The sequence below is a fragment of the Asparagus officinalis genome, chromosome 3, assembly GCF_001876935.1.
Source record: "Asparagus officinalis chromosome 3, Aspof.V1, whole genome shotgun sequence".
Taxonomy (NCBI): Eukaryota; Viridiplantae; Streptophyta; class Magnoliopsida; order Asparagales; family Asparagaceae; genus Asparagus; species Asparagus officinalis.
In genome coordinates this window covers 30,613,695-30,673,695 of record NC_033796.1, presented here as the reverse complement: position 1 = coordinate 30,673,695, position 60,001 = coordinate 30,613,695, and the positions used below count along the sequence as shown (strand labels likewise).

The window sequence follows — 60,001 nt, the reverse complement described above, 5'->3', positions numbered from 1 at the left end:
ACATATCTTTAGTGTTTGTTTAGTCACGAGGAATACAAAGGAAAACTTGGAAAGTATCTGACAGCTACAGAACACGTCAATGACAGAAAATAAGGAAAGTAGCTCAAACTGGATTCCTAAATTTGTGTTTGGTTCTCCCAATGAGATATAGAAACACTTTCTTAAAACCCCTACCACGTCATACTTTTAGGAGTACCTAATTCTGAGCTACTTGAGCATAACTGGGCTGTAAAGGACTAAAAAGTTGAGTTTTAATATTAAAGTATTAGAGAAAGAGGCTAGTGGGTTTTCTGGTGGGAAGTTTTGGAAATCGATAAAACATCTCTCTCATTATATCCCCCCCCAATATTCCGCCTCCATTGGAGATCTCTCTGTGTTCCAAACCCTATATCAAATCCCCTAAAAATTGAACCAAAAAAAAGGAAATTTTGTGGGTTTTCATCAGAAACCCTAAAGTTATGTTGATCTGCTATCCGTTTCTTCTATTATACAAAAAATCCAGCCATACAGTTGGTGTATTTCAACTTTTTTGGTTTGCTTGTGTTTGATCTGCCTTCTCTCTCACACTTGAATCGTTCAATCGACCCCATTTGAAAGGTATAGTCACTTTGATTTAATTGTTTTTTCTCCTAAAAATATATATATTTTTGGTAATCTATGATTCTATGAAGATTATATGTCGCATCTAAAATATAAAGTTATGATTTTTACCATAAAAAAGGAGTCTTGTTGTTTGTTTCGTGATTTTTTTGGTCAATGAAATAAAATTTTATTCATCTCCCAAATATTAAAAGTGTGAGTACATCAAAGCTCCACCAGTTCATCTCTGGCAAGAAAAAAAAAACAGATTCTCATCAAGCTATTTAGCTTACATTTTCCCTATTTTTTCCTTTATATGTTCAGGAATTTCTTCATTTAGCACATTTGATAAGATAGAAATCTTCACCTCTCTGACTAACTGAGCAGGTGTATGGAGCTTCCCTTGAAAGATTCTCAAGTTTCTTTCCATCCAAATCCAATATACAGTCGCCGACAATGCCATTCTCTTTATCTTCTTCATGAATCCCTTTCCTTTCAGATTTGTAATATACTAGTTCATAACTTGATCCCAGCTACATGATCTCCATGAGTAGTCTAACCATTCCATTATTACATTCCAAATATGTGCTGAATGCTAACATTCAAAAAATAGATGCTTACATGTTTCCTGTTGAACTGAGCATAAGATACACTGGTTTTCATTTAGCATTCTCAGCCTACATAATCTGCCCTTTGTCAGTAGCATGGAGAGGGTGGTTAGCCACAAAATAACTGAATGTTTAGGATAGTGTAAGCCACCCCAAATTGTATCCGACCATGTAGCATGTGTTCCTGAATGGGTCAGAGCTTTATATACAGCTGATATCTGTAACTTTCCATTTACATAACAATTATTCATAGTTCTTTGCAGGTTGCTTCTATCTCCAAATTTTCTAAGAGCCATATCTCTTACTTTGAGTAATTGCCTCCACATCCAAGAACCAGTTCCCTTTGATTGAACCTGCCATATATCCAGTTGGTGTATATACTTTTCATGCACTCATTTGATCCACAATATATCTTTTTTGATGTGAAAATCATCCATAGCAATTTGATTACAGGTGCATAGTTCCAATCCTTTGTAGTGTATAAACCCAGACCTCCCATCTTCTTGTCTTTGCATATATCACACCAAGAGACTAGATGTGTCTTGCAATTCCATAAGAAATCAGAGCAAAGTTTATCAATTTTTTGCAGAACCTTGATGGGTAGCACATAGTTACTTGTCCAGTAATTCTGAATCCCTATAATGACAGATTTAATCAATTGAATTCTTCCTGCATATGATAGCTTCCTTCTGTTCTGCCATCTTTGAAACTGCTCCGAGATTTTTCTTATCAATGGTGAGCAATCTAGATGAGTAAGCCTTTTAGAAATCAGAGGCATCCCCAAGTATCTAACTGGTAGAGAGCCTTCTTAGTAATTCAGGCGAGAACAGATCTGGCCTTTGATATTATCTTCAACTCCACCCAAGTACACAGCACATTTACTTGGATTTGCCTCCAAACCAGATACCCTGCTAAAATCTTGAAGACAACCATGCAATTTACTAACTGAGTTCATATCAGCTCTTCAAAATAGCAATAAATCATCTGCAAAGATTAAGCGAGTTATTCCCAAGCCAGAACATTTAGGGTGATATTTGAACAAAGTGTCAGTTTTGAGTTTTTTTAACCTCCTGGACAAGTACTCCATCCCAATAACAAACAAGTATGATGATAAAGGATCACCCTGCCTCAATCCCCTTGCTCCCTCAAAGTATCCATGCAGTGACCTATTGAGAGATAGAGAAAATTTTGTAGTAGTTACACATGCCATAATCCATCCTACCATATTAGCTGGAAATCCCAAACCTGTTAGCATGGTCTTGATAAAGCTCCATCTTATTGTATCAAAAGCCTTCCTCAAATCTATGTTGAGGGTAGCCCTAGGAGATATGTGACTTTTACCATAATGCTTGACAAGCTCATGTGCAAGTAGAATATTATTTGAGACAATCCTTCCTTTGACAAAGGCACTCTGTGCATCATCAATTATATACCCTATAATTTTCGGTCATTATTTTTGAGATCACTTTATAGACACAATTACAACAAGAAATTGGTCTGAAATAAGAAGGTGAGCTGGGATTTAGAACTTTAGGAACTAATGTGATGGTTGTTGTGTTGAGAGAGCCAAGAAGCTTACCAGACTTGAAAATTTCCTGCACAGCTTTAATCATGTCTTCACCAATGATATCCCAAGCACTTTTGAAGAAGGATGCACTATAACCATCAGGTCCAGGGGCTTTTTCACCAGGAATTGCAAATACAGCTTGTTTAATCTCTTCTTTGGTGATAGGAGATCCTAGAGTACTTCTATGGGAGTCTGTGAGAATAGGGCCATCAGAGATAATTGCAGGATCTGGCTCTGTTGTGTTCACTGCGTTGCCCAGCATCTTCTTATAGTACTCCACAAGTTCAGCTACATTTCTGGCATATCTGTAAGCCTCCTTCCATCCTTTGAATAAAGAGTTAACACTCTATTTTGATGTCTTTTGGTTTTATTGTTTTTATATGTGTGGATAGGATGAATATTTGATGTACGCAAATTATATTACAAACTTATTAGATATTGGACTATTTTGTGAACGCCAAATCTCAAAAGTTGTTCAGTTACGCTTAGAATACCAATTCCCTTCAAGGGAACAAAAAAAATTTGAAAAAATTCATAAGTTCAAGTAGTTATCAATGCTTATGCATGCAAGAGATAATCATAGTTTTTGTAGATAATTAATAATTTTCTTTAACGTTTAAATAACTGTTAGATTTTGCAAAAAAAAAAAAATTTAACCATACCATACAAATCACAGTCTTGGTTAATGTTTATATTTTCAGTTTCAATTACTGGTATATTAAAATCCATTTATAGATAGTACTTGCATGCTCATTAACTTTGGTATTGCATATGATTATGTAGCTTCCTATTTATGCACAATTTACACATGTTAATGTCATTTGGTTCTTGCAGATGGATAATGTGGAGGAAGAAATGGTTGAGGATAATTTCTGGGGGTGCAATGACTGTCATGATAGCTATTATTCCCATGGTCCTGACGATGTAATCTTGACACACACACACACAACAGAAACACTAGTCCAACTCAACTTCAAACTATTCATGTTAGCAAATAAATAAGATGGGTAGATTCAACTAGCATCGAGCACAAGCATTCAGAGTTAACTAGACCACACCCTTCAGAAGTCCGTTAGTACAAAAAGACCCAAGTTTCTCACTGCACCTGCATCCTAATTGCTATTCAAGATTGCAATTTTTATAAATTAACAGCATCTAGGTTCATATAAAAACAGTGTTTCCCGAAAAAAAAGGTCGAACACAAGTTTCCAACAATTCCAATCTTGCATACTTAAATAAGTTATGCTATGGCAAGACAATGTGCACCTATAACGGCTCATTATGTCGTGCATTACTATGTAGCCTAATGATATTCCAACATGCATTTCATATGAGCACAATCACAACCCTCGAACAGCCACTGCGGCAAAAGTCCAATAATCTTGCAACTGAAAATCTATCACGAAAAGCAGAATTATTAATTTCAGAGAAAAGAACAATTAAAAATGAAAAAAAAAACTCAATTAAGACAAAGATACCAGTCCCTGCATGTCTCCATAATTTCATTTATCATTTTTGCCACCAATAAACATCCATTTTGAGCATGTGTTGTGCATGGTGTGAGAGACGGTGCCAAAACACTGTTAATTTATTGAATCAAAAAATAGCGATAAAAAAGTAATTATATAAGAGGTGATCCCATCATGTTCTTGCATGTAAAGATACTTTTGAGTAGTGAGTACATAACTGAATAAGCAAACTATTTCATGGAAAGAATATGTGGACGTAAACATCAAGATCTCAACAAAGTATTGAACCCTTCAATGGAGGGTGCGAGTGTTGTTTCCCTATTGCTACGAGAGGGTTATTATACATAGAGAACACTGTATACACACAAACACGAACGCATGCACGCGCATAGGAAAAAGTATTCCTAATGTGACACCTTATATCCAATCAAAGGAAACACGTCTCTTGATCCTAGGATTAGACTATTCCAATAAATAATCAGCTCCATTCATTATGATTTAAATGTTTAAAACATCTACAAAATAAAAATCATGATGCGTAACACATATTTTTCAGCGTCTCGGTAGTTATATTATCATAACACCATTATTTTAAAACCACTTAATGCATTATGCCTTTTTTTTTTTTTGCATACAATCTAAGGCATATAAATCAAAATGAATTGAATCGAGTAAACTGACTGCACATAATAAAGTTTTGGAGGCACTTTCTTAGATTTAGTCTAAGGTATCACCTTAGAAACACTTTTCCCCACACACAAAGATCACACCTTAGATTAAATCTAAGAGAGCGTCTCCAAGACTACATTATATGCAATCAATTTACTCGATCGTCATAATTTTAGAGAACGTTGTACATCTCTAGTTCAGTTTAGTAAAGCCAGGATGAGAATGTTGATTTCACTCTTCCAAAAAAAGGGTTATTATGAGAGAGAGAGAGAGAGAGAGCGAGAGAGAGGAGAGAGAGAGAGAGAGAGAGAGAGAGAGAGAGAGAGAGAGAGAGTTACTGCATCTTTTATCAATTTTTTGCAGAACCTTGATGGGTAGCACATAGTTACTTGTCCAGTAATTCTGAATCCCTATAATGACAGATTTAATCAATTGAATTCTTCCTGCATATGATAGCTTCCTTCTGTTCTGCCATCTTTGAAACTGCTCCGAGATTTTTCTTATCAATGGTGAGCAATCTAGATGAGTAAGCCTTTTAGAAATCAGAGGCATCCCCAAGTATCTAACTGGTAGAGAGCCTTCTTAGTAATTCAGGCGAGAACAGATCTGGCCTTTGATATTATCTTCAACTCCACCCAAGTACACAGCACATTTACTTGGATTTGCCTCCAAACCAGATACCCTGCTAAAATCTTGAAGACAACCATGCAATTTACTAACTGAGTTCATATCAGCTCTGCAAAATAGCAATAAATCATCTGCAAAGATTAAGCGAGTTATTCCCAAGCCAGAACATTTAGGGTGATATTTGAACAAAGTGTCAGTTTTGAGTTTTTTTAACCTCCTGGACAAGTACTCCATCCCAATAACAAACAAGTATGATGATAAAGGATCACCCTGCCTCAATCCCCTTGCTCCCTCAAAGTATCCATGCAGTGACCTATTGAGAGATAGAGAAAATTTTGTAATAGTTACACATGCCATAATCCATCCTACCATATTAGCTGGAAATCCCAAACCTGTTAGCATGGTCTTGATAAAGCTCCATCTTATTGTATCAAAAGCCTTCCTCAAATCTATGTTGAGGGTAGCCCTAGGAGATATGTGACTTTTACCATAATGCTTGACAAGCTCATGTGCAAGTAGAATATTATTTGAGACAATCCTTCCTTTGACAAAGGCACTCTGTGCATCATCAATTATATACCATATAACTTTCTGAATTCTAGTGGTCATTATTTTTTAGATCACTTTATAGACACAATTACAACAAGAAACTGGTCTGAAATAAGAAGGTGAGCTGGGATTTAGAACTTTAGGAACTAATGTGATGGTTGTTGTGTTGAGAGAGCCAAGAAGCTTACCAGACTTGAAAATTTCCTGCACAGCTTTAATCATGTCTTCACCAATGATATCCCAAGCACTTTTGAAGAAGGATGCACTATAACCATCAGGTCCAGGGGCTTTTTCACCAGGAATTGCAAATACAGCTTGTTTAATCTCTTCTTTGGTGATAGGAGATCCTAGAGTACTTCTATGGGAGTCTGTGAGAATAGGGCCATCAGAGATAATTGCAGGATCTGGCTCTGTTGTGTTCACTGCGTTGCCCAGCATCTTCTTATAGTACTCCACAAGTTCAGCTACATTTCTGGCATATCTGTAAGCCTCCTTCCATCCTTTGAATAAAGAGTTAACACTCTATTTTGATGTCTTTTGGTTTTATTGTTTTTATATGTGTGGATAGGATGAATATTTGATGTACGCAAATTATATTACAAACTTATTAGATATTGGACTATTTTGTGAACGCCAAATCTCAAAAGTTGTTCAGTTACGCTTAGAATACCAATTCCCTTCAAGGGAACAAAAAAAATTTGAAAAAATTCATAAGTTCAAGTAGTTATCAATGCTTATGCATGCAAGAGATAATCATAGTTTTTGTAGATAATTAATAATTTTCTTTAACGTTTAAATAACTGTTAGATTTTGCAAAAAAAAAAAAATTTAACCATACCATACAAATCACAGTCTTGGTTAATGTTTATATTTTCAGTTTCAATTACTGGTATATTAAAATCCATTTATAGATAGTACTTGCATGCTCATTAACTTTGGTATTGCATATGATTATGTAGCTTCCTATTTATGCACAATTTACACATGTTAATGTCATTTGGTTCTTGCAGATGGATAATGTGGAGGAAGAAATGGTTGAGGATAATTTCTGGGGGTGCAATGACTGTCATGATAGCTATTATTCCCATGGTCCTGACGATGTAATCTTGACACACACACACACACACAACAGAACACTAGTCCAACTCAACTTCAAACTATTCATGTTAGCAAATAAATAAGATGGGTAGATTCAACTAGCATCGAGCACAAGCATTCAGAGTTAACTAGACCACACCCTTCAGAAGTCCGTTAGTACAAAAAGACCCAAGTTTCTCACTGCACCTGCATCCTAATTGCTATTCAAGATTGCAATTTTTATAAATTAACAGCATCTAGGTTCATATAAAAACAGTGTTTCCCGAAAAAAAAGGTCGAACACAAGTTTCCAACAATTCCAATCTTGCATACTTAAATAAGTTATGCTATGGCAAGACAATGTGCACCTAGAACGGCTCATTATGTTGTGCATTACTATGTAGCCTAATGATATTACAACATGCATTTCATATGAGCACAATCACAACCCTCGAACAGCCACTGCGGCAAAAGTCCAATAATCTTGCAACTGAAAATCTATCACGAAAAGCAGAATTATTAATTTCAGAGAAAAGAACAATTAAAAATGAAAAAAATCAATTAAGACAAAGATACCAGTCCCTGCATGTCTCCATAATTTCATTTATCATTTTTGCCACCAATAAACATCCATTTTGAGCATGTGTTGTGCATGGTGTGAGTGCCAAAACACTATTAATTTATTGAATAAAAAAATAGCGATAAAAAAGTAATTATATAAGAGGTGATCCCATCATGTTCTTGCATGTAAAGATACTTTTGAGTAGTGAGTACATAACTGAATAAGCAAACTATTTCATGGAAAGAATATGTGGACTAAAGATACTTTTGAGTAGTGAGTACATAACTGAATAAGCAAACTATTTCATGGAAAGAATATGTGGACGTAAACATCAAGATCTCAACAAAGTATTGAACCCTTCAATGGAGGGTGCGAGTGTTGTTTCAATGTTTCCCTATTGCTACGAGAGGGTTATTAACTTATTATACATAGAGAACACTGTATACACCCAAACACGAACGCATGCACGCGCATAGGAAAAAGTATTCCTAATGTGACACCTTATATCCAATCAAAGGAAACACGTCTCTTGATCCTAGGATTAGACTATTCCAATAAATAATCAGCTCCATTCATTCTGATTTAAATGTTTAAAACATCTACAAAATAAAAATCATGATGCGTAACACATATTTTTCAGCGTCTCGGTAGTTATATTATCACAAAACCATTAATTTAAAACCACTTAATGCATTATGCCTATTTTTTTTTTTTGTTTACATACAATCTAAGGCATATAAATCAAAATGAATTGAATCGAGTAAACTGACTGCACATAATAAAGTTTTGGAGGCACTTTCTTAGATTTAGTCTAAGGTATCACCTTAGAAACACTTTTCCCCACACACAAAGATCACACCTTAGATTAAATCTAAGAGAGCGTCTCCAAGACTACATTATATGCAATCAATTTACTCGATCGTCATAATTTTAGAGAACGTTGTACATCTCTAGTTCAGTTTAGTAAAGCCAGGATGAGAATGTTGATTTCACTCTTCCAAGGAAAGGGTTATTATGAGAGAGAGAGAGAGAGAGAGAGAGGGATGAGAATGTTGATTTCACTCTTCCAAGGAAAGGGTTATTATGAGAGAGAGAGAGAGAGAGAGAGAGTTACTGCATTTAACTACAAAACATAATCAAGATGTATCACGTGTTATTTGTTTTGCATATAATTTCGTCTTAACACCTCAGAAGTCGTCCACAGAGCTTAAAAAAACAGAAAAGACTAAGAAACGCTAGACTTCTGTGAGTACTGATTATACTACTTTCTATTATCCCAAAGAAAATAAGTAGGCAGCATGTGGAATTATCCCATGTGAGTACATGTTTGATGGTCGTGGTTTCATTGTTCTCATATAATTGCCAAGCATTGACCACCATGAATGTTTATATCAAAGATGCCTCTCACGTATTAAATAGCCAAAAAGAACTCAAGGAAAACCCATACAAAAGCTTATGGCCAGGGAAATATATCATGATTGTAAAGGAAACCAGATGCTTCCAACGTGGAACTGTTCCTGTTGCTGTTGCTCCTTTATTTGATGCTATATCAATTTTTCATTTCCACTGCGTTTACTTTTTGGTATTATTTCCGCTGCGATCAAGTGCTGAAATTAAAATTTGTCTGTGCTCGTGCGAAAGAACGAAGGGTTTGAACCCGAGCTTCGTGCTCATCGTTATTCCCAATTTGTTCGTGCTAGTTGCTTCACACACTTTGAGCCTAATAAATTTTGAAAAATTTTCCTAGCTATATTTGCATTTTATGTTTCTGAAAAAAAAATTTCAGTTATTGTTTGTGCTCGTGTGGAAGAACAAAGAGATTGAAACAAGAACTTTGTGTTCATCGTTCTTTTCAGTTATTGTTTGTGCTCGTGTGGAAGAACAAAGAGATTGAAACAAGAACTTTGTGTTCATCGTTCTTCTCATTTGTTCGTGCTAGTTGCTTCAGTTCATCGTTCTTCTCATTTGTTCGTGCTAGTTGCTTCACACGTTTCGAGCCGGATAATTACCGAAATCTGATTTGTTCGTGCTAGTTGCTGTTTGTTTTTCTGTGCGAAGAATGTTTGCTGCTAATCAATATGGTATGGTTCCGTTCAACGGAAAATCTGATTTTAGCATTTGGAAATAAAAAATAAAAAACATTTTAATTTAACAGAAGTCTTTTAGGGCTGTTGGTCAGACTTATTTGACTTCTGACACTGAAGAAAAAAGGGCTGAAATGAACGAAAATGCTTGTTCCACAGTTTATTTGAACTTATCTGACTCTGTGCTTAGAAAAGTTGAAATTTTGGAATCTGCTAAAACCCTTTGGGATAAACTTGAAGAACTCTATACTGAAACCTCTTTGCCCAGTAAAATATTTTTGCTTGAAATTTTTTTCAAATTTAGATTAGATATGTCTAAGGACATTGAGCAGAACCTAGATGTTTTCACAAAACTTATTTCAGATATTAAGTTAACTGGTGATAAACATATAGACGACTATACTCCTATTGCCCTTCTAAATGCTATTCCTGACTCATATAGTGATGTAAAATCTGCTATTAAATATGGTAGAGATGAGGTTACCCTTGACATTATGGTCAATGGTCTTAAGAGTAAGGAATTAGATTTAAAACATTCTGGGGGAAATAAAAATTCTGGTGAGGTTATGCATGTGAGGGGTAGGCCTCAGACTAGGTCTAATAACCAAAAGAATGCTAGTAATGGGGAATCAAGTAGGAAAAAATTCAAAAATAAAAGGGGTAGATCTAAGTCTAGGTTTAAAGTTAAAAAATGTTATAATTATCATAAAACTGGTCACTTTATTAAATATTGTCCTAAGCCTAAGAAAAATCAGCAAAATGATCATGCTAATATGGCTGTCTATGAGGGCAAAATAGGTGAAATTTTCATGATTAATAATCTTTGTGATTATGCATATTTGAACTCTGTGTTATCTGATTCTTTGTGTAAATCAGATTGGTTAGTACATATTTGAACTCTGTGTTATCTGATTCTTTGTGTAAATCAGATTGGTTAGTAGACTCTGGTTGTACTTTTCATATGAGATTCTTTGTGTAAATCAGATTGGTTAGTAGACTCTGGTTGTACTTTTCATATGACTCCTTTTAAAACCATGTTTTCAAACTACAAGAAAATAGAGAATGACTTTGTGGTAATGACAAATAAAAAGAAATGTAATGTTTTAGGAACTGATGATGTATGCCTTAGGTTTTCTTCTGGTTCTGTGTTTACTTTGAAGGATGTTAGGCATGTTCCTGATTTACGTTATAACTTGATTTCTTGTGCATCTCTAGAAAATGATGGTTTGGAGGGAAAATGGGGTAAAGGGGTTATGAAAATTTTGAAAGGTTCTCTTGTTATTTTTACTGCTAAAAAACAAAATAATTTGTATGTTTGTCATGTTGAACATGTGCTTGCTTCTGTTAACTCTGTGATAGGTGATAAATCTGTTTCATGACATAATAGATTAGGTCACATGAGTAACAAAGGATTAGAAATTTTGCATAAAGGATGTCACTTTGGTTGTGATAAAATATCCCCTATTCCTTTCTGTGAATCTTGTGTGTTAGGAAAACAACATAGGGTTAGTTTTCCTATTTCTTCTTTTCCTAATCAGTCTAAGTGCACTGATGTACTTGAATATTTGCATGCTGATGTGGGGGGTCCCTTTAGTGTTCTTACGCATAGAGGGAACCAATATTTTATTTCCATAATTGATGATTATTTTAGAAAAGTTTGGGTTTTACTCATGAAACAAAAATTTGAAGTTTTTGATAAATTTAAAAACTGGAAAATTATGATTGAAAACCAAACGGGAAAGAAAATTAAAACTCTTAGAACAGACAATGGTCTTGAGTTTTGTAACAAACAATTGAATGATTTGTGTGCTACTTGGGGTATTAAAAGATATAAATTTGTTCTCTACACACCCCAGCAAAATGGGGTTGCTGAAACGATGAATAGAACTCTCTTAGAGAGGGTGAGGGCCATGTTGGCCACATCTGGGCTCTCTAAGAAGTTATGGTGAGAAGCTGTTTGTAATGCAACCTATTTAATTAACAGGTCTCCTTCTGTTCCCTTAGGAGGGAAATGCCCTGAATTTGTGTTCACGGACAAACCTCTTGATTTAAATAATTTGAGAATTTTTGGGTGTGCTGGCTATGTGCATCAAAGGATTAAGTTAGAACCTAGATCTAAGAAATATGTTTTCTTATTTTTTTTTATGGTCAATGAACGAAAACTTTATTCATCACCAAATGTAGAAATGAATGCGCACATCCAATTACAAGAAGCCTAGAGACTGGTTATATGAATCCAGTCAACACTCATTTACAAATCCTCTATGTAATCTTTCATATGATGTGGTATATTCTCATTTAAAATCTTCGTGTATATACACAACTTCACCGCATGGAATAGCTGATCAGGCCCTCTGGCTTTATGCTGAAAAAGCCTTAGATTTCTCTCTTGCCAAAGCAGATAGACAGATACTGACAGTGCAATTCTTTTCAATTTCTTTTTGAAGCTTTTACCCCTCAAATTCCTATTGTACCAATCAAAAATCTGGTTCCAACTACATGATTGCCAGTTGAACTTCAGCTATTCCATTACTTTCCTCCAAATATATGCAGAATATTGACAATCAAAGAAGATATGCTGACAGGTTTCTGCCTGGCCATCTCTCGAGCACAATATGCACTGGTTAGAGCTTACCACTCTCATTTTGCATAGTCTCTCTTGTGTGAGTAATCTGGAGAGAGAAGTTAGCCACAGAATAAATGAATGTTTGGGGTAATGCCACCCCCCCCCCCCCCAACTGATCCTTCATACAAAGCAGGCCCCCCCCCCCCCCCCCCCCAAACAGTCCCTGATCCTTCATACAAAGCAGGCTGCTGCTGAAAAAGCACCATGTAGATTGATGAAATGCTGATATTATTGTTAACACAGCCGCTATTAATTGCATTCAGGAGATTATCAACACTTCTCATCTTATCCCTCATCATGTTTCTAGCTTTTAGAAGCTGTTTCCACATCCATGAGTCACAATTTTTAGACTGTATCTGCCAGATACTAGTTTGTCTCAGATATGTGCCGTGCACCCACTTAATCCACAGAATATCCTTTTTAAGATGTATCATCCAAAGAAGCTTAGCTGCTGTTGCATAATTCCAGAACTTAGCTGAAAATAAACCCAAGCCACCATGCTTTATGTCCTGACAAACAGAGCTCCAAGATACTAAGTGGATTTTGTGACCCCAAAGGAAACTAGAACACATGCTGTCAATTCTTTCAAGCACCTTAACAGGGAGTATGAAGTTACTTGTCCAGAAAATTTGAATACCCAAGATGACATATTTTATTATTTGCAATCTCCCAGCATAGGACAAAGTTCTAGTATTTTGCCAGTTTTGAAACTGATCAGATATCCTGTTGATGAGAGGAGAGCAATCAAGACATGAAAGCATTTTTGAGATAAGTGGCATCCCCAGATATTTAATAGGCAACATCCCCTCTGAAAAATTAAGACAGCTGCATATCTGGTTTTTTAGGCCATCTTCAACTCCACTCATAATGATTGAGCACTTAGAGGGATTAGGATTCAAACCAGAGACCTGACTAAACTCCATTAGGCAGTCCCTCAATCTTGTGATAGAGTACATATCTGCTTTACTAAACAAGAGGAGATCATCCGCAAATATTAAATGTGACAGCTTCAATCTTGAACACTTGGGATGAAATTTAAACAATCTATCATTCTTAAGGGTGTTTAGCTTGCGAGACAAGTATTCCATCCCAATAACAAACAAATATGGAGAAATGGGGTCACCTTGTCTTAACCCTCTAGCTCCTTGAAAGTAGCCATGAAGAACACCATTAATGGATACTGAAAACCTGGGAGTGGAGATGCATTCCATAATCCAGGAGATCATAATATCAGGGAATCCTAATCCTTTCAACATAGCTCTTATAAAACCCCAATTAATGGTATCAAATGCTTTTCTAAGGTCAATATTCAGAACAGCTCTAGGGGAGATGTGCTTTCTACCATAGTGCTTGACTATTTCATGAGCTAGAAGAATATTACTAGAAATTAATCTACCTTTGACAAAAGCACTCTGAGCTTCACTTACCAAGAATCCCATGACCTTTTGAATTCTGGATGCAATGATTTTTGTGATGATCTTGTAGATACAATTGCAGCATGATATTGGCCTGTAATCTGCAGCATACTGAGGATTAAGGATTTTTGGGATCAATGTGATGGAGGTGGAGTTGATAGAACCAAGCAATTTCCCAGAGCTAAAGAATTCCTCCACAGCTGCATAAAGGTCATCTTTAATAATGTTCCAAGATGCCTTGAAGAAGAGAGCACTGAAACCATCTGGACCAGGACTTTTGTCATTAGACATAGAAAATACTGCTTGTTTAATTTCCTCTCTAGCAACTGGAAGACTGAGCATTTGCCTCTGTTCAGAAGAGAGAAGAGGACCATTTGCTATCACTTCTGGATCAGGGGTTGCAGTAGGAACAGAAGTACCCAGAATCTTTTTGTAATAATTGATGATTTCTGCAATAATTTCAGATCTGTCAGTGATTCTAGACCCATTGTCAGTGTATAGAGTCAGAATTCTGTTAAGGTGCCTTTTCTTCTTCATAATAGAATGAAAGAATCTTGATCCCTTATCTCCTTGCAAGCTCCAGTTAATGTTAGCTTTCTGCTTAAAATAAGAAGATTCACAGTCAATTAATCTGTCATATTTCTTGATGCATTCTTTTTCCTTTGCAATCAAAACTGAGTTGAAAAGATCATCATTTAATTGCTTTTGAATATCTGCTAACTCTTCCTTTGCTCTACATACTTGCTCACTTATATTCATGAAATGATTTTTATTTAGCTCTTTAAGGGCATGTTTAAGCTTTTTGAGCTTAGTATGAAATCTGAACATATTGTAGCCTTCACTGCTTTGATCCCATATAGAATGAACTGTTGAGATAAAATCAGGGTGTTTCACCCACATATTGAAGAACTTGAATGGCCTTTTCCCCTCAGAAATATCATCTTCAATGGTAATTAAAGCTGGAGAGTGGTCAGAGCAATTTGGAATGAGATATTCCACCTGACTTGAGGTGTATGAGTGGATCCAGTCCTCATTCACCAAGCACCTATCCAGTCTAGACCAGATTCTGCTATCAACTTCCTGTTTGTTACACCAAGTATAGTAACAGCCAGTAGGTCTTAAATGCAACAGCTGACCAGCATTAATAAAGTTTTGAAAATCCTCTGTGTCAGATTCTGTAACTGGCAAACCTCCAATTTTCTCTTCACAACTTGCTATAGCATTGAAGTCTCCACCAATAAACCATGGACTGTTAACACCTTGCTTTAAGGTAAGTAAATCCCTCCATAGATTTTTCCTGCTGGCCAAATGGTTTGAGGCATATACAATAGTGCATAGACTGAAAAACCTTCCATCTCTGGATTCAATAGTGCATGTAATACATTGTTCTGAGAAAATAACATTTTGAATTGTCAAAATATCATTGTCCCAGAGAATCCATATTCTTCCACTTCCAGCTTCTTGTACATTAGAGACCCATTTCCAGCTTTTGGTAATTTTATTTGCTAGACCTTGCAGTTTTGTTTCAGAGAGCTTAGTTTCCAAAAGAGCTAATAAAGAGAGATTATATTCCTGAATAAAATGCTTGACTATTGTATGTTTAGAGGATTTATTGAATCCCCTAATGTTTCAGATAGCAAGATGCATCAATAAGATTTCCCACCTCTGTCTACACAGGATGGATCAGAAATTAGCTGCTCTAGGGGAGAGAAGAGAGATGGCAGAGTACCTGAAGTAACTGGTGCAGTTATATTAACTCTCCTTGCTATGTTGTTTCTGTTCACATTTGTAAACCCTGATGCATTTACAGTTGGACTGATCAGTTGAAAACCAGAAGCTATTGGGGATGAGAATAAGGCATGATCATTCATTTGCATATACTGGTTAGAGAATGGGATGGTATCCCTTTGACTCAAACCAAAATTGCCCCCACAGTCCCTACTTGTCTGTTCAGAATCTTCATGTGCATGTTTTCCATTCTGTGCATGTTTCTCAACAGATTTTGTTTCCTGATTAGATGAACTAATAACATGATCCATAGAACCAGGAAAAGAAGTAATTACATTCTCATGCAATGACTCCTTATTAGGCCCAGGGTTAGATACATGTACAACATTACCATCAGCAGCTTTATCAGTCTGTCTGTTAACAGGAACCTACATTTTCTTAGTTTTGTTTTTCCTGCACTGTTCAGTATCATGCCCAACTATACAGCATGTAGAACACCACTTAGGCTTAAATTCATAAAAGACTTGCTGCATATAACTTTTTCCATCAGGTCCTTCTATCTTCAAAGAATCTGGCAAAGGCTCTTTAAAAGGGAGTTTCACCTCTATTAAAACTCTAGCATAACTCAACCTCTGTCTAGTAGCCGTGAGCTTATCAGTAGTAATAGGCTTCCCAATTAGGCTAGCAATTTTACTGATTCCAGTTGAGCTCCAGAGATTGAGCTTTAATCTTGGAAATTGGACCCACATTGGATAGGAGAAGTCCTGAAATTTTTCTATATCAGTATCAATACTCCATGGCTTCAACATTAAGGGTCTAGATCCAAAAAACCAAGGCCCTGCCTCAAGAATATCATTCATTTGCTGTTGAGTTTGAAAATCAAATAGGAACAACCCTTGTTTGATAAGAGAGGTCTTAGGTATAGAAATTTTACCCCAAAGCTTATTAACATAGGATTCCATTGACTTAAATTTGACATTCAATCCTATAACATGCCCAATTAATGCATTTCTCCATAATTCTTCACCTTGCTTCCATTCATCAGCAGTAAAAGAGGCAGTATTGGTCAGGGAACCCAGATGCAAAAACACAGATTCATTAAAACCAGGATCAGGTTGATGGTCCTTAGTGAGGACATTTTCCTCATTAGTATCAACAGATCTGACTTCTACAGTATTCCTCACACCAGAAATCAATGTAACTGTATCCGAAGTTTTTGAAATCTCAGAAACTGAAGCATTGAGTCTAGACTTTGAAGAAGAACCTTGGATCAGAGGAAAATCTGAAGAAGTTACCTCAAATTCCACCTCTTCGGCCCAGGAAACCCTAGGGGATCTGTTAGCACCATTTCCAGATATTTGAGAACCATAGAGATGCCTAGCTTGAACTCCATTAATCTGAGTTGGATGCAGAGATTGTTGCGGATTTATCATGAAATCAGAAGATTTCAGTATTTCATCCAGAGATTTCTTCATCTTTTCTCCCTTTGGACCAGTCGATCCCATAAAACTGGATCCATCATCATCCCCATCCAAACTTGTATCAAATTGATCCTCAGAGTGCAGCGAATTGGGACTAGAGGATCTTAAACCAATATTAAGAAATATGTTTTCTTAGGATACCCTGAAGGGATAAAAGGTTATAGGCTTTGGAATAAGAGTGAACCGGAGTTTAAGGTAGTGATAAGTAGAGATGTTGTTTTTAATAAAAATAAATTTCCTTGTTTACCTTTATCTGTCCCTACTCCTGAAAATGATGCTCCAAATGAGGTGGAGCAAATGCCTATTATTAATCAACCTGAATCACCTTCTGAAGAGAAATTAAATGATATAACTATTAAAAATCAAGATGAGATTATTCCTAATGAGGTGGAGCATGATATGCAAGAAATAGATAACATGCATGATTTGAATGATTATCAACTCACTAGAGATAGAAATAAAAGAACCATTAGGAAACCTGAAAGGTATAGAGATTACAATTTGACTGATTGTAATATGTCTGAATTTGCTTTTAATGTGTTTGAATCCCTTGAGTGATTATCATGCATGATTTGAATGATTATCAACTCACTAGGGATAGAAATAAAAGAATCATTAGGAAACCTGAAAGGTATAGAGATTACAATTTGACTGATTGTAATATGTCTGAATTTACCTTTAATGTGTTTGAATCCCTTGAGTGCAATGAACCTAAGACTTATAGAGAACCATTAAGGTCAAAATATTCTGAAGAATGGATTAGTGTTATGAAGAGTGAGATGGAATCCCTAAGAATTAACCAAACATGGAAACTTGATCCTAAACCTCCTAGTTGTTCTGTAGTGGACTGTAAGTGGTTGTTTAAGGTGAAACAAGAATCTGAAAATGTTAGGTTTAAGGCTAGGTTAGTAGCTAAGGGATTTACTCAAAATGAGGGAATTGATTATGCTAAAATTTTTGCTCCTATTATCAAATTCACTACAGTTAGAATTATGCTTGCTTTAGTTGCTCATTTTAATTGAGAATTAAAACAAATGGATGTAACTACTGCTTTTGCTTTAGTTGCTCATTTTAATTGAGAATTAAAACAAATGGATGTAACTACTGCTTTCTTGCATGGTGATCTTGATAAAAATATTTATATGCACCAAACAAATGGATGTAACTACTGCTTTCTTGCATGGTGATCTTGATAAAAATATTTATATGCACCAACCTAAGGGCTTTGTGGACTCTAAATTGCCTGATCATGTGTGTTTGTTAAAAAAAGTTTTGTATGGTTTAAAACAATCACCTAGACAATGGAATATTAGATTTGATAAATGCATGCAATCTTTAAAGTTTAAAAAAAGTTCTGCTGGTCATTGCCTGTATTATAAGAATATAGACTCTGTGCCTGTATTTCTTTTAATTTATGTGGATGACATATTGATTGTTAGTCCTTGTTTGAAGTCTATTGAGCATGTTCAAAAATGTCTTTGTGAAAATTTTGACATGAAAGACTTAGGCAATGCAAAAAGAATTCTAGGCATGAATATTATTAGGGACAAAAACAAATCTACTCTAGTTTTAAACCAAAGTTCATATATTAAAAAAAATTGAGTAAATTCGCTATGTCTGATGCCAAATCTGTGAATATGCCTTTTACTTCTCATTTTGTGTTAAGTAAGGATTAGTCCCCCAAGACAGAAACTGAAATAAATGATATGAAGCAGGTGTCATATTCGAATGCTATAGGATCGGTCATGCATCTCATGGTTAGTACTAGGTCTGACATTGCATATGCGGTTAGTTGCTTGAGTAGATATATGTCAAATCCTGGTATGCCTCATTGGAACGCCTTGGAATGGCTTTTAAGATATTTAAAATCCTCTGTGGATATAGGATTAACCTTCTCTAAGTGTTCTGAAGGTGTTAAAGCTTTTAAGATATTTAAAATCCTCTGTGGATATAGGATTAACCTTCTCTAAGTGTTCTGAAGGTGTTAAACTAGTTGGCTATGTAGATTCCAATTATGCAAATGATAGGGATAATAGAAAATCTACCACTTCCTATGTGTTTACTTTGTGTGGCTCTTGCATAAGTTGGAAATCCCAACTACAACCCATTGTTGCTTTATCTACTACTGAATCTGAGTATGTTGCTGCCACTGAAGCTTTTAAAGAAGCTATTTGGCTTAGGGACCTTATATCTGAAATTGGTTTTCTTGATAAAAATATGGTTGTATTTCTGATAGTCAATTTGCTATTCAACTTTGCAAAAATCCTGTATTTCATGATAGAACTAAACATATTGATGTTAGATTTTATTACATTCGGGATATAGTTGAAAAATGTATTGACAAGTTGGAGAAAATTCCCTCAGAATTTAATCCGGCTGTCATGGATACTAAGTGTTTGCATGCTGAAAAATTTATCTTGTGTCAAAGAATCTTAATTTTTGACATTGGGTAATTTTCTTTTGCTCTGTGTGTTGCCTTTGTGGCCTATTGACTTGCTTTGTGGTTTAGTAGCTTTGTGATTTTTCCCTTTGAACTCGATGACCGTTTGGTAGAGTTCGGTCCTCTAGGGACTTGGTATGCTTGGTGATCTTACTTTGATCATTGTGATCTGAGTTTACTTTGTGTATTCTCTTCCATTGCTTGTATCTTCTTTGTGATCATACAGGTAATGGTTTGGCGATGATGAGTTCTGCAGTTCCGTGTTTTTTCTCAGTGCACTACCTTAGGCCAAAGGTGGAGATTGTCGCTATTTTATTGGCCCAACACCCTTTGCTGGCCCATTTGCTAAAAAGCCAGTGCCCCACACCTTTGTTCTTTCACATCTCCCATCCATGTAGGTCTGCTCCCACCTTTCCGTCATACCCTAGCCTATCTCTCTTGTCGGCTGCCCCCTTGATAAAATGACAGAGAGAAGTAAGACGGGTGAAAAAAAAGAGAACCCGAGCTTTGTGCTCCTCTGCTTTGTGCGATCCTCTCCCCCTTTTGTGAGCTTTTCCCGTCCATCGCTTTGTGCGATCCCTTCACCCTTTGTGAACGAAACAAGAAGAAGAACAGTGGCTAGCTTCCCCTTGTCCTGGTAGTGCACAAGGAAAGAACAATGACTGGTTGAGCAGGTGACCTGAGCCAAACAATGACGACCTCAAAAAAACTCTACAAAACTTGTATCAAACTAAATTTAAAACTAGCTCGAAACCCTCTAATATGCTCCTTCACAATCATACTTTAAGCTTCTCTTTCTTCGGTTCTTGTAGAAATTGCAAATCAAGCGGAAGGACAGAGTATTGAATCTTAAAATGTTCTTTGTTATCTTTGATCATTAAAATTATCTCCTAGGGCCTTATAAATTATAATGGTGAGATATCTAACATATACATAAATATAAGCTTGTAGATGTAGGGTCCTAATTTTGCTTATGTATACCAAGTATAGGATCGTGACCCTTAAGAATAGAGTGCGCTCTTATAAAAATCTGCGGAAGCTTTACACTTCAACACTAGAGGGTGAGTTTGCAAAATAGATTATAAATTGCAAAGAAAGAATGGCAATCTCAGAAAATAAACATCACAAAGACAAGCATGTATACTGGTTCCACCCTCCCAGTGTACATCCAGTCCTTAAGCAAATCCCGCTTGAGAGTTTCCACTATGATTTTAAAACCTTACAAAATCAAAAGCAAACCTAACCAATTTGCAAGACCATGCAAATTGTAACACCAATTGACAAGACCATGCCAATTGCCACCTAATCTCTAAACCAAGAGATCAACCCTCTCAAACCTGAGAGAAATCCTTTTTGAAGCAAGAACACAATTGATCCTATAAGCCTTGAATGTGTAGTGAAGTGCAGTAGTGGCTTAGGATTCTTTTAACTCTCTGAATATTGCCTATACAATCTCTAAGAATAATTAAAACCAAGGCAATATCAGAAACTCTCTTTTTCAAAACACTTAGCATGAAAATCTGGAAAACTAGAGAGTGAATATGCACAAATGTTTGATCTTATGTGTATGAATTAGTTGTGCAAATTTCTGAACTTATAACTCATTTATAGCCCTTGAAAAGACAAGTTTTCAACCCCTAAAAACGTACACAAAACAGCTATAAACAGTCACTTATACAAAACCTGAAATATGAAAAAACCGCATCTGTAGTCGACTACAAGTTATAGTAGTCGACTACACTGAGTCTAAACAGACTCTGTGAAGTCAGAAAATTGCTTAGTAGTCGACTACAAGGCATAGTAGTCGACTACATTGTAAACTCAGATTCTGAAATTTTCTTTTTAGTATTTTGACTGTAACTTTCTCATCCGATATCGGAAGGATGTGATTTAAGATTTGTTGGAAAGCTCTTGAAGAGGCCTACAACTTTGATCTTTTAAGTTTTTCCAGATTCTAATTGATAAGGGGTATAAATAAAATGTTTTAAGACTCACTCAATATCTATAAACTCTAATGGCTAGCATATGTGATTTCTATTGTTAACCAACATACTAAGCATGTGTTAGTGTGTTCTAACACTATGTGTGTGCATGTGTGTGAGTGATCAAGGCTTGTACAAATTTCTAAGCAAAGAAAATGTAAAATTATATTTTGACAATAAAGTATATCTTCTTCTTTGCTTCATTTTGCCTTGAACTCATCTATGTCTTGAGTATCTCTTTGAATATAATTATTGATATAGCTCTGATACTGCAAAACAAATGTTAGCACATAATACACATAATATATAATATTTGTTATCATCAAAATAAACTAATCTTGGGGTCAAGATTCCTAACAGTAGATGCTTCAGTATGGCTGTTATTGTTGCACGTAAATAAATAGACTATAGTAATTGTCAAGAAAAACATCGCCTATTAAGAGTAAACTTGTTTACAATTTTTTTTAAAAATATTCCTGTTTTCCCATGTTTTCTTCCAGTTATAAAAAGTTACTGGTAGTTTACACCATTAAAGCCTAGCCATGCCATCCTATTTCTCTTAGTTTTGGGGCATGTATGGTTCGAATATCATTAAAAAAAAGGAACAGGAGAAGTGGACAAAAAATAGTTTCCAAGTGTTTCTACAAATTTTTATGAAATTTATTTCGGTTGTGTCAGAAATTGGGGGTTTCTATCTTGAGTACCTTTCCTAGTTTGGTTCAAAAGCACAAAATAAGGAAGCCCAAAAATAAGAAAAGGTTTCTCCCCTTTTTTTTGTTTGTTTCACTTGAGAAAGAAGAAAATAGGAAAAGGTGTCCACCAAGTAGAGAAAAGGGTAACATTTTAATGGGATAAAGTGGGTTTTGTCAGATTGCCACTCCTTTTCCCGAGGAAGTGGGTTTAAATATACCCCTTTTCTTTACTTTATAGAAATCTCTCTCTTTAAACCAAATGAGCTTTAGGAAACCTATAGACACCATTTAATTACAAAAATGTTAGTGTAAGACGGTTTCGATAAAATTTTCTATAAATTTGGTGAACCAAACACCCTTTAGAATAGTGACATTTACACTACTACTGCTACACTACTACAATATACGAGAGAAAATTGTGGGGACCAATTCTCTTTTAACTATTTTGAAAATAGGTGATTTATCAAGGGAGCCCACACTTCTCGCTTACGGTGTGGAAGTAGTGTTGGAAGGAGTAGTGTAATTATCATTATTCTAATTTTAAGCTTTCCATATATAGATTTGCAAATTGTCTTTGCACTTATCAGGTGAGGTATAGGGCGTTTCATTGAAAGATATATGCAGACAAATTGTCTTTGCACTTATCAGGTGAGGTATAGGGCGTTTCATTGAAAGATATATGCAGAATCCAGTGTCCAACTCCATAAATCCCTCACTCAGGAGGTATAGGGCGTTTCATTGAAAGATATATGCAGAATCCAGTGTCCAACTCCATAAATCCCTCACTCAAGACACTCGTATTCTAAGCTAAGCCCATAACCAGAAGCAATAACAATAAGAATAAATATTACTTCCTGGTCCAAGCAGATCCAGAAAGATTGATGTCAAAACCTCTTAAACGCATACTTCTTGAACAGTCTTCACCACATCACTGTTTTCACTGTGTTGGTAATAGTACTATTTCCTTTCTCCCTTTAGGTGCAAATAATGGATGTTCTAAATAGAAGAAGGCATGCACATAGACGTAATAAAATAAAATAAAAATACCTTTGATCAATGGAGATCTAGTTCCCCTTCTAGCTCCAACTCTACATGTGATTCAATCTGCACGGATTCCCTAAATTGTTGCATCAATATTGAAGGCTCTAAAATAAAATCAAGGAAAGTTAGTTACCGGCAATTTTAAACTTGACTTTGTGTCCTTCCACTTCTTCCACACAAGATAGTCTCCTAGAAGGACATATTCGAACAACGCTATTTGACGTAGAACTGCATCCACCTGCAAAAATCAATAACAGGACTGATATTTGCATTCCAAGCATGTGTCTACGTCTAAAGAATCAAACAACCTAATATCAAGCAGATCTAACAACTACAATGAAAAGCTAATTAAAAATGAGACAAATTTAACAATGAACAATTGAAGGATTTTATTTCGGGATTACCGATTAAGAAAATTTCACCAGCTAAGTTTCAAAATGCATTTATTTTTTCTAAGATTTTATAACAATCAATGCCATAAATGAGGAAATTAGCGCAATTAACGATAAACTAATTATAGCAGGAACCATGTTAGCGAGGTGGATAAAATGTCTACTGGTCCACAATTTTCATAAGGACCACGAGAGCAACTACCCCCCCTGCACCCCCCCCCCCCCCTTTACAAAAAAAAGTAACACATGTTCACCTTTACATCTTTCTCTTAGTCATTTTAAAGTTCATCTATGAACCTTTCTTCTAGTTCGTAGACAACTTTAGCCAGTCCAAATTAAAGTCCATTTGCAATGGAGCTAAAGGAGATTCATGGGCACATGGATAAAGAATGATGTTAATATCCAATCAAATCAAATTACTGATTATAGTCATTGGCAACAAGAAATTACCCCTTTTTCATCTCCATGCTTCTGTGGAGAACAAGCAAAGCAGATGTCTCAAGAAGACATGAGATAAATAAAATCTAACCCAAAATATTATACATATCCTCAATATATAGTTATATAATAATAAACTCAGTTGGAAAGAAAACTAAAACTATCCTAATTTGAAGTTAAGCCTTAAATGTCATGCTTTCTGCACATAGCTTGATCATCATCTTCATCAATAGGTACATGTATAGACTCACCCTTTGTTCCAAGACTCTTTCAGCAACTCCTCCACTTATTACAATCTTCAACCTTTAGAATCTTCTGCAATAAGATCCACCCTAGTTCAGACTCTTCTGCAATAAGATCCATAATCCTAAAGTGATCAGATCCGGACCCTTGGCCAATCAGAACCCAATTGCCTCCGACATTGCGAGCTTGCTCCTGTTACCCAATCATCATTGCGCTCATGATTGCTGCAGAGCTAGGAATGATGCGGAATTTGTAACTAGATTGTAGGTTGCTGCCGAGATCAAGGGTCGAGTCAGACTTTTAGAGCTCGTCAGGAGAAAATATCCAAATCACGTTTTAGATGGAGTTGTAGGTTAGGAGTAAACCCAAAAATCCTTTCCCTTTGTTTTCTCTGATGCCATGGAAACTAAGTCTAGGCAACAATTTCTCACCCATTTAGCACTAGTCTCCATGTCCGACTCTGATGCCATGGAAACTAAGTCTAGGCAACAATTTCTCACCCATTTAGCACTAGTCTCCATGTCCGAAACATGATGCGTACCAAATGTTTGCAGACAGATATAAGGGGTATTATCAAGGTAAAAGGACGAAAGGTTTGTACTCGAGAAGATTGCTGAATACGAACTCCTACAGGTTGACAGTTTAAGTTCAAAAGTGCAGTTACCTCAAACATTTAATAGGAGATAAATATGCACACAAGATGGACATAAAAAGAAGTCTAGAATACAGAAGAGAAGACTATCTGATAAGGAAAAATGAAATAATTTTCTATTCTATACGTGTTGGTGACAGCTGCTGGATAACAGAAAGTTAATAGATACAATATTTATCTGATAGTACATACCTTCTTGGTGACAGCTGCTGGATAACAGAAAGTTAATAGATACAATATTTATCTGATAGTACATACCTTCGCACAATGCTCCTTTGTTAAAAGAAGAACATATTTTTCAGCTTTGTCCATTCCTGGACAATTATTATTTTGTTCTCTTACAATTTGTTGAAATGTATTGACCTAAGAAGTTCGACAGTTGGAAGTAAAGTTAGGGTTGATAAAAAACCAATTGATGAGCATACTGGAGAAAATGCATACCTTTCTTTTTTCTTTATCAGCAGACACCATCTTTTTCAGAAAATAGCTACTCAAAGTATTGAATGCATACCTTTCTTTTTTCTTTATCAGCAGACACCATCTTTTTCAGAAAATAGCTACTCAAAGTATTGATAGCCTGAAATAGTTCTCTCAGCAGACACCATCTTTTTCAGAAAATAGCTACTCAAAGTATTGATAGCCTGAAATAGTTCTCAAAAATATTACAATTGAAGATAAAGCAAATATATGATGTTGTAAATATATATGCACACAAGTACCTTGTCACTTTCGGGATGATTTTTGAGAAAATTTGCTAAACTATACACTTCGTTTTCACGATCTTCACGGAAATTCTCTGCATTGCCACGGAGATCAAGTTCGGCTTCAACGATTAAGGTAAGAAGCTGCAAAAAGATAAAAGTGTTAGCAACTTAAGCTGAAAGCCTACTTCATGAGAAATTAATGTACTCATATATAACCTCATAATCGTTTTCTGCCAATTGAACTAGCAAAAGTTTTCGAGTAGTATCTTGTAGCGTTCGAATATTTCTTGATGTTGCAGCGAATAACGAATCAAATGCATCCTCCAAGCTAGATAATCGACTCCATACACCGAAATACGTATTTACCATTTCGCGGGACAACCCTTGTGCAATATATTGCAACTTTAAAGCCTGCAATACCATGGATGAAGTAAACTATTGAGTCTTGAGTTCTCTAAAACTGCAAAACAATGCAAAACAGACACCTGAAAAATATTAGATAGTACAAGATGCATGATTGAAAAGAATTCATATTTGGGCAAGCAGACTGGATCACGTTCTGAAGGAGGGTAATGCAAGACAAACACCTAAAAATTGAGCTGCACAGAATATGACCATGAACCATGAAGATTCTCATTCTCTATCTTATTCATTTCAACTCAAAAGAGATAGAACATAGAGAATATTCTTAACACCAACTAACTTTTTTAGGGTTAAAAGCACTCCTTCCTGACTTTCACCCGTAATTTTTCATTTTGCAACAAATTATGGTCTTCCACCTTGTATTAATGAAGACTTACCAATGAACGTTGAAGATTTTGGTTTTTGCGTATTTTTTTCATTTCTCTTGCACGATAGGCTCTTACATCATGCAAAAAACAATCAATCTGGAAAAAAAACAAGAGGGGGTTATTCTCTAAGAGTTGAGAAGTCTAAACAACGATTTTATCAACATCACCAAATTTATAAATAGCACACTCTAAAAATGGTATAAAATTTCAGTGAAACTTACACAAAATATAGCAATGCAGAAGAAAGTCTATACAGCCTTTCAAAACACATACTTTCTTGAGTGCATCAGAATTCTTCTGATGGATTAAAAGTAAAAAAAATTCAATCTTTCTCGTTAAAACCAAAATAAATTCAAAGTATAAGTAATAGGACCAAAGGTGGTTAGATAATTTATGTAACTGTTGTAATTGTAATGTAGAGATCACGCAACACCATTTATAAAGGTTTCCAAAGCATTGCCATGATCGTATCAAATATCAATATAACTAAAGCGGACAAAACTTCAAAACCGCCCTATTTGCAAACTTAATCCCAAAAACCGGCATGTTTCTCCTTTATTTGCAAAAACCGACCTAGTTTCAAAAAAAGTTCCCAAACTTCACAGGAGTTGAAGTCCCGTGAAGTTTTTTTCATAACAAAACTTCACGGGAGTTAAAGTCCCGTGAAGTTTGTTATATAAAAAACTTCACGGGACTTCAACTCCCGTGAAGTTTGTGAACTTTATTTTGCAAAAACCAACCTGGTTTTAGCCTCAGGGCTGAAACAAGGTCGTTTTTTGCAAATAAAGGTGAAACAGGTCGGTTTTTTGGATTAAATTTGCAAATAGGGCTGTTTTGAAGTTTTGTCCTAACTAAAGCAGTTCCTCAGTAAGATTGAAAAGAATCAGAACCATAAGGTGTCAAAAGCATGTCGTAATGGTAAATTTATGGTACCGTAAAAGTGTTGAGAACTAATCTAGTTCCATGTGAGGTACATTTTTCTTAAACATCAATATCCCCTCCCTTAACAAATATAATATTTGCCTTTTATGAGGGTGTGTGTCAAAGAAGAAACTCGAGACTCTCAAGATCAACATTTTTCTGCAACTGAAAGGATAAGGAAGGTTGCAGTAAATGTATATCATTTTGTGAGTAAGAAAAGTAAATGTATACGATGCAAAATGATGTTCTTTGTAAGAAAAACTTGCTAAATGTTTCTTTCTTTTTAGTAGCTGCTCTTATTTTTATACCCTCTTCCTTTCGCAACACTTCTAGATTGCATCCTGACTATCCAAATTTGGTTACTTAAATATTCTGAGTAGTGGTACTTTGCTCAGCAATCAAATCAGGATGGGGAGACACAGATTGTTCATATTATTTAATGATGGATGTGGTAGAGAAAGACTACTGCACTGGAGATTAACTTTCAGTGGTTTATACATACATACCCCTCAAATCATCTTATTTCCAAATTTACCCACCAAATCTGGATATATGTTAGTTAGTTAACACACATTGGATAAAACTAGCTTTTGATGAAATATACCAACTATTCTAGTGGTTCCTATTATAAATTTATTTCTCTATAACTATCTATTTTTAATTAAATCAATTTTAGCGAGAGATGGACAGGGGATCATCCATGACATCCTCGTCTTCATCAGTGAGTGTACAACGGAAAAGTCACTGATGAAAGAGAAGGTCCAACCTTTCCAACTAATCCCAACAAAACTTTTCTATGTCTGTACTCAACAAATAGGGAGGGCACCATAACAAGGATAGACTACATGTCCCTCTGAATGCTTCTTTCTTTTCTTAACTCTATTATGACTATATTTTCTTTGGGGTTGTTTTCATATATAGACCACCAAACAAAATCTCTCTCGCAAATATGTAGTGTTTAATTGCAAGGGTAACATGCAATTGAACTCGATCACTGCTAATCAAACTCAGAACAAATATTCTTCTAAACAAAAGTATTCTTAAAACTCAATTTACCGACAGCCCAAATTCCACTCCGAATTCTAAAAAAATCAACTCATAACTAAACTCACTTACAAGTTGCAACATTTATGATCGAAACCAGCCCCATAAACAAAACCATTTGCAATCCTTCACAAGTCACAAGCCCGTATAAATAGCAAATGACTACGCCTTGAAGCTGGAGAAAATTTCATCGAAGTCAAAGAGAGGGAATGTGATGGTTTTCTTTGCCTTCAATCAAAACTCTCACCTTTAACCAATAATGACCAAACTTCATCTTTGAAACTTTCCTCATCTTGTGGGGGAAGGGAATGTGGCCACTGGGCAAGGAAAGGGGTTGCAAGCAAACAGAACGTTGTTGATACAGGTGTATCTTCTCTCTGCTTCGGGAGCTTAGCAATCCTCATGGGAGCTTAAGGATAGACTATTCTCATGGTAGCTTGAGAATAGAGGTGTGGGTGGAGCTATAGGTGGCGGCAAAGAAGTCAAAAGCAGGAAAACGACAAGAAAAACAGGAAGCATGCAAGCACTCTGGCCGATCGACAGGGGTTCCAGCATCGGTCGACCGCGAAGACCAGACCGTTTGACAGAAGGTTCAGCATCAATCGACCGATATCAGATACGCTTACAGGGTTAAAAAGCATGCCTCTGGCCGGTCGACCGACGCAAGCATGTCGGTCGACCGGATCGGTTTCCTGGGCCAAACTGGACTCCTGAGACGTGTTTTCTAAGTGGCTTTGGGCTTGATTATTTATGATTTTGTCATTCACATTGTTAGACATATAATTGTTTAGGGTTTCTAAACATCAGATTGGATTCTAAAGAGAATATAGATATTATTCTTTATTCTAGTGAAATTGGATTGTGAGGGTGAGATTTTGTAATCTTTGATTCTCATAATCTAGAGAAGGTATTGTCCTACACCAATTGATTCATCTTGTGTGCTTTATTGTTTTCTTCTCAAACCACATTTGATAATTCTGCGATCAAAGGTGCTCGCGCGACGACTCATATCAAGTTGGTATCAGAGCAATCAGATCCGGTGAAGGGGGCATCCTGTGCATGGTCATTACTCGATCGTAATACAAGAAGTTAGACAAGATCCTTGTATCTTTGGGAGAAGTCCAGAAATCAAGGAAGAAGAAGATGACAGAAAGTGTCAATCAAGCGAGGCTTGATGCATTGGAGAAGCAGATCGAAACAATCAGGTCGACTCTCACGTAACTCATCGATCTCATCCATGGAGGAGACAAAAAGGGTGAATCTTCTTCGAAGTCCAAGAAGAAACCTATTGAATCCGGTGGAGACAGTGAGAATTCAAATTCAGACGAGGAGGTCGAGACCGTCAAGACTGTTCCACATCAATGGGGTAAGGGTTCTTACCAAAATCTGAAGATCGATTTCAGAGTAGAGATTCCTATTTATGATGGGAGTGTAGACGTCGAGAGGCTTGATGATTGGATCGAGCGTATGGAAACGTATTTTACTATTTATGGCTATTCGTCTAGAGAGAAGATTATTTTTGTGACTTTGAAGCTTTCCGGGCACGTGGTGGAAGTCCTACTGTAAGCAGGAAAAGAAAGCGGTGTCGTGGAACAAGTTTAAGGAACTACCGAGGAAAAGAAAGCGGTGACTCGTATCAGTTGTAGGTTTAGGTTGAAAAGGGCTAACATTAGGAGGGATAGCAGTTAAGTAGATTAGTTGATATAAATTGCGCACTAAGTGTTGAATGATGAGATAGTGGCAAGGTTTTACACAGCGGTTATCGAAAATATATTGGACAACTAGAATTCATATCGGATCCCAGTTATTGAGGATATATTGGGGATAAAGAGTAAAAATCAGTGTTATATCGGTGAGCATATAAAATATAATATCCTAAAATAAAATCTAAGCACATTTAACCAAATATCGAGAGTCTTCAAGAGAGGTGGTCGAAAGAGGTCTTGGAGGGAGAAATTTACACCGATATATCAAGGCAAATCGGCTAAAAACGACAATGCGATAAATTTTTACAAAAATCGTATCGGCCACGGCCCAAACCCTATATATCAATGATAAATTGATAAATCGACCTATATTTAAAACATTGGATAGCGGTAAGTATTATTTAGATTAATTCTTGCAGATATTATATAGTTTCCACAAATCTAATAATGGATTATATATTTTTGTAACTTTAGTGACGCTTGGGCATTCTTTCCTGATAGATACGCTGACGAAATAGTCAGGTCTTGCCACTGTTATATCTTGGGAAGTAAGCCGTGACAATATCAAAACAAAAAGAAGATTATCAAGAGGAAGAGATGATTTGCCATGGCAACAAAGACGCGCTCCAGAGTTACGCTAAGGCTAAATAACGGTACAGTAGATTTCAAAATATACCAAAAGCAATATAAATAGAAGTAACTGATTCTATGTTGGTGTGAAGACTCAATAACAAATTATTGCAGGTAGAGGGTAATTACTCCAGCAAATCACTAGACGAAAAACAAGACCCACCGTATACTAAATCAAGATAGCATGTGCAGCACATACCGTTTCATAATAGTCCTCCCGATGGAGCAACAAAAGCAAAAGGGCCTTTTCGCGTTGTAGGATTTGTTCAGCCTCTTTTCGAAGTCCTCCTATGATTTTATCAGCCTAAAAAGGTTGGATAATTGATATAAACAAAACTGGGGATCAATTAAAATTAGATGTAGCCTTTCAGAAGAAGATGCAAACCTTGTCCCGTGCCTGATTAACAATCTCCAACGCATCATGTTCAAACTTTCGAAGTTGAGCATCTATTACTTCCTACAGCAATATTCAATTTAAGTAACAGATCGCCGTGAGTATAATTGAAGGAAAAAAAATGATGTGAGCTTTTATGATGGATGTTAGTATTTAGTACTACCGGAGGAGTGCCTTCCAACACAGGTTGAAATTTCTTATTAATTTCTGCAAGAATCTTGAGTCGATCCTTAAAGAGAACCACTACATTTCTCCCAATTGATCTATAAACCTGTACACAAATTTCAAAAAAAAGAGGGGGATCTTCCATTAATTAACACTATCCCTGTTCTTCAGGGATCACATTTTATATAAAGTATATACCTCCTTGTCAATTTCGCGATTGGAGCAGCACAAGGTAGTCGATATCTTGAGATCTGAAAATTCTGTATTGCGATCGGAATATTCCGTGTCGACCCACTCGTTTAGATTGCAGAGGGATTGGAACTTCCGGGTTAGATATATCCCTTTTGCACACTTCTGTTTGAATCCTTCAAGAAATTGTTGCTGAATCTGCTTAACCATCATTAATACAAAAAAAAATTAGTAAATATGAATGTTCTTCGACCACAATAGAAGGGGAAATAGGGGGTTTAAGAGACGTGGGGGAATTTTAAAAAAAAAAATGAGAGAGAGAAAGGGAGATGCATACATCGTCTTGCGGGGCTGCCATGCCGTCAAAGACGAAATTTTGGACTAGGGTTAGGGGCTACCGTTCTGGCGCAAGATAGACTATCTACTTCCTTATCTATTCCTTTATACAAATAGGAGGATCAGAGATTTACTATTCATGCTACAGTAAATACTACAGTAACATTTACTATAGCATTATTACTGTAGGCAATAATTAATTTAAAATATTACTGTAGCACACGGGTATACTGTAACATTTAAAAGGTACTGTAGTAGAACGGGATACTGTAGCACTTCTAAAAATTCAAATCATCTTATATTAAAAAAAGCGAGATTACTATAGTAAAAAAAATGCAAACTAGTTACTAAAAAGAGAAGAACAAAAAAACATCTAATGAACAATAACTTTCAAAAATAATTTAAAAATAGTTTTAATAACCACCATCTAACCCTCACTCTCATAGCAGTTATCGTTCCCCTTAAACCGGAGAAGAACTGCCCAAAACTAATTAGTATCTTCTCTCTGCCCAACTCTCTCCATCTCCTTCTATTTTTCTCCATCTCCTTTCCCAATTCCCCCTAAATAACTTCCTACCAAACCTCCGTTGTCATCTCACTCCTCAGTCGAGTTCTCCTCGATCGAGTTCTTAAAATCCTCGACATTCTCGCTCGAAAGGACGATCCCTTTGATCCTCACAAACTGAAGTAGTAAGGGCTCCATCTTCGATCCCTTCCTCGACTTCCCAGTCTTCCCCCCTTCACTCAACGGCAACGGCAGCGGCATCAGCACCGCCTTCATTCCTTCCACCAACGAGGTCTCGGCGTTCGCTAGGGCCCACGTCGACTGGAAGGAGACTGCAAATCATAGCCTTCTCTTCTTCTTTCGAACCGCAAAAAGAAAAAGGAGGAAAACGAAGGTGAAAATATCCAGATCTCTGCCCTCTCTCTCTGTAAAGATCCCACCTTTTTCTCCCATCTCCGATCGTCGCCGCCTCCGTCTCCGACCGTCGCGACTCTGGAATCAGCGCTGATTTAAAGTCTCTGGTAAGTGTTTTGCTGCTTGATTTCATGAATTCCCTGTAATGATTTTGGATCTGCAGAATTAGCTAGGTTTTTTTATTGTTGCATTAGCTGATTAACTGTTCTATAGTCTTTTCCCTTTTTATTTGAATGTATTTGTTCTGCAATTATGAATTAGAGATCCTGACTTGGTTTGCTGATCGCGTACAAAATCGAAATTGGAAACCAAATATATCTCAAATATAAAGAAGGGTGAAGGAGAAAGCTTTGAAATTTATAATTTTTATGTTGTACCAACCACGTGTATCAAATACTAAGATGTAATGACTAAAAAATTTTGAAGACTCGGGTGATAGATAAATCGGTGTTAAAGACAAGGATTATATTTCTAAGTGCTATATGTTATTTAGAATTGAATCAAGTTGTTGATACTAATCTTAAAGTAAAAGATACTCCTATAGCTATGTAATCTTATATGCGGACAAAAAAACATATGCAGACTAGCTCTCTTTGAAAATTGTTCATCATCTAAATTACAAGAGTAGAGCAATATGGAGCTAAATAAAAATAAAAAGATAACAAAGGTCGTGACTCCACATGACACCATCTAACCCCAATCTATGGAGCTAAATAAAAATAAAAAGATAACAAAGGTCGTGACTCCACATGACACCATCTAACCCCAATCCTTGAAAAACCCTTCTCCTTAACTTCTAATATTCTTTCCAATTTGGACAATAATACTTCTAATCACTATTGGAAACTATTTCATAGATGATTACCATGTCTGACCCTTTTGTCATCTTTTTAGCAGTTTCGTTGCATATGGAGTTAAATCCTGGAGATCTGTAAGATAACTCGGAAACTGTAGTAAAAGAAATGGCACCTACAAGCAAGGCAGTCAAGAAGGCAACGGCGGATACAGCTGCAAGGTTGTTCAATGTAGTGACGTCTGTTGGAATCATCATGGTCAATAAAGCCTTAATGGCTTCATATGGCTTCAGTTTCAGTAAACTTCAAGTTCTTAGTGGCTACATATGGTCAAAAAAGCCTTAATTTTACAGAGACGGATTTGATGAGTTCTCATTGGGACAGTGACGATGAGTATGAAATATTCTTTCAGAGAATGAACCCACCAAGATTTGCATCTTTTGGTTTTTTTGGTATATTCTTTTATTCATTTACTTTCAATCTTCTAATTTATTGTATTTGTTCCATGTTAGGGTTGTAATTGATAATGAATCATGTGCTAATGCAACAGTTGTTAGAGTAAGTTTTTTTTACATAGGTTGATAGTGCAAATAAATATGGAATTCTTTGAGGTTTTACAGGTTCTCACTGATCTCAACCTTATCATTACAAAAGCTTATATAATCTCTGATGGAGGATGGTTCATGGATGATAATATTCTTTTAGAGGTTGTACAGGTTCTCACTGATCTCAACCCTATCATTACAAAAGCTTAATTTGAGTCAAACTGTTCAGTTTATGAAGATGTTCACATTGATAAAGTTGATTTATAATGCTTAATTTTTGAGTTATAGACGAGAGGTTGAGGGATACTTCTATTATTAATGCAAATCTATCATGTTATTTATCAATTTTCCTTCCTAATATTTAGGCATTTTTGGTATTTTTCATATCAATTTAGGTTATTAAGTTTTCATCATCTATTTGATCTATCAAATTATTCCGAACTCTTGGGATTAAAATTTCATTGTGTATGTTATAAGAGAGATTAACAATTTTTGAGAATTTCTACTTTTAAAGAATATTATATGTATTATATATTATTAATATTAGAATCTTTTAGTATGTATTCCATCTATTTTCCATCATTTAATTTGAGTTTTATTGTTAACCTGCTCTTAAATCGTACATATACAAGGCAAAATCACACTGCATCATTTAATTTGAGTTTTATTGTTAACCTGCTCTTAAATCGTACATATACAAGGCAAAATCACACTGTGTACACTCATTTAACCATGATTCATTGAGTTTTTGGTTAAAGAAGATTATGTCACTAATTAATATATATTTTTGATTGTGGGTGACAACTCCTTCGATAGAAGATTGAAAGCACTAGAAATTTGGATGGTGTTAAGTCAAATACTCTCTTGGTGACAAGCAATGAGAATGTAAAGATACGAGATCCAATGTTAGTCAAGTTTTCAAGGTAATCTTTACCTTACGTTCTGTGAATAGCATTGGATATTCATGAATACGACACAGAAAATGACACTGTTGCAAATTGAGTTGGCAAGATGAAGAAAGTGCTAAACAAGAACCAAACTTCGTGGAAGGTAATGAAGGTTTCACAATGAATCATACTTTTCCAGACATTTTCGTATTTATATAGTTCATGCTTCTTTTTTGTTTATTTATTAACAAACATGAATGTCATTATCTGCATTACATCTACTCTTTTATTTCTAAAGAAGAATACTTTATTTTGGTAACATGTTCAGTATTTGCAGGAAATCTTTTAGAAACTGAGTAATCACATTATCCATAAATATGAATGCTTATATATTTTAATGATACTTTTTTGGTCAATGAAGCACTTTATTTCATTCAACAATATATGTAAGTTTTGTCATCAAGATACTCATGAAAAGAGATAACAACACAAAAAGACTAACACTAGGGGCATCCCCCTAAACTTCCACCTTGATTTTTACTTAATTACTGAATTTCTCTTTGCCTTGCTTTTTTGAACTTGAATATATGAATTGTCAGCCTGAGAAGAGCTCATCTCCAGGGTATGACTCCTCAACATGCACGACATGCACATCCCTATTCTTTTAGCTGAAATAATGCATCCCCCAGTAGTCAGATTCTCTTATTGCTCAGTATTGCTCAGTCTGCTGGGCATGCACACATGCACATGCCCATATTCAAAGGCAGAACACCTACTTGCATCCAGACTATGTATCTCCAAATTCTTCCACCTTGATTTTTACAGCGAGAGCATACAGTCTTTGTTATCAGCTAACAAAACAAAAAAATGAGATGAGGAAAAATTACGCACAAAAATAATCTGTAAAGATGTCGTGCTTAGCACGGGATGAATACTAGTTATATCGTGAGAGGAAGAAACTTTCCTCTTTTTTAAGTTCGTATCGTATGCCTATTGCATAGTAGTAATTGGTGATTTAGGCTATGACGGGTCGGATTTTGTGTGTATTATATCTTACCCGACCTACGTATCCTTTTTATTTTGGCTAAGGGATGCCGTGTTCGGCTGATAGGAATTATCAGAGCCAAAAGAAGGAAATCAAAGAATAGGAAACCTATTTCCTAGAAAAATTGTTTTGAGATTGTTTGGTTGGCTAAAAAAAAGAAGGAAATCAAAGAATAGGAGATGAGATGAGATGAGTTGTCCATATATTATTGGATGATGTGTGTGATTTTTTAAGAAAACTTGTTTTGAGGTTGTTTGATTGGCTAAAAAATAAAGAAATTAATTATAAGAAACATATTTCTTATAATATGTTATTTTATTGTGTTTGGTTCATTCTTAAAAATAAGAAAATAGATGAGATGAGATGAGTTGTCATTATATTATTGGATGATGTGACTCATACTTAAGGAAATCAATTTTCTTTTTTTTTTTGAGAAATGGATGGAAAAGAAATTTTAATGAGATGAGATGAGTTGTCACCATATTATTGGATGATGTGGGTGATTTTTAAAGATGAGATGAGATGAGTTAGATGATGTGACCCATTTCTTATGTTTGGTTTATTTTTAAAAGTAAGAAGGGAGATGAGATGAGATGAGATGAGTTGGAGGATAAAAATAATATTTTATTGGATGTTGGGGATGAGTTTTAAAGATGAAAATGGATGAAAATAATATTTTATTGATTTCCATGTACCTATTTCCTATTCTTAGGTTTAGGAAACCAACCAAACAGCCCCTGATAGGAATTATCAGAGCTAAAAGAAGGAAATCAATCTTATTACTTTTTAAATTTTAAACTATGAAATAGCGGAAATACTATTTCTTTATTTAGAATGAAAGTAAAATTTTTGTTCTATTCTTATTCATGAGTAAAAGTGTAATTTCATGAGTGAAAGTAAAATTTTTGAGTGTCAAAGAAAAAGGAAAAAGGATTCGTTTCACATTTTACCATTAGGGTTTTTCAAAATTAGTCCCTTAAAGATGACCTATTTTGATATTAGTCCCTCAAATATTTATATTTTGACCCCTCAAATTGTATTAAGTTGTTGATGTAAGTCCCCCTGTTAACTTTTACGTTAATAACACACCAAACTATAGTTAGGTTTACTCTAGCCACATGATATTTTACCAAAATAGCTTGTAGTTTTATTCAACCCAACCAAATATAGCTCTCTCTTGTTAGGTCTCGTGTTTTGATGATGATTTACAAACCTCATTACTGGTACTAATTGCTTGTCAAGTGATCTTACGCAGGATATGTTTATCAAGCAATATGTAGTGTCATGTAAAGGATGATGGATGGATTTGCATATTAACGATGATATTCATGGGGGTGGAGGCAACTTGATGAAGAAGCCTTAAATGCCCAAAGATCGACTCAAGCAAATATCTACTTAAGAAAAGCTTTCAAGTATATATTCAAAAAGAGCTTCATCAACAACAAAACTTAGCAAATATTAACATTCAAGCATTGTATACATGTGTAAGCGATACTTGTATTTTTACTTCTCTCTAGATCATATTGTAGGAAAGAAATAAAGTTGATAACTCTTGAAGCATAAGGGGATTACACACACACACTTCAAAATTCATTTTTGTCAAAATCTTCAAAAAATCATATTTTTTAGTCTTTCAGTCAACCGAGCGTAATCATCGGTCGACCGACTGTATTTCATTTGATAGCATCTGCAAACTGGTTCTGTGCGGTCGACCGACCATAACTATCAGTCGACCAAAATTGTCGACTAGTTGACCGATAGTGATAATCAATCGCACTGTATTTTTTCAGTCGTTCTGGTAAGTAGACTGGTTAGTTGCTCAATCGACTGATCCCGGATTTTCTGGTAACAGCTAGTTTTATCTGTATCCGGTTTTTAATGGATTTCAGATAAGATTTCTGGGCAGAATTGATCTGATTTGTAGCCCATATGATATGTTTTGGTTGATAGGCTACAAATAGTCCTCAAAGACCCATTGATTCTAAGAAAGTTTTTACAGAATAATCTAATCTCTCATAAATTATTTGGCACAATCGTCATTTTTCTAAACCGTGATGAGGATATTGGATGAGAAGATCTTTAAATCGGTCAAAATACTTCCAAAAAAGTTCTCCCGGGACAATTTTAAAATTCATGATGTTGTTTCTTAGCTTCACCATTTTATGGATAGGAAAAAATTTCTTAAGAAAAATGGTGATAAATTCCTCCCAAGTAGTGATGGAATTTACGGGTAAGCTATACAATAATTTTTTGCTTTGTCTTTGAGAGCAAATGGAATAAATCTGAGTTTGATCGCATCTTCTGTTAATTCTCTCATTTTAATCATAATACACACTTCCTCAAATTCCAAGATAAAAATATATACATCTTCTGTTTTATTTCCAAGGAAATTGGGAAGCATATTTATGTAATGCGGTCTAAGCTCAAAATTTATTCCATTTGTTTCGGAGAGCCTAATACAAGAGGGGATTACATTCCTAATGGGATAGAACATATCTTGAAGAACGGGTGGATTAGGATACTCCATTTCTATGATTGGTTCAAAGTGAATTAATCGATGTGTGTTATCCCTAATCCACGGTTGCATACACCAAAACTATTTCTTTTTATACTTTTTTTTATAAAAGTTAGTTTTTTTAATGAAGAGAGAATGGAAAAAGAGGAAAAACCCAACTAAAACAAATCAAAATCAATCACTTTGCAATCACTCTAACTCTAGGGTTAAGCCTAACTCAACTAGACTAGCTCCTAACCAAAAAACTCTGTCACGCCCCGCTTCCCAAAATACCGGGGAATCGGAACGTGAACAAGCCCGCGACGTATTAGATTGAGAAGAAATATATATACTATCATTTTTTCTTTTCTTTTCTTCTCAATCCAATACGCTAAGCGTCAAATATATAAATCTCAGTCACAGGTCCCCGATCACAATAGTAAGAACATAAAGACAACCCAGAATAAGAAATGAATATATCATCAACAGATCATCCCAGACATAAAATATGGGTTCAACATACCCTTACTACAACAACAGTTCAACTAGAAAATAAGAAATACATAATCCATAATAAAAGAAAATACTAACAAAATAACCAAATCTGTCACCAACTAAAGAGAAATACTGTAAAGTGTTCTACCAACTGCTACAGAAAGAAAAACAAGTCTAGGCTTCAATTTGTTCTTCTACTCCATCGGAAGGACATTCCGGCTGGGCATACACTGGCTCGGCCGCATCATCGAACTGAACCTGTTCGTCTCCTAAGTCTGACGCACACCAGAGAAAACATGTGTACGTCAGCGTGTATGGCACACGGTAAGATCTCACATGAACCAATAAAACGATCTAACGACCCATGCTATGACAATAATAATATTAACAAGATATACAATGATACATGCAACTGAAAATCTAATGGTAACATACAGCTATGGGAATACAGTAACTAAGTCGAATACTAACCAACCTAAAACTCAGTGGTCCACATCTCACACAGAGTCAACGCTCTTGTCATCGGATAAATGGTTGTTCACAAATCCCCTACGTGCATCCAATCCCGCTACACATGCGGCCAGAGGACTACACGTAAACCGTTTTCTGCCTGGTTCGAACTCTAGCACAACTCGGGTGACGAACCGATTTCACTGACTAAAGTGATGTACACACTTTACTTTAGCCCTACAAACCAACTCCGGTGGCGACACCAACCACGGGAGCGAGCCTGGAAGATACATCAACAGTCTTATCCGATCACATGAACATTAACTTCCCCATCCCAACTCTTCTCGTTTTTCTAAGTTAACCATAATCCTCATTGGAAACTCGGGTTCACCGCCTAAACCAGTCAACACACTCACACATGTCACTAAGTCTGTTCATGACGCACGAGGCCACTAAGTCATGAACTACTAAGATTCTCAACGCATCAAGAAATCATGATTATAGTATAGCATGTTCAACATGATTATGCAGGTTCATGTAGCAGAAAAGAGAACTATAATAAACATGAAGGCATAAACAAAATACTACAGCGTGAATACATACATAAGAAACCTCATCACTACTGGAATTTCCAAACTCCTCATGCAAATATCCGTACTTACGTATTTTCTAGAATAATCATACGGTAGAAAGAAAACTAGAAACCGATGTCGTTTTGCACGTGAAATATCGTGCACTACGACGTTCAGTCATACTATCATAAATAATAATATTCTTTTTCCAAAATTATTCTTTAAAACTATTTCTCGTCATAACTAATTTAAAATAATTATATTAATTCTTTTCTGCATGAAAAGTAATATTTTCCTATTTTATAAATTTTTCTTAATTAATTCATTTTCGTTAAAAATTCGTAAATTCTAATTTTAATACATAACTTGTCATTTCATATCCACAATCTCTTAAAATACAATTAGCAACATTGTTAATCTAATTTTTATCGTGCACTCGAAATCACTATTCCACGTAAATATTCAAAATTTCATATTAACCACAATAAATAATTCAACTACCTATAATAATCATACTAATCATAATATTAATCATAAAATAATTTATTCACATCTAATCATCAAATTAATTCACGATATTAACCATTAGTTAAGAAACAAGGTAAACGCGAGATCTTGCCTTCGACGAGTCGACTGCGAGTGTGGCTAGCGGCGTCGACACGGTGACGACAGCCGAAAAGCGTGGATCTTGGACAGCGGCACGGTTGCGCAGCGTGGTTGTGCTCGTCGGTGAATCTGGCTAAGACGACGGCGGGGGAGGACTGTCGAGGGACTGCAGCGACGGAGAGGGGCGAGGGGATATATAAATTTACAGACTCTGCTTTAATCTTAAGTCATCGATTTTAAAAAAAATTATAACAATATGTAAAATAACAAAAAGATACAACTCTCAGGTTCAAATACAAGTTAAAAAGGGAAAAATTACACTGGGAGTCGTCGGAGCCTCCTTATTCTTCGGAACAGTGACGCTGAATCCATCAAAACTCGTCATCACCGTCTTCAAGATAATATTTTTCTTCGCCTCATGAACGAACGCTGGGAAAGTTCCATCGTCGATGTTGATGCCGTTGAAAAATTTTAGAGGGAACTAGAATTTTTTCACTCAGAACCCATTTCAAATCATCATAGTGACATCATGAGAGAGAGAGAGAGAGAGAGAGAGAGAGAGAGAGAGAATGAGTTGCGTGAGAGGAAGAGATGAGAGGTACAGTGAGAGATGAAGTGAGTGATGGAGAGAGAGAATGCTGAGGGATTATTTTAATGAGAGAGAGAAGTGGGGTGTACGTGAGTGTGATGGGCTTGAGAGTGAGGGGAAAGTGGGGATGTGGGGGAAAACGTGGGGTATGGAGAGAGGTAATTGAAAAAAAAATTAAATATTATTATTATTATTAAAAACAAAAATAAATAGGGAAAATTATGTCCAGGCCCCAAAAGTGAGAACTTCATGTGACAAGCCCCCTCGTATTTCGGCCCATGTGTATTAGCTCCAAAAAGTGAAGACTAATGTTTTAAGCCCCCTCCACGTCAGCGTTGTACCAAAGCAGATTGTATTTTTTCAAAAAAGGCGATACTGCCCTTCTTCTTCTTCCCCAAACGAGGCGCCATCCCTTAACAGTAGACACTCCTCTTTAATGCGATAAGATGGAAGAAATGGAGGGAAATTTCCCCCCTTTTTTCCCATCATGAGCAATAACTATTTAGTTATCCATTACTTCTCCTCAGACCAAAATTCTCTCCTTTACTCGCGCCATTAATCTTACCTTCTCTTCAAAATGGCTGAGAATGACATCATTTGCATTGTCTCTTCAGGTACAAAGCAGTATTTTTGAAGATTAACTCCTCAACCACCATCCTGGATCTCAAATTTGATGTGGCAGAAAGGTTAGATATTCCATATGAGTCATTAATTCTGTCATACGAAGATGAAACAGCTGGAAGCTTGAAATTTCCTATTGAGAACGAGGGGGACATGATGTCTATGGTGGAGCATTGCCACAATCTTGGACTGAAAGAGGTTCACATGAAAGCTTTTAAAGAAGCTGATGATTTGCAGAATATACACTGCAATGAGCGAGTCCAACCTTGCAAAGAGCAAGTCCCACAAGACATGTAGGTTAACTGCAAAGTAAACAAACGCTAGTGCTAATCGTCTTCTTTTTGTCTATGTTGAATGTTAAACTGGATTTCAGATGCATTTCAACAATATGTTAGTTGTAATCGTTGACCTGTTAGTTCTAATCAACGTGTTGTTGCTGAACGGGTTTTTGTTAGTTCTAATGGCTATTTTGTTAGTTCTAATCGCTATTTTGTTAGTTCTAATGGCTATTTTGTTAGTTCTAATCGTTATTTTGTTAGTTCTACACGATTGCATGCATCTTAGTTCTACATGATTGCATGCATGTTAGTTCTATTAATACATATAGGGGTTTCTGTTAGTTCTAGTAGCTATTTTGTTACTTCTACACGATTGTATGTTAGTTCTATCACCAGTTCCATATGGGGTAGAGCTACTCTAAAGCGTGTTAGACCTATCAACACTTTTATTTGTGTAGTTTATGATTAACTATTTTCCTGTTGTTAATATTTGTAGCGCTTCCAGAAGTCTAAACTCGAAAAGTATAGACTGTGGCCCGCCGGAGTTGTCGTCCACAACTGTTGCAGATAAGAATCCCAATGACATTCCTTCAAGAGATAATGTTATGATGATTGATGACATGATTAGCAGATCTGAGAGGATTCCTGCTTGGTGGCACACTGCGTTAACTGGGGAGGGGCAACGTTTTGAAAGTGCGAAGGAGTTAAGATTGGCCTTGCTATACTACTCCATGGCCAAAAAATTCGAATATGAGTTTGTGAAGAATGAACCAAAGCGTATTCGAGTTTTTTGCCGGTTTAAGGTAGCCAAAAATTGCCCATGGATGTTATTTGCCTCTCCGCCGAAAAATGATAATAGACTTGAAATAAAAAGGTTCGTGGACATTCACAACTGTGGACAACATGCCAATAATGCAGGTCAATCTAGAGCCTCTCGTCATTTCATTGCTACCCAATTACAACCCACGTTGAAGGTACGTCCGGATATACGACCTATTGACGTTCAGAAGGAGTTTCTAAGTTCATATGGGATTAGGGTTGAATATAGTAAGATTTGGTGGGGTAAAGAAAGAGCTCAAGAGCGATTATATGGTGATGCTTATGAGTCCTACGATCAATTGAGATGGTAAATCAGAAGATCATATATACACAAGTTGCTGTTGTTTTCATTTATATGACGCTATAAGTCTCATAACTTTATAATGTTGAAACTAACGCTTAATCTTCAATTATCTAGGTATGTAGACGAGGTTAAGAAGACAAATCCGGGAAGCTACATTCATGTTGAACAAGACGAGGGTAGGTTTACAAGGATATTCATCTGCTATGCGGCCTGCATAAATGGTTTTTTACAAGGTTGCAGACCACTTATATTTTTGGATGGAACCTTTCTGAAAGATCGATTCAAAGGTATACTATTAAGCGCCGTAGCATATGATGGCAATCAGGGGATATTTCCATTGGCCTATTGTATCTGTGATCAAGAAAATAATGTTAACTGGAAGTGGTTCCTACAAGGTTAGTTCCAACATTATACATGATGGTGCCAACAAAATAGAACTAACACACCACAATCAAATGCAGCTATTAAAAATGAACAAATAGAACTATCACGCTGCACATTAGTTCTAAAACTGAGGTGGACAGAACTACCACGCCAGACACTAGGACTAACACTATCAATATTAGAACTAACACAACAGAAAATAGAACTAACACTATCAATAACAGAACTAACACAACAGACAATAGAACTAACAAGAGAAATAATAGAACTAACACAACAGACAATAGAACTAACAAGAGAAATAATAGAACTAACACAACAGACAATAGAACTAACAAGAGAAATAATAGAACTAACACAACAGACAATAGAACCTAAAAAGAAAAAAAATAGAACAAACACAACAGACAATAGAACTAACAAGACAGACAATAGAACTAACACTATCAATAACAGAACTAACACAACAGACAATAGAACTAACAAGAGAAATAATATAACTAACACAATGAACAATAGAACTAACGGGCAAAATATTAGAACTGACACGACACCTGACAGAACTAACACTTCAGAAATCTTGTTCTAATATCGCTATTATAATTCTATCTCCTTCGTAGTTAACTTTAAGGGCTGTTAACCAATACTCTTTGTAGGTTTGTGGTCCATTCTCTATGAAAGGGCAGATCCATACCACCCTCCACATAAGCTAGTGATAATTTCAGATGCGGATAAAGGGATCAGAGAAGCAGTTAGAGAATTTTTTTTCCCGATTCTATACACTCTCGCTGTGTGCTGCATCTGGTCGAGAACTTCAGAACAAAGTTGAAGGATTTGGGATTCAAGTCAAAGGATTCTCAGATCTTGGGTAATCTACTGCAATCTGCATGTTACAAATATACTAGAGCAGAATGGAATGATTATATGGACGACATCAGACTAATTGACGAGCGTGCATACAATATTGTGATGAACTATGCTCCAGAAAACTGGGCCAATGCGTTTTTTCCTGGAGTTAGGCAAGTAATATTTCATTTGATTACCTTACATATAACTAATAGAAGTAGATAGAAATAACAATGTCTATGTTTAGATATGGTCACGTTACATCAAATGTTGCAGAGTCATTCAACAAATGGATTCATGAGGCAAGGCTTCTACGGATACTCCAACTGATAGAGCATATTCGTAAACAGATCATGGTGCGCATGAATGAGCGACGAGTCATGGCTGAAAGTTGGAATCAAGTTCTTTGCCCCAAAGCTGAAATTGCCCTCAAGGAGAACATGGACAATGGACGCCCGTTGGAGGTTCGTCAGTCCCACACAGGCTTATTTGAAGTACAATCTCATAGATCTTGTCAAATGGATCTAGACAATAAAACATGCACGTGCCGTGGGTGGGATGTAACCCGTGTCCCTTGCAAACATGCATGCGCAAGCATTATGTTTATGAAAAGGGATGTCTACCAATTCTGTGACTGGTTTATGACGGTTGACGCCTTTAAAAGGAGCTACGAGCCTATCATCTACCCTATACCTGACTACGAGAAACGCAGCGTGCCAAGGGATGAGATACAGATCCTACCTCCAATTACAACGAAAAGGAAAGGGAGAAATAAGACCAGGCGAATCAACAACAGAACTGTTTACACCCGGCCAGTTAAATGTTCTCGGTGTCATCTGGAAGGGCATAATCGTAAAACCTGTAATGAAACCATCGCTGACTAAGTGTGATTGAAATGAAACTAGCGATGACTAAGTGTGTTTTGAAATAAAACTATCGCGGACTATCGTAAAACATGTAATGAAAATAGATCTGACTATTGTCCGATTTGCTAGCACACTTCTAAAAATAGATCTAACATGGTACCTATTAGAATTAACAAAACAGACAATAGAACTAACAAGAGCGTTAATAGAACTAACAATAGAACTAACAAAACTAACACACTGAGCATTAGAACTAACACAATAGAACTAACAAAACAGACATTGTACCTAATAGAACTAACAAAATAGTCAATAGAACTAACAAAACAGACAATAGACCTAACAAAACAGACAATAGAACTAACAAAACAGACATTGTACCTAATAGAACTAACATGCTACACATTAGAACTAGCATGCCACTGTACAGAACTAACACACTGAGCATTAGAACTAACACGAAAACACATAGAACTAACACACTGAGCGTTAATGGAACTAACTCTCATTACAACTAACAAGAGCGTTAATAGAACTAACAAAATAACTAACACAACTAACACACTGAGCATTAGAACTAACAGAACAGACAATAGACAATAGAACTAATAAAATAGTCAATAGAACTAACAAAACAGACAATAGACCTAACAAAACAGTCTATTAGAACTAACAAAAAAGACAATAGAAATAGCCCAAACAAAACAGTCTATTAGAACTAACAAAACAGACAATAGAACTAACAAAGCAGACAATAGACCTAACAAAACAGTCAATTAGAACTATCAAAACAGACAATAGAACTAACAAAACAGACAATAGACCTAACAAAACAGTCTATTAGAACTAACACAACAGACAATAGAACTAACAAAGCAGACAATAGACCTAACAAAATAGTCAATTAGAACTATCAAAACAGACAATAGAACTAACAAAGCAGACAATAGACCTAACAAAATAGTCTATTAGAACTATCAAAACAGACAATAGAACTAACAAAACAGACAATAGACCTAACAAAACAGTCTATTAGAACTAACACAACAGACAATAGAACTAACAAAACAGACAATAGACCTAACAAAACAGTCATGGTACCTAATAGAACTAACATGCTACACATTAGAACTACCCCGCACAACTAACTCAGTATATAGAACTAACACACAAAAACAGCAGTAAATATAGATATAACTGGTCAGTACTAACACGCCAGCTAACATAAGTAAGTACAAAGAAAATCAGTACTAACCCGAAGAAGGGGTAAAATTAAAACTGTATTTGTTCAGATGAAAAATATAAATAAAACTGGGCCAATGCGTTAAGCGTTAAACTCGATTGGTGTCGGATCTTCATTTGTTGCTACCTTCGTTGGATCGAAAGCGATGTGAGGATGGAGAGCTTGGAGCCGTGGAACCACTATCCGCCCCGGCTGGGTCTAATGGGCGATTATCATTGGGTGTTGGGAGAGCTCTGGGATAATTGGAACCCCCGACTCCTTGGTTACGGAGAAACAGCTGCCACTGGTCTCTTTCGACCATCATGTTTCTCCCGTCCCAAACAACCTCAATTAACTCGGGCGTGGATTCCTGAAGCAATTCCAACTTCTCCCCGCTCTGGACCCGCGTCACGGCGTAGCCTTCCTTTATGTTTCCGTCGCCGGGGGAGATGTAACGGAACCTAAGCCTCTTAGGGATTTCAGATAAATTCCTAACCTTCAGAAGAACTCTGCAGTCTGCGAAGTTAGAATGTGTTATGACGTCCCTGGAGCACATGACACATTCACCGACTCCCATGAGCAGCGAGCGAAGAAATTCAAAATTCCACAGGTGGTATGGGACATTGAATAGCCGAATCCATACTGGAAAAGTTTGCGGCAACGTTACTAGCCTCAGATCCTCCTCCCAATGGCGGAATCTACCCTTAAATGTGCCCATATCTATCAGTCCGAGTTGAACAGCTTGGGCAAGTATGGGGTCGCTTGGAAACTGCACCATGAAACTGTTTCCGGCTGCCTGCTTGATTTGGTGGGGCCACGTTCTAAAATTGAATCGATAGGCTAGCATCTCCCGGAGCTCCTGCACGGATGGACGGCCACTTTCAAGGTAGAAAATAGCGTAAGCCGACAGATGCCGGATGGTGCTAGAGGTGTTGGACGGGATAGTTATCAGCCTCGGAGGGGCACAGGCGGTAAGCTTATGATGACAATCGCGGGAGCTATGCCCCCGCCCATGACAGTGAACACAGAAAAATTCCTTAGCCATTTGCAAGAAGAATTTACGCCGGAAATAGTTCTCCGCTTCGAAAATGGCTTAAGTTCTTGATGGTGGTGACGTGAGTATCGATGCAATGTCTTAATTAAATGTCCGCCTTACCTCACTTGGGAACGCGCGAATGTATGATGTGATCAATTGGTACGATGGGGGGAACGCGCGAATGTATGATGTGATCAATTGGTACGATGGGACGTGACAGGAGAAAAAAGCTGAACAGTTGGAGTAACAATTAGCAGTGATGGAAAGTCATCTCTTCAAACAAACACTAAAATAATACCAATGAGATAGAACTAACGAGCCCTCGCTAGAACTATCACCCATTTAGAACTAGCACTCCTTTACGACTATAGCTCATTTAGAACTAACAAGAAAAGAAGTTGTTCTAACTTGGCAACGTGGTGTACCAAGTTGAAGTTGGGACCGAGAACGCGTTTTTATACAAATATACACTCCATTCTGTATTTATATAGACATGTCATTCATCACTGTACACCGTTTCGTCTTTACATCTTCGTTCATAGCCAGCTATTAATAATTGCGCGGCGAGTCTTGCTCGCATAGCATCAGGTACTTCGCCAGGCGGATTAACAAGAGTTGTTGGGCGGCCATCAATTATTGCTTTTATATATAGGTAGACGAACACACCACAGTCAAATCTGCAGAACAGAAGGCAGAACAGAAGACTAAATCAGACATTCTCGCAATAATACAATGTAGCTATAGAACTAATGCAAATAGAAACATGATAGGTAATAGAACTAACCGCCCAATTTGCCGCTCGCATGCGACGGCTTCATATTTGAATACTCTGCGCACATTTTGCGCAACAAAATCCACGCGCTGCATATCAAAGAATTTTATAATTTTGTTAACCGGCTCCAACCACGATTCGTGCCCGGCCGAACTATAGTGCTTGACAACATCATCCCTCAGGTCAACTTCAACCAGATGCCAATGGTCGTCCCTGACCAAAGGGATCAATAGATGCATAATGCGGAGGGCGGTATACTTTTCAATGTATGTCAAAAATAGTTCGTAAAAGCTGGGTTCGATGCCGTATAATGAATGCTGTAAGCACGGAGATAGAAATAACATTAAACAGACTAGAACTAACATGATAAGGTATAGAACTAACATGTTATACCGTAGAACTAACATATTACTGAATAGAACTAACATGATAGGGAATAGAACTAACATGGTACTGAATAGAACTAACATGATAAGGTATAGAACTAACTAACATGTACTTACAAGAAAGAACACCGATACGAGACCATATCCTTTGCCAAACGCATCCACGCTAATCGTGTCCAGCACTGACTCAACCATCTGTAATATTAGAAATACATTAAAGATCTAATTAAGCCATACATTTTCAACTTTGCCTTGAAGTATAATCTAACCTTGTCGTCAAGCCGGCCACCTCGGAGCAAAGTCAACAAATCTGCTCTGCTGATGCTGCTATTCGACGTTTCAATAACCTTATATCTCCTGAAACCCAGAACTAACTGCAATTAGAACTAATACTTAACAAATAAGAATAAAAATAGTCAACTGAATCATATAAACTAACTAGCATGGTCAATTTAGGTCTAACATGTACTTACAAGAAAGAACACTGATACGAGACCATATCCTTTGCCAAACGCATCCACACTAATCGTGTCCAGCACTGACTCAACCATCTGTAATATTAAAAATACATTAAAGATGTAATTAAGCCATACATTTTCAACTTTGCCTTAAAGTATAATCTAACCTTGTCGTCAAGCCGACCACCTCGGAGCAAAGTCAACAAATATGCTCTGTTGATGCTGCTATTCGACGTTTCAATAACCTTATATCTGTAGGCATCGAAAATTGCCTATAGGTCTCCATGAACATCTCAGTGTTAAGGAACGACGATGAACGTCACTATCCGGTTCACAGGAGTTCGATTGATGTCGGTGAACGCTTTAAGTGAATCGACGAACTACGTGGACTAACAGAATTTCGGAATAACGAAGGTACGGGCTAATCGGGAGCCCCGCGATGTTTACAAAAGGAACAATACCCTTCGTGTCTCATTCATTCTACAGATGATCCAACCATTGGAGCTGATAGAACTCCTTGTCGGATTTCCAACGCACTTCGAACCACTCAAATCCGAGTTCGGACGAAGAAGTTACGGCGGAAACGAACAAACATACGAAAAAAGCGGCGTCTCAACACTTCGAGGTGTCTCGGCCAAGCGAGACACCCCAAGGTGTCTCGGCCAAGGCCGAGACACCCTAGGGTGTCTCAGCTCAGGTGGAGACACTCTGGGGTGTCTCCAACACAGATTTGGGCCCTTATGCAATTTTAACCGCCCGTTATCTCCTTGTGCCTATAAATAGAAGCCCCGGAGCCTCATTTTTTCAGATCTGGAATTTTGGAGAATTGGCCAAGCCCTGCCGAACTGAAGAGTGATCGAGTTCTTCAACACAAGAGATCGAAAGTCATCAGATCTACATCACCCGCATCCAATCCTTAGTATTATCCCGTTGTGGTAATTCTAAGAAGAGCAATTATCTCGCTTTTGTCGAGATAAGCACTTCTGTTTCTAGATCTCCTCGCGGATCGACGAAGCTCTGGACCTGATCTGATTGCCAGGTAGTCCACGGATATCGACATCACCGTCACAGGCTAAAGACCCACGCAAGCAAGAGACGACGAATGGATCTTGTGTTTATTTTTAAGAAAGTTGTAATCTTTTATTCTTTTGTTGTTTGAATTCATTTGTAACGCTTAAAGTTTAATGAAATCAATGACTAAGGTAACTTTCAACGAAAACAAACTGGCGACCACAGTGGGAGCCAACAGCCTCGCTACCAAGGCTGTCGTGACGCAACCGGCATTCAAGATCCGGGTGAATGAAGAGATCGAATATGAATTCGATCAACAGAAGTTCAAAGAGTACCTCTCTTCCTCCTCCAGATCCGCCTCTCCAAGCAAGCGCAGGAAGGCATCCTCTTCCAAAAATGTTCGCGGGACCTCCGGCTCGAAGATCCGAGATCCCCTCGCCGTAACTGCACTTACTCCCCGCGACGCTCCTACGACATCTAACGTGGTCGAAGCTGTAGATCCAGATCTCCCCTCCGCCGTGAAGGTGACCGCTGAAGGTGCTCCAACTTTGTCGAAGAGGGCGCGCCAAAGACGTCGTCAACGCCTCGCACGACAATTGGCCAAGGCCGCAGAGTCGATGGACGGGATCCGGTACAATGAGGATCTAAAGTCCAGACAGCGCCAAGAACAACAACGGCGAATCGTCAACTTCTCCTCTAAGACGGAGACAAACGAATGGGTTCGCGTCAAGAAGACTCGCTCCACTCTCGAAGAGCGAATCAAGAAACGCCGCGCATTACTCGCGCATGCCCGAGTCCTTCTGCAGAAAGCGGAAGAGATGCAGAAAGAAGAGACGGTCAAGAAGCCGCCTAGACACAAGCAGGTGTGGGTGCCAAAGGCAAGACCAACACCTAAGATGAAAATGAACGGAGTTACTGTCCAGCCTTCTTCAAATCCAGATCTCGTTTCCCCTGTTCCTGTACCTCCGACGGAGCCAGGTAAGAGCGTGCGTCCCACAAGATCCAGAGTTCCTTTGAAAGCTCGCCTCGGTCCTTTACCGGAAAATCGAGGTAAAATGCCCGTGAAAGAGCGATTGGGGCTATTGAAGGGTCCCCAAAAAATAGTCCAGACTGGGGATCGTACCAATCCCCCCAAGAAAGATAACAGAGGGAAAGCCATTGCTACCGACCGCATTGGATTGCGGGTCGAAGTTCAGGAGCCTGTTAGGTTTTCACGCTCGCAGAAGCGTAAACTTGAACGTGCGACTCTTGAGAACGCTAATAAAGCGTCATATCCCCAGAGGGAAGCACATTCGTCTGACAATGATAGTATTATACCTGGGAAGTCATGCCAGCACTCTATGGGTTGCTTCAGTTATCAAACTAACGAGTTGTACTATAGAGCCGGGAGTGCGGGTAAGTCTCGAAAGAGAGACGCTCAAGACACGGAGTCTCACTGTCCGTGTGCCAACATAATCAAGGCGGTATTGTCAGAATGCTGCGGTTCTAAAGCCTCAAGGAGAGTTTCGGTGTTCGAGAGAATTTCCACCAGAACGTCCGAGACCAAGCCAAGGTGTTTCCGTAGGAAGAAGCCTGTCCGCCAAGAGGACGAATTCCTAGAAGTGTCTGCTAATATGACCGGCAGAGGGAAATCGACACGACACTCTAGCTCAGATCAACTTGCCGAAGCATCCCAACGCATGACTCGATTGCGGTCAGGGATCAATAGGCGAAAGAATTACCAAAGGATGCAAAAGGGACTTCCTTTGGAAGAGGAGGCAATATCCCTCCTGTCAACAACAATAACGGAGGCGGTCCCTCGGATGATAATGCGAAGGAGGACCACGTTACCTCTCCCCGAAGCCACTCGAAGACAGATACGAGTGAAGACAAGAAAATGAGGGACTTGGAGAGCAAAATCAATGCGTTGATGAATGCTCAAGAAGTGAAGAGGTCCGGCATACCATGTCCATACCCAAGAGAGTGGGAATTAATTCCATATCCGGCAAAGTTCAATTTAATCAACTTCACGCCGTTTGATGGAAAGGGTTCCCCTACCTAACACTTAATATATTTTAAGTCTCACTTAGGAATAATTTCCGGGAATGAACCCTTAATGGTGCGGTCATTCGTTGGCACTCTTCTCGGAGCGGCCTTCGATTGGTATCGTCGCCTCAAGCCGGGGAGTATCAGCAGTTGGGACGACATGGAGGATATGTTTCTAACAAACTTCTTCGACGACGACACCGAGATTTCAATTGGCACGCTATTTGACGAGAAGCAGAAAAATGGTAAAACAGTTGAAAACTTCGTGAAGAGATTCCGAAACAAAGTAATGAATTGCAGGGATCCGGTCAGTGAAGACTTTATCCTCGAGACTTGTCACAATAATCTTTCATTGGACATCCTCGAAGCTATGGGAATGGCACCACCGAAGACCTGGAAGGACTTAAAAGTGTGAGGAGAACGAGCCGAGCGGTTCCTTAAGAGGAAGAAAGCAGAAAGAGGTCAAACGGCGAATAATGCTCCACAACAAAACTTTGTCCCTAAGGGTAAAGAAAAAGCGCAGGCGAATGCGGTGGACGCGAACCAAACGTTCGAAGTACAAGCACAACCGCAACAGCAGCAACAAAAGGCGCCTCAACAATCAAGGTGGCAACAGCAGACCCAGAAGCCAAAAGCTTCGGAGCCGAAGTTCCCAAAAGTCTATTCGTTCAAAGAGGATGAAGTCCCCGGTATTTTCAAATACCTCATAGAGAACAACAAAATCAAACTGCCTCCGGTCCAGGATCAAGAAGATGCTAAAAGAATTAGCGATCCAAAATACTGCGCATTTCATAGAGCGGTGCACCATCCTACCAAGGCGTGCTATGCCCTTAAAGATAAGATCCAAGCTCTAATCGACGTCGGGGTCATTACTATGAAGCAACCTAAGGAGAAGAAGGTGGGTGCAAATGCAGTGTCGATTAGCTTCGGTTCTGTTCCCTTGAACTGGTTCCAGCATGAGCCAGTAATAAATGCAGTAGTGAAGACCGTGAACGATGATCCTCACAAACAGCGCCAGAAAGGACTTGTACCGCACACAGCCCCGAATGGTGAGATTCTTTGGGTTCATCCAGATTTGATTGGAGATGAACAATGGACTGGAGCCTCTTCCAAGAAAATGTCAAAAGGAAAAAGTAAGTCTTGTTATGGAGCTTTTGCTATTCCAGGAGAAGACGACGAGGAAATTCCAGCCTTCCCGCTTTCTGAAGATGAACAGGAGGCCTTTGTAACCCGGAGCGGGAATGAATATCACTACAAATATCCGAATGCTTCTGAGCAACTGGCTAAGCAGGGGGCAACCAAAACCGTTCCCTCTAAGACGTTAGCAGAACTGGGAATTGTCGCAACTCCCCCAACACCTGTAGCTACGGAGAAAGTCCCGCAAAAGGAGAAAGGGAAAGAACCTCTACGCCAAGAAGTCCAAAACCCGAGGCAATCTCGATTCAATCATCCGATTGGAAGAGACAAACCAGGAAGTGCAAGCTCTTCGCCCCATTTTGACATCATGGCGCAGTTAGCTAATATACCAGCTAGGATAACTCTATACGAATTATTGCGTCTTTCAAAGGACACAAGGAAAGCATTGCAGGAAGCCTTGAGCGACTCTGAAGCTTTCTTGACTCGAATCAAGCCGTCGTCTGAAGAACTGGAGCCGTCAGTTCAACACTGTAATCTCGCGGCACACCATTTTTCCTGCATCTCTTTCACCAAAGAAGACATGCAGACGAAGAACTCAAAGCACGATCGGCCTCTGTACTTCACCGGCCACATTGGCTCCAGCGTTGTCAACCGGATCCAAGTCGATCCGGGTTCTGCTGTCAGTATCATGTCATTCCGATTGATGCATAATCTCGGAATACCAGCAAGTAAACTAGCATCCACGGGTACTACGATCTACGGATTCAACACCAGTGGGTCCAGACCCTTGGGAAAGATTCGAATAAAGTGTCAGATTGGAGACTTAAAGTCAGAAGTTACCTGCTATATGATTGACGTGGAAACATCCTATAATTTACTGTTGGGTCGACCTTGGATCCACGACAATCTTATAGTCCCGTCAACTCTTCACCAATGCCTCAAATATGTGGACACAAATAATGAAGTCAAGACGGTGGTCGAGGATAAGCAACCGTTTAAAGGGTTGGAGAACTATTTCACTGACTCCCTTCTATACGGTGCTGAATCCGATACTGAACCATCGGCCCAAGGAACGGACAGCGAGGATGAAGCTGATACCGAAGCTGGGTTTGATTATGATGGTGATTTTGTACTTAATGACATTGTACCCATTGTAATCAATCTTGACGATGATGAATCATCGGAAAGTAGTTGTAATTGGCAACTTGCCGAAGAATTATCAATAAATGATGATTTAGAGTACTCGATGTGTCTTGATAATGTCACTAAAGAGCTTTATGATAACCCTGACTTGTATATGCCACTTCAATCATTTTGTATGACGAAAAAACAGGTACAGGATACATGCGGAGCAACACTTATCATCCCCGCAGGGACAGGGGGTGGAAAGGAAGTCGTTTACGGTAAAGGGAGAGAATCTCCGATACCCGATCACTTCTTGGAAGAGGAAGACGATGATGATAAACCTGCTCCTCACTTATTTAGGTATAACACAAAATATGGATATGATTTCACGTTAGGAGAGGGTCTTTGCTTTGGTCGAGGTCCGCGAGTTCCACCTCGAATGGCCTATGTACCAAAAGGAAAACCCGATGATTATTATCGCCATAAGAGAGGTCTAGGTTATGTCTCCTCATCCGACGACGAATGATGCTGGTAAGTCATTGATCAAATTGCTAACAAAGCTAGAAACGGGTGCTCTTCTGATTCTTCAGCTTGGGATTCTGACACTAGTATTTGTGAAATGTTCAAAAAGTTAATGTCGAACATGGTTACGGTCGATCCTACCACAATAGAGGAGGATGATCAGATGCCGACTTGGGAAGATCCTTGGGTTCATCACCTAAACATGCAGTACGGCGATAGGTTTGAGCAAAGGGAGCCTCCTACCGAAGATCAAGTACTCCAGGTGAATATGGGTAGCGAAGATAATCTGAAGCCTATATTCATTAGCGACAGCCTCCCGCCGGAAGAGAAAGAAGAGTTAATCTCTCTTATCAGGGAGTACATCGATGTGTTTGCCTGGAATTATGAAGACATGCCAGGGCTCGATCCAAACGTAGCAGTGCATCGTCTCAATATTAAGACGGATGTCAAACCTGTCAAACAACAACAAAGACGGTTTCGTCCGCAAATGATGGAAGCAATCGAGGCCGAAGTTAAAAAGCTTATTGACTCGGGCTTCGTTAGGGAAGAGCAGCATCCAGAGTGGCTTGCCAATATTGTCCCGGTCCTTAAGAAGAACGGGAACATCAGGGTATGTATCGACTTTAGAGACCTCAACGATGCCTGCCCAAAATATGATTTCCCCCTTCCCATCACAGATGTCATCATTGATAATACGTGTGGGTTCGAGAGGATGTATTTCATGGATGGTTTCTCTGGTTATAACCAAATAAAGATGCATCCAGATGATGAAAAGCATACCGTGTTTAGAACACCCCTCGGTGTTTTCTGCTACACGGTCATGCCCTTCGGCTTAAAAAACGCACGTGCCACTTATCAGAGAGCCATGTCGAAGATTTTTCAGGAGCATCTTCGGAAGACTATCGAATGCTACGTGGATGATTTGGTCGTGAAAAGTCGTGATAAGAAAGATCATATTAAGGACTTGAAGACCATGTTCGACTTGATGCGAGCCCATCAATTGAAAATGAATCCTACCAAGTCTTTCCTCGAAATGTCCAGTGGTAAGTTCCTGGGATTTGTCGTCACCACCAAAGGTATTCACATCGACCCTGATAAGGTAAAGGCAATTAATGAATTGCAGCCTCCGAGAAACCTCAAAGAGCTCAGAGGATTGCAAGGGCGGTTAGCTTATATCCGTCGGTTCATCTCGAACCTCTCAGGAAAATGCCAACCATTCTCCAAGCTCACAAAGAAGGGCGTGTCATTTGTATGGGATGACGCTTGTCAAAAGGCATTCGAGAGTATTAAAGAATATCTCTCAAAACCTCCCGTACTCGTCGCACCGAAATCAGGCAAACCGTTCTTGATTTATGTCAAGGCGACGAGCCACTCATTAAGTGCATTACTTGCACAAGATGATGATAACGGTCATGAACAGGCGGTATATTATTTAAGCCGAACCATGGTAGGCGCTGAATCTCGATATCCTATGATTAAGAGAGAATGCCTCGCTTTGGTGTTCGCTATTCAGAAGATGCGGCATTATCTGGTTGGACAGACCATTTATGTTATCTCTAAGGTTAACCCAGTCTGAGTATTCATGACTCAACCAGCTTTCATGAATTGGCGATTAGCAAAATGGGCCTTACTCTTGTCCCAATACGACTTACATTTTAAACAACAGAAGTCGGTAAAAGGACAAGCCATCTGTGATCTCCTGGCAGCTAATCCAACTACGAACACCGCCGAGATATATGTACCGCCGAGATATATGACGACCTACCCGATGAAACCCACGAAGTCAACGCAACTTCGCACCAGCAAGTATGGCGTTTGTATTTCGACGGCACTTCACGAGCAGATAATGTAGCGAGCACTCCTGGAGGTTCTAAGATTTCTTCCGGAGTTGGAGTTGTCTTAGTTTCCCCAGGAAAACATGTGATGCCTCGAGCCTACTCGCTAACCGAGCCATGCTCGAATAATGTAGCAGAGTATAACGCATTGATTATAGGACTCAACTTCGCTAAGGAGCTGGGGGTTGAGTATCTCGAAGGGAGAGTACGAAGTCCGAAGTCAGGATTTAATACCATACCATAAGATGGCAGTGGAGATGGCAGAATCATTCGAAGGATTCTTTATTGAACATATTCCACGGTTGCAGAATACCTACGCAGACGCGTTAGCGGCATTAGACGTATCCCTGGCGCAGCCTCCTGAAACAGAACAGTTTGTTACAGTAAGGACTCACCAACTCCTAGTGCTAATCTATGATGAAGATGGCGAAGAAGAAGATGTTAAGGAAACACACGCAACTCAAGTTGAGTTTGAACCCCGAGATTGGCGTTTCCCCATCATCGATTACGTCCTGCACGGAATACTACCAGAAGACGTAAAGGAAAGAGATTCAATCCGACGAAGAGCATCAAGATTCTACTGTAACACGGAGAATCGAACGCTATACCGCAGGGGGTACGATGGCTTGCTAGCACGGTGCTTATCAACTAAAGAAGCTGAAGAAGTTCTTAGAGAGGCACATGAAGGAGAGTGTGGCGCACACCAACCTGGCCCCAAGCTTTATGACCGCATCAGAAGAATGAGATATTTTTGGCCTTTCATGATGAGTGATGCAATCACGTATGCCCGAAAGTGTCATGCATGTCAAACACATACGAATTATATGCATCAACCTCCCGAGCATCTGCATCCTTCGGTTACGTCGTGGCCATTTGAGACCTGGGGAATGGATATCGTCGGTCCTATAAATCCCCCGTCAGTCAAAGGTGATCGGTTCATCCTGGCAATTACCGATTACTTCTCCAAATGGGCTGAAGCGGTTCCGCTCATAGAAGTTAAAACGAGCAACGTCATTGCATTCATCAAAATCCCCCGTCAGTCAAAGGTGATCGGTTCATCCTGGCAATTACCGATTACTTCTCCAAATGGGCTGAAGCGGTTCCGCTCATAGAAGTTAAAACGAGCAACGTCATTGCATTCATCAAGCACCATATCATCTACCGGCATGGTGTCCCGAGACGAATCGTACATGACAACAGTCCTTAATTCGTCATCAATGCATTCATCAAATTTTGCGAAAAATTCAAAATTCAGGACATCTCGTCGACAGCTTACAATCCCACAGCGAATGGATTGGCCGAAGCCTTCAATAAGACTATCATAAAGCTTTTGTCAAAACTCGTGAAAACTAATAAACGAGACTGGGATGACAAGCTTGGTGTGGCTCTATGGGCCTATCGGACCACGGTGCGCACACCGACGGGAGCGACCCCGTATTCACTAGTATACGGATGTGAAGCCGTTCTTCCATTGGAGATTCAAATCTCGTCACTTCGAATTGCCCTCGCGACTCAAATGACGACCGAAGAGCAACATCAGAAACGCCTCGAAGAACTTGAAAGACTAGATGAGAAGCATTTAGAAGCTCAACAGCATATCGAATTTTACCAAGCCAGAATCTCTCGAGCTTTCGACAAAAAGGTTCGACAACGGAGCTTCAAAGAAGGGGATTTGGTTCTAGCTGAAAGGCGGCCTATGATCCTTAACTCCAAGAAGAAGGGAAAATTTGAACCCAAATAGGAGGGACCATTCGTAGTAGAGACAGTTTACTCGAGTGGCGCATATCGCCTAGTCACCAAGGATGGCGACCGGCTTATGATGCCGATAAACGGCAAGTTCCTAAAAAAATACTATCCTTAGTATCTTCAGGATAACCAATGCATCGGGAAGTTCCTGGAAGAATGACATATGTGGTATTCTTAGGGATAACCCAGTCATTGTAGAAGTGATGAATAAGAAATCCCCGTTCGAATTCTGAATGTCGGAATATTTCTTCTTATTGTCAAATTCTCTAACTCTCATGAGTTATTTTTGTGAGATGAGATCCAATCCTTTGACAGGTTAATCTTTCCTCACCAAACCACCCGCTGATCAAATTAATCGACGGGAGATTCACCAAAATTTCTACCCGCCAGTCATTGGCAACTCTCAGACTCAACATGATAGGTCCTAATCACTTAGCATTGAAGTCCTCCTTTGAGTGATAGTACGAGTTGGCATTTTCACTGCTACTTGTATTTCACTCTCTTTGCTTTCAGGTCAGACCTATAAAAGTTAGAGCCAAAGCCAAATTTCTCTCTCGATTCTTTCCATGAACGAGAGGTCCACTTTCAATTCGGACAATCAAACCTATAAAAGTTAGGGTTGTTCCCAATCTCACTTAGTCAAGCCTACAAATAGTTAGGACTAAGACCGAGTCATTCCTTTTCGATAAACGAAAGTCTGCCTTTGTTCTTTTTCCACCAAACCTATAAAAGTTAGGGTCGAAATTGGGCTTTCTCCTCAATGAATGAGGGATTCTTTTGATTCAAATGACCAATCCTATAAAAGTTAGGGTCGTTTGAACCTTTCCGATTCTCGGAGTGGAGATCCCACTCTTAGTTTCATCTTTTCGGATTCTGGGGGTGGAGATCCCACCTTGAGTTTCCTTTCCGACTGTAGATAGAATATAAAATTCTTCCTCTTCAGTACCGGAAGATAGAATATAAAATTCTTCCTCTCCCATTTCCTAGTCGTTCTTAGAAAAGACACAATTTTCAACTTCCAATCCGGGCACTTTGTGCACGGGGAATTTTATCTCAACTCCTAAACAGAGATAAGTGTACGCCTAACACGCGTTGCCGGTTTAGTCTTTCACCGATTGAAAAAGACACCAAGGTCTAAACTTAGGGAATTTTATCTCAACTCCTAAATAGAGATAAGTCTACGCCTAACACGCGTCGCCGGTTTAGTCTTTCACCGATTGAAGAAGACACCAAGGTCTAAACTTGGGGAATTTTATCCCGAAGCCTAAGTAGGGACGAGTCAACACCTAACACGTGTTGCCGGGTAGCCTATTCCCGTAACAAGGGCGAAGCCTATGTATTCGGCGTCATAGCACAAAGTCTTAGAGAATTCACTCTCTTAGCACAACGTCACATGCGGAACGGATTTAGA

At 38.0% G+C, this 60,001-nt stretch overlaps 1 protein-coding gene and 2 long non-coding RNA genes across 9 annotated transcripts; 2 read left to right on the top strand and 1 right to left on the bottom strand.

Moving 5' to 3' along the window:
• LOC109833634 lies at window positions 13–4,921 on the top strand. The gene is made up of 3 exons (XR_002245291.1): window positions 13–597; window positions 2,791–3,061; window positions 3,589–4,921. It is a non-coding gene; the product is annotated as an uncharacterized LOC109833634 (long non-coding RNA).
• LOC109833632 lies at window positions 7,324–31,896 on the bottom strand. Of its 4 annotated transcripts, none has more exons than XM_020401374.1 (13): window positions 31,803–31,896; window positions 31,475–31,663; window positions 31,275–31,382; window positions 31,103–31,174; window positions 30,917–31,021; window positions 26,426–26,512; window positions 25,842–26,036; window positions 25,641–25,766; window positions 25,433–25,498; window positions 25,180–25,284; window positions 23,330–23,434; window positions 23,203–23,259; window positions 7,324–7,643 (listed from the first exon to the last, which is right to left on the bottom strand). In XM_020401374.1, exons 1-12 carry the CDS (start codon window positions 31,821–31,823, stop codon window positions 23,209–23,211), a joined length of 1,230 nt encoding a protein of 409 aa, XP_020256963.1. In that variant the 5' UTR covers window positions 31,824–31,896; the 3' UTR covers window positions 7,324–7,643; window positions 23,203–23,208. The 4 variants fall into 4 exon arrangements, with proteins under 4 accessions (XP_020256963.1, XP_020256961.1, XP_020256962.1 ...); XM_020401372.1 differs by having other exon boundaries at window positions 31,475–31,666; window positions 31,803–31,873; XM_020401373.1 differs by having other exon boundaries at window positions 7,324–7,635; window positions 31,475–31,666; window positions 31,803–31,873.
• Window positions 32,261–42,234, top strand: LOC109833633. Of its 4 annotated transcripts, none has more exons than XR_002245289.1 (4): window positions 32,261–32,827; window positions 33,618–34,230; window positions 34,876–35,109; window positions 41,812–42,234. It is a non-coding gene; the product is annotated as an uncharacterized LOC109833633 (long non-coding RNA). The 4 variants fall into 4 exon arrangements; XR_002245290.1 differs by lacking the exon at window positions 41,812–42,234 and adding an exon at window positions 37,247–37,561 and having other exon boundaries at window positions 34,879–35,109; XR_002245287.1 differs by lacking the exon at window positions 41,812–42,234 and adding an exon at window positions 37,247–37,561.

What these genes read in the sequence shown, in the direction of transcription:
- LOC109833632 (XM_020401372.1), bottom strand. Translation starts at nt 31,823, where the DNA reads ATGGCAGCCCCGCAAGACGAT. An exon ending in ATCGCGAAATTGACAAGGAG is followed by an intron (nt 31,383 to 31,474) that starts GTATATACTTTA and finishes ATTTGTGTACAG; the next exon opens with GTTTATAGATCAATTGGGAG. An exon ending in TTAATCAGGCACGGGACAAG is followed by an intron (nt 31,022 to 31,102) that starts GTTTGCATCTTC and finishes CAACCTTTTTAG; the next exon opens with GCTGATAAAATCATAGGAGG.